This window comes from Olea europaea, chromosome 17 (genome assembly GCF_002742605.1).
Source record: "Olea europaea var. sylvestris chromosome 17, O_europaea_v1, whole genome shotgun sequence".
In the NCBI taxonomy this organism is placed as follows: Eukaryota; Viridiplantae; Streptophyta; class Magnoliopsida; order Lamiales; family Oleaceae; genus Olea; species Olea europaea.
This window is the reverse complement of record NC_036253.1, coordinates 2,712,039-2,783,241: the sequence shown is the minus strand read 5'-3', so window position 1 is coordinate 2,783,241 and position 71,203 is coordinate 2,712,039. Positions and strand designations below refer to the sequence as shown.

Genomic DNA, 71,203 nt, shown 5'->3' with positions numbered 1-71,203 from the left:
CATGCAAGTAAGACTCAAAACCTTAAATTTGTGGAAAAAGACAGCCAAATCACCGACATAGGAGTCAACACTCAGATGTTTGAAGGTCAAATCCAATGTCACTAGGACCTATAATTCGTTAAAATATAGTGTAAAACTGTTCTTTCTCCCTCTGTCATTAAGGACCTTCATTTTTTTTTTCTAACGCCAAAATTAAACAGATGCAAATGAACACAAATAGGTAATGTAAGGAATGCAGAAAATAATTCGTGCATCTATGAAGACGATCAGGGAAGAACACAGATGCCAACACCTTCCTAAGTGACTCGAATCTAAACCCATCTAGAGGTTTAGTGAACAGATCGACAAGTTGATTTTCAGTAGAGAAGTGTTCGAGTGATATCACATTGGACTCAACTATCTCTTGAATAAAGTGATGACTAATGTCAATGTGTTTGGTCCTAGAATACTGAATAGGATTTTTTGATAAGTTGATAGCACTAGTATTGTCACAAAAAATAGTCATAGTACCCTGATTTATCCCATAGTCACTCAGCATTTACTTCATCCAAAGCAGTTGAGTGCAATAGCTACCAGCTACAATGTATTCTGCCTCGACTTTGGACAAGGAGATTGAGTTTTGTTTCTTACTCATCCATGAGACAAGATTAGAACCAACATCGAAACATCCACCTGAGGTACTTTTTCTATCATCGGCGTTTCCGGCCCAATCGGCATCAGAATAGCCAGCTAGTTCTAGATCGGACTCTTTAGAATACGAGATTTCATGATCTACTGTCCCATTGACATATCTAATAATGTGCCTCACTGTACTTAGATGGGACTCCTTAGGATCAGCTTGAAATCTAGCACATACTCCAACACTGAACGCTATGTCAAGTCTACTGGGTGTAAGGTATAGTAGACTGCCTATCATGCTCCTATACACAGTCTAATCAACACTCTTACATGTAGGATCATGTCCTAACTAAACAATTGTGCTCATGGGTGTCCTTGTGTGATTCTTACTGTCCAAGTCAAATCTCTTCACAAGGTCTTTGGCATATTTTGATTGAGAGATAAATAGCCCACAATTAGTTTACTTTACTTGAAGACCAAGGAAGTAACTTAGCTCTCCAACCATGCTCATTTCAAATTGTTTCATGCATTCAGCAAATTCAAGAGCAAGGAAGTCAATGGAAGAGCCAAAGATGATGTCATTGACATAGATCTGATCTACAGTGATAGTTTCTTCAATATGTCTAATGAATAAGATTCTGTCAGCACCACCTCGTGAGAACCCATGCTCAACGAGGTAAGTGGTGAGTCTGTCATACCAAGCTCTAGGAGCTTGTTTCAGACCATACAGTGCTTTATTGAGTTTGTAGATATAATGAGGAAACTTAGGTTCAATGAATCCTTTTGGCTATTCAACATATGTCTCTTCTTGAAGTATTCCATTTAAGAATGCACTCTTGACATCCATTTGATATAGCTTGAACCCTAAAGAACATGCAATCGCAAGAAGAATACAAATGGACTCAAGATGAGCAACTGGGGCAAAAGTCTCATCAAAATCTACCCCTTCCACCTGAGTGTACCCCTGGACAACTAGTCTAGCTTTATTTCTAGTTATGGTACATTCGTCATCGGTTTTGTTCTTGAAGATCCACTTAGTACCTATCACATTACAGTTATCAGGCCTAGGAACTAGATACCAAACATTATTTCGAACAAATTGATTAAGCTCCTCATGTATGGCATTCATCGAGCATTCATCTCTAAGGGGTTCCTCTACTTTCTTAGGTTCAATCTGGGATACATAGCTAGAATATGTTAGGTTATTTAGAACTCTCTTTCATAATCTCATACCTTCATCTAAATTCCCAATGATGTTAACCTTAGGATGATTAGATTTGACCCTGGAAGATGGTTCTCTAGGAGCGTGGAGATTTTGGAATTGATTGCTCTTTATTTTCAGCAGTGGCTCCTTGATCATCACTTAGATCTTCTATGTCAACCCCATTTTCAGCACTCTCTCCCTCAGTAAAGGCATCATCAATAACAACATTTACAGATTCCAAGACACTCTGAGTACGCAAGTTGTAAACTCGGTGGACTCTACTGTTCTTAGAATATCCTAGAAAAATCCCATCATCACTTTTGGAATCAAACTTGCCTAGATTTTCTCTATCCCTCATAATGTAACACTTTTTGCCAAACACCCAAAAGTATTTAACAGCAGGCTTCTTGCCCTTCCAGATCTAATAGGGAGTCTTGTCTGATTTCGATCTCAAGTATACCCTATTTACTATGCGACATGCAGTGTTAATAGCTTCACCCCAGAAATGCATTGTTAGATCCTTGTCGTGAAGCATGGCCCTAGCCATTTCTTGAAGCACTATATTCTTCCTCTCAACAACTCCATTTTGCTGTGGAGTGATTGGTGAGGAGAACTCATACTTAATCCCCTCCTCCAAACAGAAGTTTTCTAGATTGAGGTTTTCAAATTATTTCCCATGATCACTTCAAATAGGAAGATTTTGTTCAATTTTGAGTCTTTTACATAAGGTCTTAACCAGATCACCCGTCTCAGATTTTTTCTTAACAGGTCAATCCAGGTGTATCTAGAAAAGTTATCTACCACAACCAGAATATACCGTTTGCCTCCTAGGCTCTCTCCCCTAGATGGTCCCATTAAATCCATATGGAGAAGCTCTAAGGGTCTATTTGTCAAGAATTTCAAGGTTCGCTTATGGTTCATCCTGAGTTGCTTTCCTTGTTGACACAGCTTGCACACAGCATTCTCACTTTGATCAATCTTAGGTAAACCATTGACAATCTTCTTTTTGACCAATTTAGATAGACTTCTGTAGTTAACATGATCGAGCATTTGATGCCAAAGTTCAGACATATCAATTTTAGCACTACTGCATACATAGTTCGAGTTTGGAAGAACTCCATAACAGTTATCAGATATTCTAACACCTTCAAGAACAACACCACCGGAAGCGTCATAAACAGTACATCTCTTTTGGACAAAACTCACTTCATAGTCAGCATCACAGATTTGACTAATGCTCAACAAGTTAGACTTAAGACCCTCTACATAAAGTACATTAGATATTGTAAGAAGTCCAGCAATGGAGATGGAGCCTTTCCCTCGGATGGGTGCCGTAGCTCCGTCCCCAAAGGTAACTACACCATCGTTGCAGTCATTAAAGGTAGAGAATAAGGTTTTGCTACCACACGTGTCTAGAACAAGCACTATTAAGATACCACATGCATGTATTTTGAGCCTTATATGCAACATGAGCAACAAAACATTTTAGATTCTCAGTATACTCACCCAAATCAGATTTCTTTACCTAAACTTTTCTAGAGGTCAAGGTGATCCTAGTCAACCTCGTTACCATCTCAGTTAAGTGGCTAACCTGATTTGAAAGGAAGTTCACTTGACTAGGGATATCCTGACTTCGATTCCTATTTGCTAGCTTTCGACACCTAGGTCTCGTGTGGCCTAAAGTACCACAGTGATGACAAGTGGGTATGAACCTAGGTTTAGATGCATGTGAGTGTTGATCATGAAAATTAGGTGTAGAAATCTTATGAGCTCTAGTGGCCTTCAGTCCAGTGAAATTCTTGTCTTTGGATTCTGAATTGGTTGAAACATTAGATCTATTGGAAGCGGGGACAAATGTGGTCTTGGACAAACTAGACACATTGCTATCGCTCTTCACAAATCCTAGACCTTGCCTATTTTCAGCTGGTTTGTTCATTCCTAACGGATCGTCTAGTTTCTTAGTTCCACTCACAAATGACCGCAGTTGAGTGCTAGATTTCTCTAATTCACAAGTCAATATCTTGACCCTGTCCTCTAATTTCTCATTGACACACTTCAATTCACTGAGATTCTTAGATGAGACTTGAAGATCATAGGTGATTTTCTCCTTCTCTCTCTCAAGCTCGTCTAACTTCTTAAATAGGGCTTTATTTACCTTTTTGATCTTGAGACTTTCCTTAAACAGAAGTTGATAAGCCTCATGTATATCCGTCTCATCCTCTGAATCATCACCGGGCTAGTTACTCTATACCTCCTCTTCAACCTTCTCACTCTCCTTGTCTGACTCACTCTTGACAGTAGATACAAAAGCCATATAGCCATTTTCCTCCTCACTGCTTAAGGAATCACTTTGTTCACTTGAGTTAGAATCATCATCAGTCAAGGACACAGCTAATGCCTTGCTACTCCCCTTCTTTAGATTTTTTTTAAAGCTAGGACATTCATTTCTATAGTGCCCAAATCCCTGACACTCATGACACCTAACCTCTTGAGATTTCTTACCAGGGTTTCCAGCAGTTGATTTATCATTCTTCTCTCTTTGTAATTTACTAGGGGCTTCTCTCCTTTTCTCTTGAGGCCATTTTTTGCCCTTTAAGACTTTCTGAAATTTCTTCACAAAGCAAGCAATCTCCTCATCTCTAAGAGTTTCCACGTCAGATGACTCAGACTTCCCTTCCCTAACAGTGTTCAAGGCTATCGATTTGTTTTTCTTCAATTGTGAAATGGTGAGTCATAGGTTTGAAAGGATCCTACGAGTTCTTCTATCTTAACTGTATCCAGATCCTTTCTTTCTTCAATAGTTGTAACATTAGGTCTAAATCTCTTAGGCAAGGATCTAAGAACCTTCCTCACAATTTTGGACTCGGGAATCCTCTCACCTTGGTTGAAATTAGAGTTAACAATGTTATTCAATTTGTCATAGAACTCATCAAAAGATTCATCATCCTTCATCCTGATTTCTTCAAACCTTGAGGCTAGTATTTGCAACTTAGAATTTTTCACAATTTTAGTTCCTTCATGCGTTGTCTCAAGAATGTCTCATAGATTTTTAGCAGTTTCGTACATTGACATTCTTCTAAACTCTTCAGGAGACACAGACATAAATAATGCATGGAGACCTTTACTATTCCAGTTGCAATCAGCCAATTTATCCTTACTCTAAAGGGAAATGTCAGTTGGGGTTATAACACCCCCCACAAAGTTGTGGAAGGAGGTTTCCAACCATTTTATACACTCAGCCAGACACGTTCATCTAGGGACTTAAGAAAAGCACACATTCTAACCTTCCAATAGGCATAGTTGCTTCCGTCAAAATACGAAGGCACGGATAGTGATTGTCATCTAGATAACAATGGGTCAGAACTCGAGATTTGGCTCTGATACCACTTGAAATATCGTAGTTCGACCCAATCAACACCTAGAGGGGAGTGAATAGGCATTTATGCGGAATTTTTGTTTTCAATCAATTAATAATTACAACACGTCACAAATATAAATTTGCCCAGATCAGTTCACATGCTTTACTATCCTATGTTTGAATACCGATTTTAAATTAATTGTAGAAAGATAAATAACACAATTGTTTGATGACGGAGAAACCCCAATATGGGTAAAACTCCGGGCCCAAACTAGTAGGAATCCACCATAAATGAAAATGCAACTTACAATCAACCAGACTCAACCCACATTGGTTTTTTTGACATCCTGACCATAATTTTTTCAAAGCCTTCCTAGAATGCGTGATCCTGCACCAACTCCCGGCACCTAGCATCCTGGATTGCGTGCTACACCAATTCCTGGCTCTCAATTTTGTCAATCTCCTGTGGATTCAAGAGAACCGCATGTTCTCTAATGATCGGGACTCCGATCTCCTTTCTTGATCTCCAAGAATGAACAAATGCTCTAGAAGGTTGTGTTGTGGTGTTTGGTAAATGTTGATTTGATTTTTTTATGTAATTGCACGAATCAAATATGGGGTTAAATGAGAGAATCAAAGTGTGGAGAGTTTTCTTCAATTTCAATCCCTTAAGAGCACATTTGAAAATCGGCGCAATTTTACTTATATACAGTGTATTTGGACATTTGGGTCGGGTTAAAACGTCGAAAAAAGGAAAATAGGGTTTTATGGGTAACACCGTCGCCCTAGCGAAAAGCGAGCGACGTTGTTTCATTCGAGCGAAGTGGGCGCGAGAAGCGAACGACGACCTTTCTATTTTTGTTGCTCGAGCGACCACTTGGCGAGCAGCTAGCGAAATTTCAACGACACATCTTGCCCTACTTCATAGTTCAAACCCTAGCATACTTTGTCAAAATTGTAACTTAGTCCCTCATCTTTTACACATGTACACAATGATCACTAACCTTTAACTATTGACAACTTGACCCCAAACTTTTGAACATTTACAATTTTACCCTTTTGTTCACAAAATAGCCAACACGAAATCTAACAAAGACGAGGCCATTCAGCATTCGATTGCTCAAGTTTTTCCTGGAACACATCATCGATTTTCTGTGGCAAATTATTGCAAATGAACAGGAAACTTGGGTGCATTAATCTCCATGGAGGCTGAGTTCAAATATATTATAAAACTTGCATATTTTAGAGCCAGACAGCCATTGAATTTGATTCTGCCTGGAATATGCTTATTAACAAATATAACTTGAGAGGGAGTGCTTGGTTAAAGGAAATGTATATAATGCATAAAAGTTGGGTTCCTTTGCACATAAACGACACATTCTTTGCTGGCATCCCTATGGATTGAAGCTTAAATCGTATTTCAATTCTCTTTTGACTGCCCAAACACCCATCAACGAATTTGTTTTGCACTTTGAGCAAGCACTAGAACAACGCCGTGAAGAGGAAGAACAATGTAAAAGGCTTTACATAATTACCATGTTCAAAGTGTTTCAGAAAGAGCTTTTAGAAAGCTACAGCTATGCCGGGATAAAGATTAATGTAGAAGGAGTGATTAGCAGATATCTGGTGCAGAAGTGTGGAAATGGAGATGAGAGGAATACTGTTGCTTTCCATTCATCAAACAATTATTCTTGTTAAATAGGGTGAACGACACCCTGTTGACAGGGATTTGAAAATTTCAGCCTGTACAGTAACGTTTTTGGAGGGAAAAGAGAAGCCAGCAGGTGGGAAAGAGAAAATGTTCCTTAATTAATTATTTTTGCACATAAATGGAATTTTGCCATTTACACAATGTTGATCAATTTTCTCCAAATTGATTCTAGGCATCTTCTTCCTTTTTTCAGCTACCGACGTTGACTTGGAATTTTTCCATTTACAAATTGTTGACCATTTTTCCCCCAAACTGGAGTAAATAATCTTTCATCCTTTTTCAGCAACTGACTTCGACATCTCCGGTAGTAGATATCTGGCCAATTGAAGAATTTTTAAATCCGATTTCTTTGTCTTCGTCGTCAGAGCCAAACGTGCAGCCATTATTACCCGATTCTATCATTATTCATGTCCCAATTTCCAAGAAATCTCATGAAATTGTTATTGGAATAATCATAGACATGCCAAGAATTTTAGCTTGAATTTCCTAGGAATTTCTCAATTATTCCCACACTAGATAATTGATTTTCCAGTGAGTGAGTATGAACACCTTGCTTCTAATTATGAGAACTTGATTCTTCTTTAGATATATATGGGCTTCTGGCTAGGAGATATATATTTTAAATAACAAGAAAACTAGATTTTACAGCTTTTCACAGTCTTTAACGAGAAAGCAAGATTTAATAAGAAAACAAGAAAACTAGATTTGACGAAAATTTGGTGCTGACTTTGCTACCGACTGGAGATGGTCAACCGTCTGGTCGGAGCGGAGGCAAAAATCATTGATGAAAAGTGCAGTCGAGTTCCTAGGGTGGAACCTACTGTGTGGACAGTGGGTGAATTGGGGGGAAAAGGTAGGAGATTCAGTCAAGTATTGATCAATTAATTGGTCCTTTCATAGCTTCTATTTTTTTGCTTTTCTTTTTTTTCGCCACATCAGCCGAGATTTTGCCTAGATTTCTTCTGGGCGTGTAGCAGGACTGTTCATCAAATATCAATATCAGTTGTGGTTGTACAATGTACAAGTATGAAGGTGTTCTTTGTAGGCATGCTTTGAGTTTGTTCCAAATAATGAACATCGGGAACTTCCATCTCATTATATATTGCATCGATGGACTAAAAATGTAAAATATGGTATTGATACGTGATGTTGATTCAGGAGGTGGCTGTCAAGATTTTAAGGCCCTGATGTTGTGGAGTTTAAGAGAAGAGGCTCGATAATATATTAAGGGAGGCACTGCATCTTTGGAAAGATGCAAACTAGCCTTTGAAATATTGAAGGAAAGTAGAAGAATTCTTGGTTGGCAAAATTAGAAAATATTTCAGATATAGATTTGGAAATATCTTCTTCCATTGCGCTTTCACTTTCTCTCTTGATTTGAGGTCAATGCCTCTAATTCTGATCTCTGAATTTTATAACTACTAATTTGTGTGGCTTTGGCCATGTAATTATATAGAATCTTCTTCATCATTGTATCCAATCGGCTTTCTTTACTAGTATGGGTGGTTTTCTTAATTTTCTTCCTCGTGGGTGATAAATTAGTAATCTACATGTATATATGTATTTTAGAACTGCTTCTAGCGACGTGCATTCTGTGTTTTGACTCCACTGTCATTGTCAACTGATTCTTATCTATGTCAATCGTTTCTTATCTATGTCAATCAGTATTTGAATGATGATGAGATTTATGTTCCTTGTCTGTTTTGTATGATATATGTGTGTGGTTGAACCTCTCTATTGTAGGAAAACAAGTCGTTAGTGGATGAAACCAATTGTATAAGTTTTATTCAATTACAATAGCCGATTATTGAAATTAATAACCACAAGGCAAACGATTTCAATTTATCAAAAAAATTCCATTTCAGAATTTTTCAACGGTTGAAAAAAAAATGTTTAGCGACACAAAATCAAAAATATAAGTTAACTGCAGGCTAAAACTGTAAAAGATGAATCTGGAAGCTGCACGCTATGGAACTACAAACTGCATGAATTAAATAGTAATGCGAAAATAATCTGTAAAAAGAAAACACAAACTGCAGCAGGTTTCAAACCGAGGCATGTGCGTGCACAGTTTCCTTAAGACAGTTTCGCCCCCTCATTGTAGGTGCTGGAGGTTCAATTCGAGCGGCTGTCTCCCAGGATACAACGGTAATAAGCAGAATTCGAGTACTGCGGTCCTACTCCGACGAACTGATCTAGTATCCGAATAATATCATCACAAGAACAGGACCTTACTGGACAAGGAATGCAGAAAAGAAGAAACTGTTTATGCAGGAATATAGGTGAGATTTTCGAGTGTGTTAGATTGCTGAAGAATGAGCTTTTTTATAGGCGTATTGTCGATTAATATTGTGACCATTGGGAGTCCATTGGAGTTACTTCCCATTAACACTGTGACCATTGGGAGTCCATTAGAGTTTTTTCAGTTTAGAAACTCAAAAGTCATTGGAGAAAGCCAAAAAAAAATTGGCAAAACGTGGGCTCACCGATGGGACCATTTTTACCCATCGAAAATTGCGCCAAAAGTGAGCCGCTCACTCAATTTTTTCCAACATCTATTTTATTTTTCTTATGACAGGGGGACCCGCAGTCGCTACTTTTGGGATGCGCACTAGGTAAATTCTCGGGTTGACGCAATAGCCTGTAAACTACGCCAACCAGATAAACCGCACTAGGCAAACCCGGTGCAACAGCTTTGACCAAAAAAGTGTTGGTAGGGAAAATCGAACTTGTGACCCAAGGCCTCCGCGCTCACCTACTCCACAAACTTGGTCACCCCATGAGGGGAAAATCTCCCTATTTTGATTTAATGGTTGGGTGGCTCTTTCTAGATGTAGTGTTGGACCCTCTAACCTATTCGAAATAGAGCAAATATGTCTTCAACCTTCAATATGCAGCAACCAGTTGCAATTCTTCGACTTTTTCCCCTTTCATTACACTGGAGAGGGGATGGGAATGGTGAGGATCGAACTTCCACCTTCTATGTGAGTAATTCCAACTAGTGCCACTAAATGCAAGTGGTCTAGGTCCCAATCCTTCGACTTTGTAGCATCATTTGGATGTTAAAATGTTATGTGACAATCGGCGCCAGATACATATAATAGAGTTTTATAAGTTTATTTATTCCAGTGTATGACAATAATTTTGAAAGGAACTCCACTGAAGAAAAAAGATTAGGATATTTTTAGTGTTAGAGATAGTCTCATTAGGCTAATCTCCATTAGTTATGATTTAATCACCACTATCTGATAGCGAAAGATTTACTCTGAACATCTTCAGTTAGTGGCTATACCTATTTCTCCTACCCCATAAAACATTTAATTAATATTCTCATCTGAAAGAACTGATAATGTTTAGTTTTTTATTATTTATTTATTTTGTCCTTTCCAAAATCAACAATTAGTCTTTTACAAATTTGACGTAATAATTAAGAAAGAAAAAGCAAAAAGGAAGTCGTCAAAAGCACATCGGCCACTTCGCAAAATAAAAATTAAAAATATTCTGATATTTCTCGAGACTTGGAATTCAATTTTAAAAGTTAATAAAAATGAGTAGTGGAATCTTCTTGCATACTTGCCATTACGCTATGTCTAGTCAATGTAACTCTTTTATTCACCATTTCTATATGATTCATTCAAATGGAATACTGTGCTGACAAATCAGCTAGTCAAGTCATGGCGGACCTAGAATTTCAACACAAAACGTACTACATTGACATTTATGTCTTTTCAATATTTATTATATAAACTCTAGTGGCTTGTTTTACATGATGAACTAAAAACAAAATCAATGCCTAGCTGAAGCGTTTAAACCAGGTGCTTGACATGAGTTCATTTCTTGTCCGGGTGGAAGTGAAATTAAAAAGAGCAATGCTACATAGCCCACGAGCTTGACTGCGGGGTTGACACCCTACACACACATGGGGAGGTTGGCATTATTTTATTCAATGGGGCCCATCTCGGCATGTGAGAGGGTGGTCAGCCGTGATGTCAACCCCGCAGATCATTTAGCATTTTTCAATTAAAAAAGGTGAACAGTACAATAATCGACTAGATAGCATCGACTGAGGGAGATGGGGGCCACCAGACTAGTGTGTCCCCGACCTCTCCATAAATCTGGTTTTTTAAATATAAAATCATTTCTTATTTTTAATACCATTATATTTTGTGTTTGAAAAAATTTTAGTAGTTAAAATAGGCGCCACTGTTAGAGAGCTTAAATTTTATTTATTGTATTATCAAATCGTATTTAATGCTTCAAAGCAAATAAATTTCTAGTGGATTGACAATTGACATCATTGATGATGTTAATTACAAAAGATTCAAAGATTTTCAATCTATGCATTATTTTTAACTTGAATTTGTTGTACAACAAAATCCAAGAGTGCAATGGTGGATTGCAGCTACATACACAAATTATATATAAAAATGGTTGTATGTATCTGATGTGGAATGCAAATATAAGTAGAAGATAAAAACAGAAATCATTTTTACACTTTGTGAATTCCACTTTGAACAGTTAATGGGTTCTCGACACGTGGCACACGTCATTAACCTAAATATTTAACAAGAACCAATGCTAAAAGCCAAAGATCTAAGTTTTGAAGAGGGGAGGGAACGTTAATTTCGGGTCCCCTTTAGTTGCAACTCATTGGATGATCGAGGAGAGAAGAGGCTCAATTGTAGTCTTCAGCATTTTTACGATGTGTTTAATATGTTAAATGGAATAAAATTGAGAAGAAGATGCGTCCTTATTTGTTTCGAGCACATCAAATTGTTGTGTTAAAATTGGATATGAGTTATTCGATTTTTTATTTTTTTTAAATAACATGAATTACTCGTGTACTTGAATTTCAATCATATGATAATCTTCAATCACCGAATTCTATAAATTCGCCACTTCTTCGGATAAGATACGCAACACATGCAAACTAGGGTTTCTTTCAAATACCATTTCAATCATTTGAATAAATTTCTCTTTCAAGTGTCCTCGAAGGTTTACTTTAATTCCATATGCTACATTCATATGACTTCAAGGAAAAATAAAAATAAAATCATATGAATTTAACATCGTATCTACAATCAAAAATTAAATCCGATATATGTTAAAGAACATGTTATAAAGATATAATAAGTCCACATGAAAATTTTCATCTCTATTTACTTAATCTTTTAAAATGCAGGTCATAGAACAATTTGTATTTTGAGTCTTAGTACTTTTCTTCTTCTTTAGATAAATATGGTGGTCTAACAAAAATGATTAAAGGTTAATTATACTAATAATAGGTTTCTCTTGAACAATTCACTGGAGTAAATCCCCCCGCCCCCAACCATGGGACAAAATACATGTAGTCATTTATGTAAAAACGAAATTGAGAAATTATTTTCTTAAAAAGGTCAACTGTACAGTTTTAAAAAATATGAATTAAGAGGAAAGTTTTTCATTCAAAATAAGTAATAAACCACATGGGAATTATCGAAGCATACATCCCACAAAATGGGGAGCAATCTCATTAGGACCCTAGATAAAGAGGGCAAGACTTTCAACTTGGATAGTCCTTCAGAAATTGTTACAACTTTCAAATAATTACTAGATTGCCATTGCCAACCCCACCCCCGGGGCCATAGTGGGAGGAAAAAAAGAAAGAAAGAAAGAAAGAAGTAATTGTCACATTATCAACCTACCGCATTTCATATCAGATTTAAATTATTAATTTGAAATTAATTAAAAAGTAAATCTACAAATTTAATTTATAACATGAGATAATTCTGCGTATGTTGTTTCAATAACCGATTAGGTCGACATTTTATAGTCACAAAATTTTAAGCGCACACACATTCTGTGGTGTTTTCGAATGACGATTTGTTGCAATGAAAGAAGACAATTTAGTTACTTTTTATCCTTTTTAAATAATGAAGTGGATATAGAACGAAGAAGAATTTGCGTAGTCGATTCAAAATATTTGTTGAGAGTAAGTTCAAGGTTTGTCATTGTCAATTGAACTCTTGGGGCTAGGTTGAGGTAGAAAGTAAATTCTTAAAATAATTAGTATCAAATAGCATAAGACTTGATTATTTATATAACTAAGTACCACTTGAATTAATTGAGGATGAGAAGAGAAAGCAATAAGTAAATCAACTTGACTTAAAATAAGTAATTATCCAAAAATAATTCAACAGAGAGAGAGAGATTCTTATAAAATATCATGTAATAAAAAAAGACTTGCATGATAGAGATATTTCATTGGGTAGTTCCATATTATTCACACTATACATACCCCTATCTCTCCCTCCCTTCCTCCCCTCGCCCTCTCTCTCTCTCTCTGGTTTGATATTGTACGGACAACATAGAATTTGAGATTTCTTGATTTAAATTAGGTATGTTCATCTTCTTCTTATTCTACTGTCTTAATTTGCTTATTTTTTTGACTTTCTCTCTCCTCATTTCTTCTCTCTCATCCTTCCCGATTGTACCTAAACTTACAATTCAATAACGAGGGTAAAGGAATCCGAACTCCCCTCTAGGTCTAGGTCGAGACCTAAAATCTCCGCTTAGACTTGGATGGTGTTCTTGGCAAAAATTCTCTCTTTTATGCTACAGTAAAATTCTTAGCTAGGTTCACATAATTGTATTATTTGAACTCTTTGTTATTAATTTATATGTTGTTTTTATGTTCATGGTTATGAAAATTTTTGCCTAGTTATAATCTTCCTTTTTCAAGAACAAATTTATACATGGATAAGAGGCCCTATTTTCTGGACTTCAAATTTTTATTCAATTGTTGTTCCATTATTAATAAAAGAATCGAACTAATTAAAGTATATTCTCCCGAGCGCTAACTAGAATAACATATTATGTAAGATTGTACGAACACGAAATGTAATTAATCCAAATTTTGGTAGTTTCTTTCATATTTGTCAATTAATTAAATTGATGGAAATGCAGGAAAAGGTGCATTCTGATAATATGACCATGCACTCAGTATTTTCCAAAGATCATGAATTTGGGATAAATGTGCAAAATCCAATTGGCATAGGGCCTTGGTGGATGGGACTGGGATCCCAATTGGGTGAAGGTTTAGGACAATTAAAGTATAATGATTCATCAGCTTTTGGGAACCACCTTGGAAAGGGAAATACAACTCACTTCACTTTTTTCTCCGGTAATTCTTCTACCACAAATTAACACGTCTTTCTTTTACTGTTATGTCGATAGTTACTCCTTTTTTGTCTTTCACGATATGATTTGTGTTGATTAAAGTCCGCATTTTTACTTTGCTTAAGGAAGAAGAAGCAAAAAAAATAAAAAATAAAAAAATTCTTTTTTATTTTGTTCTTTGTGTGTGTTCGCTATCCTTTTCTTTTTCCCCAATTCTTCCAAGGGTTTTAGTACATTAATCATTTATCTACTACGCCGATCATCTGATGCATGACTACATTTATTGAAAAGTTCAATAAAGTTAAATCTTTTACATATACATAAGGGTATGTAAGAACTATAAAAAAATAATAAATAATAAAAAAAAAGTTTATTAAAAGTTTCCACCAATTAAATATAAAATTATTAATCAATATATAAATGCTTGAATTACTTTTCTTAATGAAGTTGATGTTAGAAATAGCACCTCTAACCTTACTAACGATATCACGAGAGCTTTGGCCTTTATAAGTAATATAGTTTTTGGTATAGTTGTTGTATATTATTGATTAAATATTTTCAATATCATCAACTTTATATATATTTCTCAAAATCAACATATTAGCTTGATAGTTGAGAGTTTTTTTTTATTATTATTTAATGTCGTCTTAACGGAGATTTTAAAATAAAAGAATACTTTTTAAATGGGATAAAGAAATTTTGTTTTAAAAGAAAATAAATCCTTTTGGATCGACATATGGTTCCCTATTAATTCACGGGGCACGTTAATTTTATGATGCGTTTCAGCTAGGAATCAATTTAACAATTAACAACAAAATAAATCATACAAAATGTCATCGATTAATTTTCTTTTAAACATATTAATCAATAAATTTAATATTTTCTTGAGATTATTAAGGAAATCATATTTATTGTCCCTATTTATGAAAAAAGAAATATTAGCTTAACACTTGAGTTTTCTTATACATTAATTCCATTTTCTACTTACATGTGATAATATCTAGACAATCTTACTACAGTTCAAAATCTCTTAAGAGGAAAAGAGAAAAAAGACATTAAACCAATAAATTATAACGAAAAAATAATTGCAGAATGATCGAGATCGTTGATAATAAGAAAAATAATTGCACAAGATTGTAGTTGATCTTCATTCTTAAGGATGGATGTATTTCTTTTGATTGCTTCTCATCTTCATCATCAACGCAAATGTACTTTGGATGTTGTAATTTGTTATAGATATAGTAATCAATTAACACCACTAACTTAATATTTGAAATAGTAGTTCCACCCCAACTCGTCAATAGAGTTGAGTTGGTTGTATAGAGGGTCAACTTTCCAAGCTCCAACTCTTCAAGTTGTGACAAGTTGATTGAGTTGATAAGGCATTTTAATTAAAGAAAGCATGCCAAAAATTTAAGATGATAGTCATTTTTTCAGGACATTCATAACAATATCTCTTGAAGAGGCAAAAAAAAGCATTGGATGTGATCAACATTTACAGAGTGTAACAAGTTAGTCTCCAACCTTTTTGAAGGGCTTCTGCAATGTTTTTAGTAACTTGATTACAATTAAAAATCCTTTTTCATATAAAAATGGAATCTAACTTGCACTTGCCTCACTTTTTGAGGGTAAAATAGTTAAACCAGTACAAAATAAATAAATAAATAAATAAAATGGATAATTGTGTATTCACATTACATTTTTTGTTAGCTGCCGCTGCACATTTTGATTATAATGAAGGCTCTCAATTTTTGTTTATATTCACACTCATGTCCCCAACTTTTTAGTTACATTTTTGTTCTCAACTTTCTATTAAATGATACATCTATCTTTGATAATAGTTTCTGTCCAAAAAATTTTGTTAGAAGTGTATAAAAAGACATTGTTGTTTCTGGAGTATGAGTTTCTCCTTCTAACCAATCAGACAAAATTATCTTAACATGTCACTCGTATTTTAAATAAGTAAAGAAACAACAAATACAAAAGTTCGACAAATTAATTGTCCTCATTTTAAAGTACACTAACAGAATTTTAAACAAAAATCGTCAATAAACACAAAATATTTTAATTAATTGGAGGGGGCGACACAATTTATCTTTGTCTTGTCTCTTGACCTTAATCCCTCATTTTTGGTCCCTCTATACCCCAATACCAAGTTTTCCTTCTGCCTTAACCATGCTGATATGTTATTTGAGGGAGGGGCAACCCGATGAGGAGGGGCTGGCTTCTTCCCTTTCTATTTGTTGTTTTTATATAAAATAAGGATATAATCATCTTTTCAACAAAATTTCAAGTTTTTAACGATGAAATTAAATACTTTCAATCCCCTAAAGATAACAATGCTAGAGACTGGAAATGAGACCTGTCTTTCAAAAAATAAGGTTTGGACCAACTTGCTGTTGGTTAATGAATTTTAATCATCACAATAGAAAATCAATTTCTCTTTGAAAATTAAAATCATGTAAATAAGGATTTTAGAGATCATGAGATCATTGGATTATAAAATCCTCACACATAGAAAGAAAAGATGATAACTTTTTGAAGGAGCTATTAATGGCCTAGCCAATTGCTTCCTCCCTTAGATCTTCTCCCTTGTTCTCCACTAGGTGTATTTCCTTTTTGGGGAAAATGAAAAGTGGTTAACCCTAATTCTCATATAAAATATGCCAATAAAGTGCATATTTATAATGCCCTATTAGACTTTATTGTAGTAGACCAATTAAGTCGCACACCTTTTATTGGAGTCAAGAGAAGGACCTAACTGGAAGGGACCTAACCGGACTCACATGACCCAAACTCTAATAGATGTTTTCAATTGGGTCAACTCTTGACCAATTGAAATACTTCTATTAATCTTGGCTTATTCTACCAAAAAATCGAGATTGCACTTTTGAGTCGAGTGATAGTTATAGAAGCAAATTATGATCAAATAACAATATTCTTTGATTATCGTTCCACAAGTCAACCCCCATTTGACTGCCAATATGTTGAAACTGATAAAGTGATCGTTTTGCCCTTCAACATGTATTACCCTCTAAGTCCCATTTTCATACGGCAAATTCGTTGTGATCAAATCACAATGTAAAGTCCAACGATCTCATCATCAACCTACTGAGTTCATATTCAATTTGCCTAGGAAAATACCTTAGAGTGACGATCGTCTCATCTCAATGATTAATGAATTCCTCTATTGTAAGTATATGATCTATAATTGTTTCGGCCTGATTCTCAAAGCACTGAGATCGATCTTCTATCTAAGACTTCACTCATTGATACCTCAAAGAACTTGAACTAACAATCAAAGGTACATTACTCACTTAGGATTTAGGCGACCTGTTTGATAATCAAGTAGAGTCTCATTTCAAACGGTTACAAATGAGTCATCTACACGGTCCCGTTCAATATGCATCGAAACACATTATTGTTCATATTTCAAAATCTAGACAAATTTTAATAAGAACAATACAATCTCATCAACATAAAGCGTCCAACTTTATGAACCGATTGTGAACGACATAATTTTTATTACATCACAAATTGTGTCTTACTATACCCGATCCATCGAGTATACAATGTGTGACATCCTATATGATCATGGAACATCAGACAATCACTTCAAATTATAACACTCAAATAAACGAACGTCAATTCATAATGTGATTTTACAGAACACACTACTTGAATAATGGGCTCAAGCTAACACTTGCAACATGAAAGTAGATTGGAGATGAATTTTCCCCCTCAAAAATCCTCAAGCATGACGAATCCTAATCATCAATGTTTGTAGGATAGTCTACAAATTTATTATTACGTATTAAAAATGCCATTCAAACAATAACATTTACAAGAACTTAAACGAGGTATATTCATCATTTTACTGTTTTTAATTGAAAAAATGGATGAAAATGATTATTTTTGCGGCGATATGTGAAAACAATGGTGAAATGCCAAAAAAAGAAAGATATGGATGTTTTACACAATAATATTAAAAGGTGTAGACGTTTTGTGCTAATTACCTTTTTAATAAATTATTTGGACTCATTTGCAAATTTTTTAAAGCTTGGAAGTATAATTGCAATTTATTATTTAATTTTTCTATTTGATTTATTTAAATAGAAGGATATATTTATCATTTTACATTTTTTTACTAAGAAATTAGATAAAAATGACATTTTCCGCAATAAAAGGTAAAAATCTAGTTAAAATACCAAAAAATTAAAGGTGATGACACTTTTCACAATAACATTGAAAGATAAAGACTTTTTGTGCTAATTACTCATATCATAATCTTAACTTTGTCTGCCACAATAAAATAATGGAACCGGTCAACTAAATTTAAGATAGATTTATGAAATCTTTTCACCACTCCTTTTGATTCCTTGTTACACTCAATGGAAAACTAAAAACAACTAAATTTTAAGCTGCTATAAACAATGAAAAAAAATATCGGATTGTTCTGATACAAATTTATTATAATAATAGGCGAGAAAAGATGATTATGAACTCAAGAACAAAATAATTTGGAGAGGATATGATATTTCATTAAAATATGGAGAAAGAATATAATGATTTTGTGTTTATAACTTGTCTAACTTATAATGAGATTAAGCAATCAAACTAAATTTTAGAGAAGAGCCAAATATTTATAGAGAATACATAGGAGACGTCTCAAATAAAGAGGAGACATCTCAAACCTAGAATTAGAGTTGTAAATGGAAAGGAACGCTCAAAAAATGAAAACGGGCTTGGACCGGATGAGCAGCTGCTTGAGCACCAAGTGGGTAGGGTTAGTACCATTCAAGCGCCAATCCAACGCCAAGCAAATGCTAGTTCTCTACACAAAATTTTGACAGCATCGCTCAAGTGATAGCTTAGCGGTTTGCTAGTAGAAATGCGCCCAAAGTTTCTCCCTAATCCATATCTTGACCTCTTCAAATCCAACACAAAATTACAAATTCTATTTGGGCTTTTAAATAAAACTTCAACTAAAATTTGTCAAATAAATTTCGAGTAGGATTCCAAAACAACATTCCGAATTGATTTCTTCTTAAGTTGACTTTAATTAGAATTTTCAAATATCTTCCATATAGAAGTTGAATTGCACCATAATTCTAACAAACTCCATTTTAACATAAATTCCACTACAATGAGGAAACTTCAAATATTCTTAACCTAGAGACAAATTCCACTCAATGAATAAATTTCAACTCTTTAACAAAAACCACAAATGAAATTCTCCATCAAGATTTTTAACTGAAAATATTCTCCAAAACTCTAACACCCAACTAGGATAAAACTCAATAATTGAGTATTAAAAAAATTCCAAGAGCTACCTTGGACACCAAAGTTGCTCGAATGACAAGCAACAAAATTAAACGTAATTAATAATTACCAAACAAGGTTGAAACAAGCTCTATAACAGAATCACCACAACTGAATGCATCAAAAGAAGGATTTTGACTAGAATCAACATCCTTAATAGCATTTAAACCATCTACTAAATCGGCAGCATTATACCCACATGGAGCTTATGATTAAAAATGGGTCTGTTACTAACCATTGAATACAATGGCACCGTTGATAATGATAGCAAATCAGAATTATTTTACTGATCTAAACTGATATGTATTCTTCAAAGAAGACCCCACTCTAATGGTACATAATCCAATTTTAAATCCAAGAGTTCATAAAATTTGTTGATTGATGAGAGATAATGGATAACATTGCAAGTAATATAACAAAAAATGAGCTCTTTTATGAGCCTTCAGGACTCCACCTTCACTTGTGTACTTATACTCTATTGAATAAAGAGTACCTAAGGAGATTAGGTTTCTCTTCAAATTAGGAACATGTCTCATTATGTCAAATGTTCTAATCATTCCATCTAACATCTTTATTCTTACTCGGCCTATAGGGTTGTACATGGTTCGGTTTGGTTTGGTTCTAAAGAGAACCGAACCGGATCTAAAATTTTCAAGTATTTAGTAAGTGGAATCGTCGAGTCCAAATTTAATTATGAAACAATTTGGGTTCGGTTTTCGAGTTCCGTACTATAATTAATTTTTTTAATATTTATAAAACTACATTGGCTCAACTAATGACATATTCAATCTTAGTTTTTATAAAATAATATAGTCCAATCTTCTATATCTGTTGTGTCTCTCTTTACTAAGTTTTTCATAGATTTGATTGTTAAAATCACAGAAGAGGAAGATGGTGAATTCACAATAATTAAGAGAAGCGTAGTCAAACTTCAATTCAATTTATCAAGAACAATAAAATAACAGATTTAGGTAAAATTTAGGTTAATTTGATTAAGTTGGACTTGAACTAGAAATTGGTAATAGAAAAATCAAATTTTTAGGTTTGAGTTAAAATAATTAATTGGCAAATTTATTTATAAAAAAATAAAAAATTTGCCTTATTTAAAATAAATTAATTAAAAAAATTATTGAGATTCAATTCTTATTTACTTTTTTGGTGCTTGTTCTAGAATCGAGAACCGAACCAACCAACTGATTTTCAATTTAGATACTTGTTCGAATATTTAACTTAAAAAGAACCATTCAATTTGGTTCAAATTGGGTCGGGTTCAGTTCGAAAGTTTTGTCCAGCTCTACCGACCAATATCAGCTATCCTATAAGGCATATTATTTTACATTACTACAACACATTTTGAAATTCTTTCATATACTGAAAATAAATCCAATTGGGACACATATGAAAATTACAAGTTGTATCAAGAATCCAATCCTCGTCAAGTTTGGAGTCTTAGTTAGAAATAAGTAAAAGTTCTCCATCACTGTGAGAAGATTCTGCAATAATGGCTTCATCTGGATTATCTACTTGCTTTTCCCAAATTCTTGCAATAAATTTTGAAGTAAAACCTTAATTTTCCCCTTGCACAACAACTATCAAGAACAAGGCTATCTTCATGAACCTTGTAATATGCTTTATCTTCTCATTTGAAAATAGATCTTAGGTTCTCTAATGATAAGAGTATCACGGCTATATAAAATCGTATCTCTAAACAACAAATATGAAGCGGGCAAAAAACATAACAAAATCAATCACATATAAGCGAGCACTACTCGCTTGCTAATCTACATGAAATTCTTGTGTTACAATCTCAAAGCGATATATCATACTTCAAAGTTGATATCCCAAAATCAAAATCTCCCTATAAATAAAACCTTAGCTCTGATATCAATTGTTATAAATAATGAAAAAGATATTGAATTATTTTGGTATCAACTATTGTAATAATACGCGAGAAAAGAAAATGGCACACCACCCTAAAAGTAGAGTTAGAGATGAAAATAGTTGCTCAAAACGTGAAAACGATCAGCTGCTCAAGCGAGCGTTAGCTCTCTGCACAAAATTTTAACAGCATCGCTAGGGTTGTAGGCTAGTGGCCAACTAGCAAAAAATCATCAAATTTCTCCTTGGTCCATATCTTGACCCCTCAAACAAAAATTTCAAACTCTCACTTTCAAATAGAATTTGAACTAAAATTTGTCAAATAGACTTGAAATATGGTTTCAAAATAACATTCCAAATAAAATTCTTCTTAAGTCAACTTCAATTAAAATTTTCAATTTTCTTTTAATAGAATTCGGGTCATACCCTAATTCTAACATAAGCAATCATAACAAACATGTAAATTTAATGAAAAAGAAGCTAGTAAATATGCTAAGTTGTACAAAAATTTCAAATATTTTATCATTTCCATTTCTGATAAGATTCAGAAGTTTGAGAAGAGTTTCTTCTTTTTTTAAATAAAATTTCAAAAACTCAAAGGAAGCTTTTAGAGAACTTTTGATCAAAATATTTGAAAACTTTATATCAAAAATTGCTTTTATTTTGAACTTTTCTTGGGCTTCATCTAAAACTTATCTTAATTATAGGCTTCAACTACAAACTTATATAATTTTATGCTTTAATTCTTATACTTCAATCCAACTAAAGAGTTATTAGAGTTTGAATTCTTATTAATTAGCATTTACATTCGAAATTATTTTATAAGAATAAACAATAATTTTTTGTACAACATGTTTATTGAATATAAGTTAGAGATTTTTATCTCATGCTTATCATATTGTAAATATTCTCATTCCTAAATTAGTTATTTACTGAATATAGCGATGCCTTCCATTGCTGTATAAACGCACGATTGTATGCTTCAATAAATCAATGAGAATAACTTCATTCCATATCAAAGTCTAAAATCTATCATGGTATCAAGCATTAGGTCTCCAAACTCCATACCTTCTTCCTGCCATGGCCGAATTTGCCCCTGCTACGGATGTTTCATCTCCTTACTTCTTGTACTCATCAGATCAACCAAATCAATTTCTTATCGATACACCTCTCAATGGTGATAATTACCCCGCTAAGCGCCGAGCAATCGCCCATACATTGAATGCCAAGAACAAACTGGGCTTCGTTCTTTGCACCATCACACGTCTTGTCAATGACATTGTCGTCGCGCTTCTTTGGAACCATTGCTGTGACATGATAATGTCATGGCTCCTCCACTCAATTGATCATTCTCTTACAGGCAGCCTCCTCTATTGTGATACACTGAACGATCTATGATTGGAACTTGATGTGATTCCGAATAGGCCACAAGCTATACGGAGTTTGAAGTTTAGCAAGGAGAGATCAGTTGCAAATTTGAGCTTACTTAGAGTCAATAAAGGTCGAACTATCACTTGTACGGGATACAACCAAAATGTCGAAGCTTGCAAGCCAAGGACCAAGTCTCATGATGCGATTAAGGCCAAAATAATTCGGATTTGTTTGTATACGCAGCCACCGAAGATGGCGAGTCGAACCACAATGCGGTCACATATTGGAGAACACATGCGACCATATGGTGACATTCAGAGACAAGCAAGCCACAAATCAAACCGCAACCCATAACCCTATGTGGTCATATAGACCAATCCCGGGACCAAGAATTTCCTTTTTCGCAAAATAGTTTATTTTCACTATAATTCTTATTTTTGGTAACTTTTCATATTTTAGGACTTTTAATTACGTTTTAACAGTATTTTAGGGTTAGTATAAATAAGATTTTATTCTTTCATTGTAATTGAATTTTGATTTTGAGAGATTAATTCAAGGGGTTGTTTGCTTCCAATTTCTTTGTTCTTGATTGAATAATTCTTCGAACTTACCAAAATTATTATCTTGTGGTGTTCAAAACTATCGGGTGAGATTCTTGAATCTTGTAATCAAGAGGTCAATATATCAATTGATTATTGGTTGCTTGATTCAATATATCTGGGTCAAATTCAAAACCTTGTTTATTTGGCTTTCTTGGGTTTAGTTTCAATCTAGTTATGGGTTTCATAGCCATCGCTACTACGCGAGTTTGCATCAGAACTAGAAACTCGATTTTAGCAAAGGAACCATACCAAGATTTTTCGCCTCAAAAGTAACTTAGCTAACCTCCAAAATCTCTACAACCTACCAACCAATGTACATGTGGTGCTTCGAAATCCCTCTGTACACTCCAAGAATCTAATCGGGTGTATCAATCTTCATGGGCCTTAACGAGAGGTTCCAATAACTCCATTCACAAATTTTGGCCACTGATCCTCGGTCGCCACTACGCTATTCTCCATTAAGAGGAGACCCAGTGTCTAGTTCAATTGCCGCACCTTGACCAGAGGCCTCAGCCCTAATCGCTTGCTCGCCAACACCATCGCAACCTCCATCTTGCCCACTCCATACTTGGCCTGCCGGAACACAACTTTGTGAAGCATGCGGCAAATCAGGACATCACCGTATCAAATGTTTCAAGGTCATTGGCTATCCGGATTGATGGCCATCCAAGAGCAAACCTGGGACATTCCGTCTCCCATCTTCGGCAATACACCAATTGTCAGCCAACTTCAACGCTCCTATAGTGAGTAGCATTCTCGGCCTCTCCATCGAACAATAAAATCAACTCATGGAGCTTCTCAAACTGTGATCCCTTTCTTTTGCAAGTAACTCCCATTTCTATGCTAATTCTATTTATTAACAATTGTGGGTTATTGATAGTGGAGCAACCCACCTTACTACAAATCAATCCCTCCACAATTCTAACATTGTTAACTTTTTCCATAATTTTTCCACTATTACAAACCTGCCCCCTATTAATCTCAATACTAGTGTTTGCCCTCCTTTGTTTGCCTTCCCACAGGTGCGCATGCCCCCATGTCCAGTATGGGTGATATTTATCTATCCCCTACTCTAACTCTTTCTAATGTTTTATATGTCCCTGATTCTAAATTTAATTTATTATATGTTAGCAAACTAACTCAATCTCTCCACGCGTCTCTTTTTTCCTACCTTTTGCACTTTTCAGGACCTAACCATGAAGAACCTGATTGGTGTGGATGGGGAGCGTAACAGACTATATTACTTCAAGCCTCTTCCCGCAACTGCTATCCAATCATTCGGTCACATCTCTTTTGATACATGGCATCTACATTTGGGTTATCTCTTTTTACATAATGTTCCCCGTTTTATTCCTCGTCCCAAGACTATTGATCATTGTGATACATGTAATCGTGGAAAACATACTCGATTCCCTTTCAAATTAATTGATAATAAGAGTTCGATGTCTTTTGAACATACTTTTTGTGATATTTGGGATGGTTATCATATTGCGTCTTCCTCGGGTGCTCATTATTTTTTAACCATTGTTGATGAATTTACTCGAGTCACATGGTTATACTTAATGCGTTACAAATATGAAACTTTGCCTTATCTTCGTGCATTTTTTTCTATGATTCATACACAATTTAATTCCAAAATTCACCACATACGCACTGATAATGGTCAAGAATTCATTGCTCGAGCCACACAGGATTCCCCTCTCTAAGCAGGGTACTCTTCATGAACGCACTTGTGTAGAAATACCGCAACAAAATGGTGTTGCCGAATGAAAACATCGTCATATTCTAAATGTGGCTCGATGTTTTCATTTTCAAGCTCATCTACCTCTTACTGATTTGGGAGAGTGCGTCCTTACCACTACATACCTCATCAATCGCACACCATCCTCTTCTCTACAAAATTCACCACATACGCACTGATAATGGTCAAGAATTCATTGCTCGAGCCACACAGGATTCCCCTCTCTAAGCAGGGTACTCTTCATGAACGCACTTGTGTAGAAATACCGCAACAAAATGGTGTTGCCGAATGAAAACATCGTCATATTCTAAATGTGGCTCGATGTTTTCATTTTCAAGCTCATCTACCTCTTACTGATTTGGGAGAGTGCGTCCTTACCACTACATACCTCATCAATCGCACACCATCCTCTTCTCTACAAGATATATCCCCTTTTGAGTGCCTTTATCATACAACACCTTGCTATGATCACTTATGCGTATTTGGTTGTCTTTGTTATGCACACACTACCTCTGCCCACCGAAATAAATTCCAACCTCGTGCTTGCCCTTGTATTTTTCTAGGATACCCTTCGACTCATAGTGCATATCGGGTTTACGATCTCGCAACTAAGAAATTCATCATCTCTAGGGACGTTACTTTTATTGAACATGTTTTTCCTTTCCAACTATTGCCTCAATCCTCTTCTTCACCCCTTCTCTTATCCCTCCCTATTCCCGACTCTCCTACTTCATCAACACCAATATCTACTCCATCTAATCCTAATCATTCTCTCCCTGTTGCCCTTCTAGTTCCTCCCCCTACTCGACTTCGCAGACTATACAATGTCCTTCCCATCTTGTTGACTACATCTGCCCTACGCTACCATCGACTTCATCCGTTACACCCTCTACTGCTCCTGTCACATCTTCAAGTGCAATTTATCCTTTATCTCGCTTCGTCTCATATCATAACTTCTCCCCTGTTCATTTTGCCTCTCTATCTACTTTACCATAATCTCCTGACCCTACTCAGTATTCTCAAGCTATCAAGCATTCCCATTGGCATGATGCTATGCAGAATGAAATTTGAGCCCTTGAGTCTCTTCACACTTGGCTTCTTACATCACTTCCTTGAGGTAAGAAACCTATTGGTTGTAAGTGGGTGTTCAAAACCAAGCTCCATGCGGATAGTTCCATTGAGCGATATAAGGCTCGATTAATGGCCAAGGGCTACACTTAATTGAAGACCTTGATTATCATGACACTTCTGCACATGTGGCCAAACTTCATTGTTTGTTGTGTATTAGTTATTGCAGCAGCCCGTAATTGGCATCTCCATTAATTAAATGTTAATAATGCATTCCTTCATGGCAATTTAGTAGAGGAGGTATACATGACGCTTTTTCCAGTTTATGGTCGAAAATGGGAGACTCGTGTCTGTCGTTTACTTAAATCTCTTTATGATCTTAAGTAGGCATCACGTACCTGGTACTCGAAGCTCTCTTCTGTATTGTTATACATCTAATGGGCTCGCAAAGTCTACAGTTGACCATTTTTACTCGAACGGTTGGCTCGTCTTTTACTGTGGTCCTTGTTTATATTGATGATACTCTGATTGTAGGTAATGATCTCTCTGTCATTACTGTCCTCAAAGCATTTCTTGATAACTGCTTTAAAATCAAGGATTTGGGTACCATGAAATACTTTCTTGGCCTTGAAGTTGCTCGCTCACCCCTTGGAAATTTTTTCAATCTGCGAAAGTATACATTAGATATTCTTTCAGACTCTGGCAATTTGGGTTCATGGCCTACCTCTTTTCCTATGGACTAGAATTTGAAACTCAACCTTACTGATGGGATTTTACTCTATGGTCCTAGTGTATAAAGGTGATTAGTGGGTCGACTATTGTATCTCACTATTACTCGTCGAGACATCTCATTCTCCGTGAACATGTTGAGCTAATTCATGCAAAGCCCATAGGATTCACATTACCATACTGCACTCTATGTTCTACGGTACTTAAAGGGTTCTCCATGCCATGGGATTTTGTTCTCTAGGGAATGTGATTTTCGTCTTTCCACTTACTCTGATTCTGATTGGGCCGGTTGTCCTATTACTTGTTGCTCTACTAGTGGCTTTTTCATCACACTTGGCACCAGTCCTATCTCTTGGCACAAAAAGAAACAATTCGTTGGTTCTCTCTCCTCAGCTGAGGCTGAGTACCATGCCATGGCCTTGACCCCATGTGAAGTTGTCTAGCTCAAGTCTCTTCTACGCGACCTCACTGTCATGCACTCGCAATGTGTTTTACTCTTTTGTGAGATGTGATTTCTCTACACATCACTCACAATACGGCTTCATGTTTTCACATTGAAATTGATTGCCATTACATTTGAGAAAAATACCTAGCTGGTCTTATTCTTCCTACTTGCATCTCTTCCAAGCTTCAGTGGAATGATGTTTTCACTAAGGCTCTCGGAGAGGATCTTTTTCATCATTTAATTCACAAGTTGGGCATTACGGACCTTCACGCTCCAACTTGAAGGGGAATATTGAGTATAATTTAGAGATTTTCATCCCATGCTCATCATATTGCAAATATTCTCATTCCTAGATTAGTTATTTGTCAAATATAGAGATGTCTTCCATTGCTATATACACACACGATTGTATGCTTCAATAAATCAATGAGAATAACTTCATTCCATATCAAAGTCTAAAATCTATCATCATAGCGTTTTGTATCCTACTTCTTTCAGAAATAGTATTTCCGTGTATTTTGTTTCCCATTTCTATGGGATGGAAGACACATTCTATGTATTATATATGTACTTTTAATTAAGCTGAAAGCTGGAAATTTGTAGATAGGTAACTAATGCAATTAAACACCCATTAATTCTACAAATATTTATCATACAGATGATTGCAAAACTGGAGCAAATGTGGCAAAAACTCAACTCCAGGCTGCTATTGAATATGCAGCCGATTTAGAGCTTGGACGCGGTCAACCACTGGTAAATTTTCTTGGCAGATTGATTTTCAAACACGTGTATCTGTGTGTATGTATATTTTTGAATATTACCAGATGATATGAGTTTCCATTGTCTTTGTAATGGCTTAGGTTTGTGCAAAGTATCCCCATGCTGAGCAGTGCTATGGAGTATACTCAACCTATAGTCCTAAAGTTGCGGTTCGTCTATTTTTTATCAGCAACATAAATTAACAATAGATGTCTTAGAAAAGCGAGCCTAATGTGTAATATAGATGTAGTTGTGCATTGTATGAAGTGACGAAAAAGAATTCAAGTAACTAATTTGATTGTGAATGATTTTTAGGGACGTATAATGTTACCAATGAATCTTAGCACGGATAATGGAGGGCCAATATTTGTAAATGTCAAGCAGTACCACAGAATTTTAAGGCGCAGAGAGTCGCGTGCAAAGGCAGAGCTGCAGAATAAAGTGCTAAAACTCCGCAAGGTCAAATTTCTTCGCGTCTCATTTAAAGTTTAAACTCAATCTATTAGAGAAGGAATTTCACTTCAAGAAGAAGTAACTTAACCTTCTGGTTATAATTGCATATGAGTTACGAAACTGTTCAATTTTTCATTAAATTGTCACTTGACAATCCTAAACAAGTCATATAAATTTTCTCAAACTTTTTTGTATTTTTCAGCCATATCTGCACCTGTCCCGGCATCTCCACGCCCTGCGCCGCCCAAGAGGCTGTGGCGGCCGCTTCCTTAACACCAGAAATTCTGATGGTAGCAAGGACAAGACTGTAACCAAAATGACTGAACAAGAAAAAGTATTATTTTATGAGCAGCCCACTGGATCCCAGATTTCTGAAATACTGCAATCTGGAGGAGAAAATTCAAGCTCAAATGGCGGCAGATTAAACAGTCCAGGTTCTTCAGAGGAGACCAGCCGGATATTCGGGATTGGTCTCCAATCCTTTCATCTCCACCCTCGCTTTCGGCCCTTCTCTGATCATGTGGCAAATCATGGACGTGGGACTTTCATGGCTGGTGATTGGATTGCTGCAGCAGATAACTGCTGCACCCATAAGGTTTGAAGATAGGGAGGGGTGGGGTGGAGGAAGTCCGGTTTTTGGCACCGCACCCCACATTGCAACCAAATGTTTTGGTTGCCCCTGGCAAATCATCCTTGGCTAAAAAAATATGTTAATCTATGTATGTTTGGCGTTCATGCTTAAAAACAGCTTTTTTAGATACACGTGGTGGAGAATAACAGTTAAAGAGCCGCGGTGCCAAACATTCATCCTTAAGATTGCAAGTGGAAACTAGTATGAATAGTGTGTGTGTGTGTGTGTTTTATTCTCGACAGCAGAAGCTGGAAAGCCACAGGGCCAAACTTCCAAGATTCACATGGCAGTGCCTACAGCAAAGATAGTGTGTGTTTTGGTATCTGAACAAAATAAAGAAAATCTGGACTTCTTGTCAGTGTGTATTATATATTTCCAGTTATTCATGTATCTTCAAGAATTTTATGAACTTTATGTTCAAGCCTTCATTTAAGTTAATTCTTAGTAGAAACTTGTGATTAAATTACACTTGCAACATAACTTACAATAATGTGCAATTCTTGATCAAAATTTCAATATATAGTTGCTTTCCAAAATATTTTATATAATATAAAAAATAAAGGACATAAACGTGTCCGAACTAGAAACTTCAATACACAGAAAACTTTTGCATAGAAAAATTAGGATAGCTACTACGCAACAAAGTAAATTTTATGGTCAATGGAGCAAGAATTGATTTGTTTAATGAGATAGTCATCTAGATTTAAGATGAAAGGAAGGTACTTAATAATATAATTCTACCTCTAATTTTTAGGATCTATAGTAAAAGAGATATTTAACATTTATTTGAATCAAAATCCCAATTCCAATAACAATTCTCAGCAAAGTTATAAGATACTTGTAAAATTTTACCTTCAATTTTGGTGATTTGGTTGAAGAAAATTGAACATAGAATTTTTTTTTTTTTTTTTTTTTAATTTTTTGTAACAATTATGAAATAGACAATTGGTTTAGTTGGATCCTAGTTAAAATTTAATTGTTTTGACTATTACAATTGAGAACTGGATAGTTCTAATTTGGTCTTAGTTGTGACTACAAAATCAAATTTTAATTTGAATTCATAATTATTATTTTACCATTTCTCAAATAAATTAACTATGAAATCAATTAATACGAGTTATAAATTCATGAATTAATATGTACTAAAATCAATCGAAACTTTTACACGAGGTAGAGCATAAACTTTGTACAACATTATTTACGTATTTTGCCATTTTTATTTTTTAACAATAATTATAAGATGCACTGAATAGGGATGGACCAAAATTAATGCCCAACTTCATTTCATTCAATCGTAAAATTCTCATTGCTACGTGATTCACTCAATTTTCATCGGACCAAATGGGAAACCTCAGTGAAAGCACATCATTCCAAAAAGAAAGAAACATTTGTCTCCTAAGCAAGCGAACTGAAGTACCCATAAAGGATAGGTTTTAAGGCATGATCGAACTTATTTATGCAGAATTCCATGCTATCGCCACCGTGAGTTATAAATATCCTAAAATATACTTTAAATGAATTAGTTCTTAAACATCGTATCATTATAAGTTAAGATAATTTTGTCCCTGTTTGATTTATATAAAAATAAGAATTTTAGTAGATTTTAATAAAAATTGATAAAATATGTGATCAAAATTTAATATTAATTTTGACTTAAATTTTAATTCAATTTTGTAGTTGAACAAAGAAGGGCTTTGGTTTACACTGTTAATAACGTTAAGGCAACACAACACGCGTTTAGTTGCACTCACGACTAGACCTTATCCTCCCGCTTCCTATCTTCGTAGATTACCGTCACCACGTATGTATACCCCCACGCCGAAACGCCACCGGCTCCACCGTGCACCCCACCCCGCCTTTCTCTCTCTCTCTAATATTTCCACCAAAATCTGCTTCCCAATTTTCATTATTTTCTTTTGATTACAAGAAACAAAAAGAATGTCAGCTGCTTCTGTTACACTTTCAGTGGCAGCCACTGCCACCACCATTTCCAATCCCTCAAACTCAATTCACCATTTCTCTCTCACCGCCACTCATTTCTTTCCCTTTAAATCAAAACCCATAAAGTCTCCAAACCTCAAATCCCATTACAATCTAAATTCCCCACCTTTTTCCCACTCTGTGTTATTCTGTGCTTCGGCTGCATTTGACAGCGTCGAAATCACTCAAGAAGAGACTCAAGAAATAGTACCAGAACAAGAAGTTGTTGAAAAGGGTGAAGACGATGAGGGAGTGGAATCACAGTCAGCTGAAGCTGGTAGATTGTACGTGGGCAATTTGCCATTTTCAATGACGTCTTCCCAGTTATCAGAAATTTTTGCAGAAGCTGGTCGTATTGTTTCCGTGGAGGTCAGCTTTTCGCATTTTCTTGATTCTTAATTGACGAGTAGTTGATTATTGGTTAATTGATACTGGTACCAATTCGTGCGTCATGTCTTCTTATAGTCCATGTGCGTCCTTTAGATAATTCATTCTATCAAAGAAAACCTTCTAGAATACTTAGGCGATTTACTTATCCCTAGCAGCATTCCACCTTAAGTGAAGAATTTCTCACTTAAGAGCCAATGAAGAACATTTGCTTTTCACTTCCAAATTTGACATCTTATCTGATTGTTCTCACTCGGCTTAGAGAAAAAAAGAGTTGGTTTCATAAACAGGTGATTCCACTGTAAACAATAAAAATTATTGTATTTCTTTGTTGTTTCTGTCTCAATTATATAGTTCATTGTTCAATACATTGATGTTTCTTTGGTGTTTGTTCGCCTTGTGTGTATTACGTGACCAAATTTTAACAGGAGCATTATGAAATTTAAACTACAATTCACAGAGTTGTATTATTAGAAGAGAAGATGAAGAGTTGTCGAAGTTGAACTGATAATATTGGTGGAATTGTTCTACCGAAGATAATAAGAAAAGAAAAGATTAAGATATTGCCATTCATCCTTGTGTTTGCTGGTTTCAATATGTATAGATGGAATTTTAATCGACTTTCTGCAGTTACTATTTAAATATTATTGTGCTTGAGAAATGGGATTTTTAGTTATATGTAATTTGGAAATGAGATATTGCGGTGAAACTGGATTTGTTCTTTATCTGTTTCTTTTTCTTTTCTTTCTAAAATTGGAATTGAAATAGTTATGAGATCATGCTGATTTTTTCCTTTCATAGATTGTCTATGACCGAGTTACAGATAGGAGCCGGGGATTTGCATTTGTTACAATGGGCAGTGCTGAGGAAGCAAAAGAGGCAATTCGGTTGTTTGATGGATCTGTAAGTGTCTTTTCTTAGTCATACTGATACTGTGCTCGCTTGTGATGACACAAATAATGTGTTTTCTATAGCTTAGTTGGAATATTTCTTTGAGTTATTCTTGAACTCACGGGGCCTTCCTTTATATAGTTTAAATTTAGTTTTATACTGATTATTAATTTTTTTTGTTGAAATCTTTTAAATATGAGTACGTATTTTTTATTTAATAATAACTTTGAGTTAAGGATGTATAATATATCTGATAAAAGAAAAATGAATATATCCGAGAAGTGTCGATATTTGACACGTGACTGATACAGACACGTCACCCTTGTTGAAGTCTCCTTGCAACAGAGTAAGTTAACATAGTGGCTTTCAGAATTGAAGTCAGGGCTGGCATTTCTGTGAGTGTTAATGTGGTTTCTGACCTTTGTTTAATAGATGCCAATCCCGAAAATGAAATAATTGCTTTCTTTTTTCCTCGCTTCTACCCAAAAATAATCAGTTTATATGTTTTCGGATTGCGACTTACAATTATGCTTTCAACTGCTCTGTCAAAAGCAAATTGGAGGACGAACTGCTAAGGTGAACTTCCCTGAGGTGCCTAGGGGAGGTGAAAGGGAAGTAATGGCTCCAAAGATAAGAAGCAGCTATCAAGGTTTTGTAGATAGCCCCCATAAGATATATGCCGGGAACCTCAGCTGGAACCTCACGTCTCAAGGCCTAAGAGAAGCTTTTGCAGATCAGCCAGGATTCCTGAGTGCTAAGGTAATCTATGACCGGGACTCCGGAAGATCTCGAGGTTTTGGGTTTATAAGTTTTGCATCAGCTGAAGAAGTAGAATCTGCACTAAATGCCATGAATGGAGTGGTATGTTTGACTTAAAAATTGTAATTAATTTTCCATGACCTTCTGTGCTTATCCTTGTTGATACCTCTACTTTTCTATGCAATGCAATTAGGAGCTTGAAGGCCGGCCACTAAGGTTAAACTTGGCGGAGCAGAGAGCACCTGTATCTCCTGCTTTCAACTGCTCTGTCAAAAGCAAATTGGAGGACGAACTGCTAAGGTGAACTTCCCTGAGGTGCCTAGGGGAGGTGAAAGGGAAGTAATGGCTCCAAAGATAAGAAGCAGCTATCAAGGTTTTGTAGATAGCCCCCATAAGATATATGCCGGGAACCTCAGCTGGAACCTCACGTCTCAAGGCCTAAGAGAAGCTTTTGCAGATCAGCCAGGATTCCTGAGTGCTAAGGTAATCTATGACCGGGACTCCGGAAGATCTCGAGGTTTTGGGTTTATAAGTTTTGCATCAGCTGAAGAAGTAGAATCTGCACTAAATGCCATGAATGGAGTGGTATGTTTGACTTAAAAATTGTAATTAATTTTCCATGACCTTATGTGCTTATCCTTGTTGATACCTCTACTTTTCTATGCAATGCAATTAGGAGCTTGAAGGCCGGCCACTAAGGTTAAACTTGGCGGAGCAGAGAACCCCTGTATCTCCTCCGGAGGCTATTCGTAGTATTTCAGATAATGATCTGGAGAACAGTGAGATTCTTTCAAGTTTTAGTCCTTGAGGTACATTTTTGGTACGCCGCACTGGAATGGACATGGCTTGATAGTATAATGAACAAGAGTTTAGCTTATTTTCTTTATCAAAATAATCAAGTTCCATCTAATACTTGTTACTTAACGTACCAGAGGAGTTCAAAGAAATCTGGAATTTTTCATATCGGCCAGAGGATAGCGGAGAGCAGAATGCATGCAAAACTAATGTCAGATTTTGTTATCAGTGCATGCCTTGGGTTTTATTGTATTTATAGTATTATTTGCTTGATTTAATCCTTCTACAGAAAAATACTTCACAGAATTGCACCAAATGCGGGTGTGTCAGCATCTGGTTTGACCTGCTTTTTTTTTTTGGGCCATTATCCAACATATTGCTACCAAGTGTCTTCTGTATAAATTCTAAAAGCCAAATTCTATACGTGTAGAACTACTGTATTTCTTTACTCTTCTAACATGTTATATTGAGATCGTGTCGTTCTTAAGAAATGAAGTTTCTTTGAATCTACGCAAAATATATCCAAACCACCTAAATTGTTCTTTTCGTAGTTTATGCTTAAATGATGCCCCGTACCCGTGTTAGTGTATGCACTTCAACTGTTAAAGAACAAGAGAATAAATTAACACGGACAAAAATATATAAAAATATTTATTGCCAAAAACTAGACATTATTAGTCTTCAAGAAGAAATCATGGAATTTCATTAAAAGTACACAAGATTCTTATAAAAATCAATCCTTCTTTACAGTATCATCCACTTAAAGAAACTTATTTTTAGTGTCACAAAGATGCTCAGAGAAGTTCAGTCGATCCTTGACCAGCAGATACGATTAAAAATGTACCACAGCACAACTGCTATTTTTATATTCGATGGAGAGGAAATGGAATTCAAATGGTGTCGTTACCACCAGCAAGAAGCGCATCTGCTGCGGAGTCCAAATCGTGTGGAAAGAAAACCCTGTACAATATGCACTCTTTTAGAAAACTGGAGCACACAGAAGTCCAGAGGAACCATATATGCTTTCACACAGCATGCCAAATTAATACTTCGAGGGATTTTTTTTCTTTCCCATGGTGGTTCTTAAGAACGCCATATATCCAAGATAAATCCAGATCAAGAAAACGCATTTCCATTAATTAGCAGCTAACGCAATTTAAAGAATGAGAAAAGATATCGATGAACAGTTACCTGCATGTATTGTGATATATCATCTTGCTCAGTTGATCTACGTCAGCAATGCCTTTACAGCCAGCTACCACCTCAAGTACTTGCCTGGAGATTATCGCCGTGATGTGTAAGAAAGAGTAAATTTCAATATAAATCTATGATAAACACGAAATTAGATTGTCTATACTGTAGGCGAGTTAAATTTCATGAGTCAGAAAATATACGAATATTGTTTGATATGCTTAGCTTAGTCAATTTACAGATACCGACGATACAAATCTTTCCATGAGAATAATGATGAAGTATATCGTATGATATTACTCCCACCATTCCTCAAGATTGTACCCTTCAACATTTAACGGAAACTAAGAAAAATATAATAAGTGCTTCATCGTTTGTCCCGTCTTCCCATTTCATCATTTGTATAGTCAAGAAAAGAATGACAGCAAGCAAATATGAGTTGCTCGGATTATTATAACTTGCTCCAGCTTTCCTGGTAAGATAGACATGTTCACCAGTATGCTGTCGTGTTGGCAACTCATTTACAAATCATTATTTCCAGAAAAATGACGATACCAATATGCACCGATACCTACACACACTATAAAGTTCTTACACAATATCAACATATAGTTGATAAAAATCCATCATATCATGTGTTGCCAATTGCATGGGCAATCGCTAAGGAAGGAGCAGGAGCGTAATTCACTATCATATGTCTACTATGGTAAGCTGAGAAAAGTCTAAAAACTACAAAACTAGTATATAGAAGAAGAATTCTACTTGCAGGAATGGTTATTCTTAGAAAACAGAAATTATGCTCAATATGTTATATGGACATAACTGATATCATCTAACTCAGCAAGATTTTATGCATAAAAATTCAGATAAAATTAATTTGAGTACATTGAAAGCACTAAATTAAATGATGGTGTCGATCGAATCTATTGAAAAGAAAAATGTTTTTAAAAATTTGAATCTATTAATCTACGCATCCAACTGTTTGTTATGGATCTAAGAGTTCTCTCAATAGAACATACGCCTCCTAATACACTTCCTTCTCATTTTTTTCACGAATAGTTTTGGTAGGACGGTTCTATATGCCTACGTGGTACACCCACCTTACACATGGTCATTTGTATCATAATTAATTCCTTCCTCTTTCTTTCTCCTACATTTTTTCAGAACACACACTCCAATGATGAATAAGTCCTTCAAATTCAATTCTTAATCTCTTTATCTCCCTAACATTTTACTAGAGGTAGTGTTTAGTTTTCTAATGACTAAAATTAATTCATTATGCCTCTGTTTGGTGTAGATTGAAATCTACTAAAAATCACAAGTCAAAATCAAAAATTAAATTTAACCACACATTTCATGGCAAAACTTTTCAACCACAAATTTTATCAACTTTTATCAAAATCTACTAAAAATCTGATTATCCACACCAAACATAGGCTATATATTGCACATGACATTTTAGATTATTATTAATCGATGATTGAAAACTCTCTCTCTCTCAAAATGATTTATACTTTTTCACAAAAAATCCATGCATGCATGTCTGGGACTTGATCATATTTTCTTTTCAGAATCATTTGCTTATTTCATTAAAATTTAATCCAACGATTATATAATAGGGTAAAGATATACTTCATTAACTCAATTTACGAAAATTCAAAAGATGTTGAGACTAGGAATAAGACAATATTAGCAGCTAAAATAATAGTAAAATAAGAGCAATATTTATAGCTTCTTTAAGTCGGTCAGTCTATCCACATTTAGTTACGTTCAAAAGGAAGCAAAAATTACTTTTCACATTATCTCATGTCAAATATAATCATAAAAGTTACTATTTTATGAACACAGTTACATTTATGAAAAGTAAGCTCTTATTTGAGCCCTATTCTCAAAAAACTCATTTCTACCCAAACTCATTTTCAACCACAAATTCTCGTAAAGTAATTTTGCAACCCAAAACTTTTCCTTACATTTCAACCATACATTCCCTAAAAAATCATTATTACAAAACTCATTCTCTAATTTTTTTTTTTTTAAATAACTAAATTTTAAGTTCGACCAAACGTCTTAACATGATGTAGTAGATTCCTACTACAATTAATAAATTTCTACTATTCCTACTACAATTATGTTTTATCTTTTCTAAGAATTTATCTTTTCCATTATGCTTATCAGTTTAGTTTTTATATAGTTATGATAGAACTTTTTATCTTTTATTTAACTAGGATTATAGTTTTAATTAGTTTCAATTTCCTAATACTATTAGAAGTAGGGAATAATTTTGTTTATAAATATAGGAGCATTGTATACTTTTCAACAACAATCAATTATTATTCAAAATATACATGACATGATTGTTCAAATATCATTTTTATTCATTACATAATTCTTATTACAAGAATTTTATTATCGTTTCCGCACCAAAATTGGTATCAGAGCAAAGAAATTGCTTAAATCTGATGGCTAAAGATGGTCCTTGTGGCAGTCGAATCGCCAACGATGGACGGAGGCTCGACAAACCCGAACAACAAATTGAGAGGATCGACGAAACCTTTCACAACATCACGCAAATGCTATCTACGTTAAGTCTTGAAAGGAATCATGAGCCCATGAGAAAACAAATTGACAAGAATTTGCAGACTTTAACTGCTATGAATATTAATTGTTTCAACAAGAATACAACACGGCAACATGTGGCTAGAGAATTTCCTCGAGTCCCGGCCAAGTTTGAAAACACACAAGTTATCAAAGATTCTTTCTCCAATAAAACTCGAGGACGAGTTTTTTTCAAGCGGAGGGGATTGTTATAGTACATTCCTACTACAATTAATAATTTCCTAATATTCCTACTACAATTATGTTTTATCTTTTCGAAGAGTTTATCTTTTCAATTATGTTTATCTTTTTAGTTTTCTTGTATAGTTATATCTTTTATTTAATTAGGATTATAATTTTAATTAGTTTCAATTTCCTTATACTATTAGAAGTAGGGAATAATTTTGTCTATAAATATAAGAGCATTTTTCACTTTTTAACAACAATCAATTATTATTCATGATATACATGACATGATTGTTCAAATATCGTTTTTATTTATTACATAAGCGATAATAAAACTATAATCCTAATTAAATAAAAGGTAAAAAGTTCTATCATAACTATACAAAAAAATAAATAAATAAACATAAAGATAAACATAATTGAAAAGATAAATTCTTCGAAAAGATAAAATATAATTGTAGTAGGAATAGTAAGAAATTATTAATTGTAGTAGGAATGTACTACATCATAACGAGTCTAGAAAACTTGGTTAAAAAAAGATTTAGGAGTTTTCTGATTAAAAAAAAAAAAAAAAACAAGGATTAAAAATAAAATATGGTGAAAAGTAAGATAGAGAAATATAGTAAAAATGAAATCCAACACAAAAGACAGGTAGTGCAATTTGAGTGGGTGGTTTAGAAGAAAGTAAGAAAGATAAACAAAGAAAAAATTAATTAATTATGACAAATGACCATGTTTCATCATAAGAGTAGGGTACCAGAGAGGTATATAGGACAAACTTTTATCCATTTTCCACACAGATGAAGAAGCTAGGCTTAATATTGTAGAATTTGTAAAGTTCTAGTTTTCTGGAACCAAAACTGTAATGTTACTAAACATACCACTGCAGTTCATAGGGAAACTAGAAGTAGTAATTATGCAAATATCAAAAATGAAATTGGCTGGTAATAGGAACTTGCAAACATAAAGACTCAAATGTCACAATGCATAGCATTTAGGCAATTATTCAACTTAATTCCTAAAAACAAGAGTCCTCAAAATGGACATTTATAGGATAAAATATGTACATAACAAATATTTATGTTGTAATATGCATGTTTTGCCACTCACCGTACTAAACATGGTTCATTGCGACCTTTGACAGTGGAATCTGGATCATACTTATCTTTTTTTTTAGAAGGCCACAAGGATTTCACGTAACTAATCCCAGCATGTGTGTTCTTGATTTCACAGTACGGCGAATCTGTTTCAATCATCATTCTTTCAACAGGAATCCCCTTTACAACATCCAAATTCTCAGCAGTCTTGAGAGAGCAGCCATTTACGCCTGCATAGGAACGAGGACACAGAAAAATGGGGATTACAGGATAAAAGAAATCATCAAGAACCAAATGAGTTGATAAAATATTTACAGTGGAACAGCTTTAAAAATCAAGAAGTATGAGAAGAAGTGCATTAACCTATAAAAAGATTATTGAATGAAAGTAGTTTATCACGATCTTCAGCACTGCCAGTAAAAGAGTGTGCAACCCCAGAGCAGAACCTGCTGGCAAGGAAAAAAATGTGATAAAATCTGCAGATCCCAACATGGCAGTGGAAAAGAAAAAAACATACTAATAAGTTATAAACAATTCTGAAAACTGGTCAACGGGCCAGCGGGCTTTAACCAAAAATCGGGTCACTTGCATTCCTCTAACATTATCCTACCCAGCCCAGACAAGGATCCAGGTCGCCGGGCGAGTTTTAATAACATTGCGTGTGAAGACGTATAACACATCATGGATAGCAAACATCTTATGGAAATTTTAAAGGAGGAATTATAGTAAATTTTGTCCACATAATCACTGAGAAATGTATGCCTCCTAGTAGGGTGTAATAAAGCATGAAACTCTCGCTAACACAGCGAAATATATCATTCTTTTGCTGCAGGAGCACCACTTCAACATTCTGCCAATATTGAGGAGACAGGTGACATACTTAACTATCTATCAAGCATAAATGGAACTCATTGTCATCACACATAGACAGACAATGAGGTCCATTATAGGGTGGCAAGAGGAACAACTAAGTAACTGCATCAGCCAAACAAGATTAGCATCATTGGTTAAGTCCACACTTTACCTATGATTATTTTGCTCAAGAATGTGACAAAAATCCTCGGCAGCTGCTCGCATGTGGAGAAACATTGGCAGCTTCATGGCCCATGCTAATTCAAACTGCTTCTCAAAGTACCTAATTTTTCACAACATAAAATAGAATTAAGGAAATGAAACAGAATGTCCAGAAAAAGATGTTCAGAAAAGGAAATAAAGAATCAAAATTTCTCAAGAAAACTCCTAGACTTCTTTCATCCAAGGAAAAAAATGCAAAGTAAAAGCAGGAGAAGAAAGTAAAAGAATGATACTTGAAGCAAACACATACTTCTTTTGTATCTCAGACGGGCAAAAGGAAAGCCTGTCATAATCCAATCCACATTCGCCAATTGCCACCACCTTGCTTGAAATTATTTTTCCGTGTTAAGACAAATGACAAATAAACCCAATCAACATGATAGGAAATTTGACTTGTATGCCAAGAAGAATACACATAAAACTAGCAACTGATACAGCAAGGAGTTTATATCCACAAGGTATCTCCAAAGAAAATATGTGATGTGGTATTTCTATGGACGATATTAACTTCTACGCCATTAAATTTAATTTTATCTATGTATTAGCCCAGTGCGAAAAAAAGAAAAATAAAAATAAACATCTATGTATTAGCCCAGTGTGGAAAAAAAATAAAACCTTGTCCTCCCCTGGCTCTGCCTAATATCTATATGCTCATGTGTGCATGCAAACCCACATACACAAGAACACCTATGCAAAAACATGCAGGTGTGTGGGTGTGGGTTTATGTGCATGTATGAAGGAATGATGCACGAGGAACTGAATTAACAATATTCTCAGTTATTAGGGCATATCTTGCAAGGAAGAGTAAAATTTTAACAGTTGTTCTAGTGGGTTTATATCTTGGACAAACTTGTTTGCACCAGTTGCCAGGTATGGAAGGTATTTCAGGTTTCCATAATACTACTACAAAAGGTAATAAATTAAAATATATTTTTTAACACAATAAAGCATACCTTGCCTTTCTCAACTCCGGCTTTAGCCAATGATATAAGAGCCTCAAAATGTTTCTCCGGATCACCACTGTCATCAAATTCCTGATTAAGAGAACAAGAATCAACTATCACAACACCTCCAGGATAAGTATCTCAGGGTTATGTATATAGCAAAACTTGGGCTGGCAATGAACATATTATATTGAGAATAAAAATCTCACTTTGCATCTTGTTGGGTGTACACCAACCGTACAGAAAAGTCTTGCTGCCATAATTAATTGAATCCATGATTAGAGATATCATACAAAAGAGAAGGAAAAAGCTGAAAACAAAAACAGAAGGTAAAACTAAACATATAGTGTAGAATGGTATCGGTGGAGAGACCATCAGTTTCTGCAATAGCAAGAGCTTCCTTTGATTCCTCAAGGGAGCCACCAGTCACCTGGAACAATGAACTTGACCCAAATTACAAATTTTCAGAGAAACAACAGATGGAGTTAAAATGAAAGCCACTTATTATACAGCTTAAAGTTTTGGATTACAGCTCAAATTCATATTATACCATTACCAGATCAAGTTAATTATTAATAGCTCAAGGACCAAAACTGCTTATAAGGTTCAACACAGAATAGAATTAACTGTGCAGCTTTAGTAAAGATAAAAGATTGAGTTTTCAAATTTGTTTCACTTCCCAAATTTACAAAGGGGAACCATAAATAAACAAGATGGAAATGAAGCAATAATTTTTTTATTTTTTTTCCATCTCGTGACCTTATTTCCATTGGATACTCTATATTTTAAGTTTAAACTGCCATTGTTCCTTCATTATAAAATGCTTAATTGATATTTGCGCTTCAGCGTTGGTTATAGTGAAACTTCACAAAATAAGAGAGTATCAATTTTTTTAACCATTACTTCTACATTTCTGAAAAAAGAGGTTTCAAATTTAAAAATAGCGAATAACCAAAAAGACTTAACTTGTAATAGTTTCAATAGTTCCCTTCTTTAAGCAGCAACATAGAACTTCTATATAAAGAAAAGCAACAATAATATATGGGAAAAGAATATCGAAAGCAACATAATAATCAACAACAAACTAAGCCTTATTTCCATCAAATATGGGATCAACCTCATGAGTCTTTCTTCGCCATTGCATTCTACTCGTTCTTAAATCAATTGGGAGCTCTAAAACAATTAAATCCTTAGCAACTGTGGCAGCCCACATTAATTTTGGTCTACCCCTCCCTCGCTTACCAAAAATTTCCATTTGTTCCAAGATCAACTGGAGATCTAAAACAATCAAATCCTTATAAACTGCCAGTGGCCATGTTAATTTTGGTCTTCCTCTACCCTCATTTTACCGAAATTGTGGCACTCTTATAAAACAAGATAAATAATCAGGAAAAAAAACAATAAAGTTCACAAATTTTTTGCTGAAAAGTCTACGGAGAGAAGAATTTACGATAATTCGATCTACACCAGCACTCCAAGCCCTGCTAAGCACCGCTGGAATATCAGCTACATGATATTGCTTCCCATTGTATATTCCTCTAAACATACTATCTGCATTTATTCCGTATTATACATTTAGAAGTATAAACAAATTCAAGAAAACAGAAATCAAAAAATGAAATATAATGCGATTGTTAACTCACCAGTGAAATTAACCGCTATATCTGTTCTTGAGTTATCATATTAGAAAAAAAAAATGAAAAAAGAAAAGATTTAGTGAGTTTTATCAATATTCATTGGAAACTGAAAAATGGTGTTAAATTGCTTGCCTATCATTCGTGTGCTCCCCATGGCTGTGTTAGGGAGAGAAGGGGGGAACTTGTGTGAGAGAGACAACAGAAATTATTAAGATTATTATTATTATTATTATTTTACCCTTTTTCTCCAATCTCTTAATTTGGGCAGCCCTATTTTCATCTATATTTTTTATAAGTACGTTCAACTCTAAGTTCATCTCTAATAAAATTTTAAAAATTTAAAAAAATACTATTTACATACACGTTATATTCCAATTTTGTCCTTACTAAATTCATTCATTTAAATGACATATATCCACATAAATTTTAAGTACATCCCTAACACTAGATTCACACAATCCCTAAAATATAAACTCTTTTAAATAAAATGAATGAAATACTAACAAAGATGATATTAATTTTATTACATTCATGTCTTAGATTTAGGATTTCATCAGTTAGTCATCGTTCAATGTAAACACATTCCCCCATGAAATTATTATTATCATCTCTAAACAGTTAAAAGAAAAAATGTATGCGTTAACATTGGAACACAAGAATTCATGGCAGTAGCAAAATTTCCCATGAAAATCTAAAAAAGAAATCTTTAGGTCACCGAAAAAGTATTACCGTTGGAGTTAATATATATCATTGAACATTAAATTAATATATATTATTCAGCTAACCATTTTAACAGTATTTACTAGAAAATTTATTATTCTTATTCATAAAACTCAATTCATCAAAGGTAAACCACCATGAATCAACATCCAAATTAGGAGGAGGTTTGTCTCTGGATAAAGTATACCGAGTAACATTTGGAACTCATCGTTTTTGGACGATGATTGGTTTGCTTCAATCATCTCTTCATGGTATGCTTAAATCCAAAATTACAAGTAGAAAAAATTATATAAATTTTTAGAGAAAAATGTTTTTACATGCCTAAATTTCTTATTTTACAATTAGACAAAAATGCTTCACATTAATAACAAGTAGAAAACATCACATGCTAGAAATAATTTGTAAATAATATATCAATGTGAATTAAAATTAGGCTTCAAATCTTTGTGGATCAACATAACATGATTAGGTAATCGAATAGTAGTGAACAAATCAAGTAATTGGTCAATCAATAATAGTAGTGTTATCAGATCAAAAAATAGTAGTAGTAGTTAATTGTTCTTATGGTTTATTCAAATCAATTACTCTGATATAGCTACACCTTCTTCTATCAAGGACCTAAAAAATTGCATCCTAGCATGAGAAGGTGTAGCCCAACCTTCTGCACATGAATGATTGTACTTGTACCAATAACAAGCAATAGGTGGCATTGGTCCCTTAGTATGCCAATTTACATGTACACAATCACATAGAAAAACATAAATAGAAATTTTATTTAGTTAATTAAAAAGTTAATTAATTTGATGAATATTTACCGAGATAAAATGGCAGTCATTGACAAATCCAATTGCAACAATCTTATGAGATGCGATTGCAAGTGGTTCATCCCAAAATGGAAGAAATGTAAGATATTGTTGGCTCAAGTGAACAAGAATAATTTTATATCTTGAAGCAATAACATGACCCATATTAGGCATAGTCATCCAATACTCACGACTCGCTGAACCATCAAAATGAGAAAGTGAATGAATCAACTCATAGATCATATCATCATTTCCATAGAGTCTAGAGTAATCATCAAAATGAGATTCAAGCTCCTTTATTAGGTCTTTTCTGACCAAAGACCAATTCTCTTCACCTATACCTAGAATATTAGCCACGGCCTGAAAATCACAATTGCCATCTGCGGCCACATCTTGCACATCAACTATGTAAGGTCTCAAACGAATAGGAAACAGATCAAAATGAATCAAAATAAGCCATGGATTTTGATCCACGAGCTCAATACACCTTTTGTTTTTGTCGAATTGGATGCTGGCTTGATAACATGGGTTGACTTAAATGTGTAATGGAACTAATCAATTGTTGTAACGTATTGTCTTGTCCAGATAGAACTAACTCAAAATACGATCGGTCTCGACGAGTAGATACATCTATTTTTTAAGATGGACGACCCTTTGTCTTAGTTTGGACTTGTGGCTCAACTAATGATATAGAACTCGGAGTAGCAATCTCTTTCAATTTTTGCAGGATTTCCGCCTTCACATGATCATTATTATCTTGATAACGTTTTTCAATCATTTCAAATAATGATGCACAATTAATTTCGAATGTGTTACCTTTATCAAGAGGAACTAGATTAAACTTCTTCCAGTGAGAGTGTACTCTTGATAAAGGAATGGGTTGAGATTCTTTCTTATTCTCTGAAATCTCATGGGCACACGGTAATTCATGTGTTTGTCGTATAACACATCCACAAGTTACCTTGTCAGTTCCTATGTCATCAGCTCGCTTGGACTCTTGAAATATCATATTCATTGCAATTCTTGATGTAAATCCCCTAAGCTTTTTAAACAAGGTAGGTTTAAAATATGTTGGACAGTACCCAAACTCTTTTCAAACGATGCTTTAATATCTGTATGTTGTAGCTCCAATAATGAATGAATTCTTGTCCATGATATGTCAAAATTACATTGGGAAAAACCTAAATGCCTTTTAAGTTTTGCATGTGCAGATTCAGCCCTACCATTAAAAATAAATCAGAATCACTATACATTAGCACACTTAATAATGCAAATAGCAATTTAATAATGCCAATAGAAATTTACCTATTAGTTGTCGTGTTTCCAAAGTGCATGTGTAGATTTATCCAATCTGCCACAAACTTCTCTTTATATTGAAGAAGCCATGAATTCATTACATAATCAATTGCTTGTGGAAATTGTTGAAAATTGGATTCTAAGAGATTTAGATTTTGTTTGTACTCTTCTATGGATGTTGAAAGCACTTACAAATTCCACATATGCATAAAGGCATCTCATTGGTCCTTGTGATTGTCAAAATATTTTTTTGTTTTTGCCAACACATTCTTTGAAATGTGTCATTTACATAAAATATTAGTAGATGTTGGAAATATTTTTTCAATGGCCTTCAGTAACAATAACACTAGGCATTATTATATCGTTCATTAAACTCTTCAATCTCCCTAAAGCCCATGCGTAGTTTTCCTCACATTCTTTTCCCAAGTATGCAAAAGCGATCGAAAATGTTAAATCAATAGAAGTGACACCTACTATTTCCAACAACGGTAGGCGATACCTATTTATCTTATACGTGCAATCCATAATTATCACACGAGGAAAAGCCTGCAACAAATCTACTGAATATGGATGTGCCCAGAATAAATCTTGAACTAAATTCATCTCCATAGAGATGCAGTGCCACTCTATGTACTTGTTCTCAACAAGTCTATTCATTAGTTGTTGCATTTGTGTCCTTCCAGCTTGTTCTTTGAGTCTGAACTTCTGACGTGCATTGTAGATGTGCCTCATTGTGCTAACATTTGTGTCATCATTTTGTTTCAATGTATATAATATTTCCTTTAGTCTTACATGATTCTTCGACATGTCTACTAAAATTGAAGTCTCTTTCTCAGTTAATCTCCCAGCATATGAATGTCCTTCAAGGTTTTGGGCAATGTCATGATTATGTCTCCCACATTTCACTTTCAATATCCAATAATCACCATTTATCAATTTTCTTCCATTCAATGCGAATGGGCATCCACATTTTTTTGTTCCGTTAGTTCTTCGTCTCTTTCGTTTTTCATTTTCTTTGTTAGTATACCTACACCTATATGAACCATGTCTTTCACATGCAAAATCAATTCTTGGTTTTCTCCCAACTTGGCCGAAGTTGGACTTTTTTATAACAACAATCATGTTATGTCTCTTACCAGTAGTTTTAATCCAATCAATCAAAGCATCTTTACTTGTAAATATCTGTTTATCATCAAATATTCATATATAAATATATGATCATGTTAAAGAAAATAAAATTATTACGTACCATGTTTGTCGTAAATATATCCGTATAATCAACAAATAACTCATTCTGGACATCATAATTATGGGTTGATGTATCCTACATTAAAATTATAGTTTTAAATAATGTCATTAAAATAAATTTAACAATAACTAATATAAAAAATACAACATCGGATAAGTATGCGAAATAGCAGATGAATTGGAACTTTTCTAAATACTTGTGAAAAAACTCATTAATGTATTAATGTGTTAGGAAAAAATCAAACAACAAAACACGATAAAAATGTAATCCTTACTTTTTCAAATTTCTCTTCATATATTGCTATGTCTATATATTTTTGCTCTAACGGCGTCTCTTCCATTGTTCACTAAATTTCTGTGTATTGAAATTCTGAGTATTAGAATGCTTCGAACAACAAAGGCTAAAGAAAAAAGAAGAAGAAAGTTCAACGAAGCAAGTTTAATTTTACCAACTTTGTATGCCGAAGATATTGAACACATGTACTCTGAAAACTTTAGCTAATATTTGAAGGCATAATATATATGCAAAATTTGATTTTTTAATTGCCCGACTGATAAATAATATCTAACGAGAAGGGAAAAATTAGAAAAAGAAGAGGATTCAAAAACTACGAAAATTGTTCAAAAACTAAAAAAAGTTAGCAAGATGTGATTTTACCTGTGCTTTTAGCTGCTCATTCTTCTTGAGAATGGAATCATAATTGGACAAAAGGGACTTGAAGTGGATTTGAGTTGATCATGATCTCTTTCAAGCTATTTGTTCTTCCACTATGCACGGCGATTCTGGAACCACACTGCCTCCTGTCGGGACTCGGGACTACAAACCCAAATTTTTGGCCAAATGAGTTTTGCACTTTGGTTCTAGCTTGTTCTCTGCGTCAAAGCTCTTCTCAAGCAAGTTCACCAATAAATCAAACAAAAAGAGTGGAGTAAATACTTAATACAAGAAAATAGGATAATTTTTCATAGGACTTCAAAATCAAATTGTAATCATCTGGATAATCTACAATCCGTGGACTTGAATTCCTGATTAGAATTATATTGAGATAATAGGGTAGTGATCAAATTACTTGAGTATTGCCTAGTTTTCCCTAATCATATTCATGTAGTTTTTCTTAATCTATTAGGATTCTAGTTAAACACAAATTCTAAGATGATTTAATGAAAGTAAAAATTAGTGGATCAATTTAGAGTTTTGTATTTTTATTTTAAGTGGAAGTTGTGATTTCAAGAGATCTGGTCTTGACGCAACTACTCTAAGAACCAACCACTCTTTTGAAATATTAGTTTGTAATAAAGAGCCACAATGTAGAAGGTTAGAGAGAGATGCTATCAAACTCTAGAGAGAGAAACACTCACTAGAGTTGCCTCATGCACTGTGAGCTCATTCTTCCTTGTTTGAATTTACCTTCTTTGGTATTTTCGAATTTGATTTGCAGATTTTATTAAAGTCTGTTCAGTTTCAGCATAGTTTGATTTTGAGGATTTCAAATTCTTGGAGCCTCAATTTCGACCAGAATATGGCAGGTTTCTTGGATGCTTTGAAACTTTCACTTTGGTCATTTGCATAGATACATCATCCGGCCAGAAAATTCAGAGCTTTACTCATCCTTTTATTTAGATTTTCAAGCTTTCTTCCTCTCATTAGAAGACTTGATAACAGCAGCAAATTTTGTTGCATGGTTTATGCAGTTTTTCTGCATAGTTTTGCCCAGATTCTTGGAGCTTCTCTGGGTATCTTCAAAGATTCTTAGTGTAATTTGAACATTGCACTGGGATTCTTTATGATATTTTTCCAAATTCAGTTTTGGGTGTGGCTTGAACTGTTACTCCATATCGGTTTCGATCAGTATTCAAGGCAATTTTCTGGTCAATGTGGCCTCGTGTGTAGTTCCCTCCAATCTCAAATTGATCTAAGCTATTTTGAGGCATGGCTGTTGGTTTCTTTGGCATTCGGAATATACTTGCAGGTGTTTTGGAAGCTTGTTTTGCGGTTTGATTAGTTCAATTCGTGACTGCTTTCATTCCTTGGCTGGTTGGTTCATTGGTTGCTGGCCAGTTTCAGTCTAGCTCTTTGTTGATCAGGCAGATTCTAGCTAACTTTGGGTGGTTTCGTCCAACTCAATTGCTTTCAGTCTAGATAGTCTTCAGAGATTCAGATTTGGTTCTTGAAGTGTTTGAGGATCTGGTGTTCATCTTCATATTTTGAAAGTTGTATGTATTTGTGGTGATATTATTCAAATTGTAAATTTGAATTGGTATTGTCGTCTTACTGTCAACTGAGGATCACATGTTCTGCTAGCTGGATTTTCAGCTTTCAAAGTTAAGTAATTAATATATCTTGCCCTTTACGTAAGTTTAGTACGTTAGGACCTTGTCTTTGATTTCTTTGTTCTTTTAGGATACTTATCCCCTACTTTCTGGGATTCTGTAGTCTATGCTTGCCAGTCTTTCCCCTGGTGTGAGTTTTAGCTTTGCTAACACGAGTGGAATCACACCATTTAATTCATTACGTGATTACTGAATGAAGTCTTGGATCCTTCGTATCAATAATTTGAAATCATGAAAGTTTTTGGGCAGTCCCATTTCATCGTAAAATATAGTAAAATTTTATTTTTAAAAGTGGATGTACTTATAAAAAGCGTAGATATATATCTATTACCCTTCATTATTACTTATGTCTATTTAAATAAATTTATATATAATTTAAAATATAGTAAAATTTTATTTTTAAAAGTGGATGTACTTATAAAAAGCGTGGATGAAAATAGGGCTACCCCTTATTATTATTATTATTATTATTATTATTATTATTATTATTATTATTATTATTATTATTATACCCTTTTCCTTCTATCTCTTAATTAGGAGAAAAACTTCCACTTTTTAAGTCTTGACTCTTTAGTAGGCCTCACCTGATCGGGTGGCATAGGGTGAGGGTTGGCCATCCGATAAGGTTGTGTCTTTCCATTCGACCTTCTCAACAAAGTTTTTCTTCTTAATTAGGAACGGAATCACCCAATCTTTCATATAGCATAGAATCAACTCTGATATATCTAAAGTGATGTTCTACCCCCTCAATCTATTGAAGGTGAATTTGGTTATTCAAGTGACGGAAATTGTTACCTTAAACGTTCAAGTTGCAACATTCACCTGACTTAAATTTGAAGGGTAGAAATGTCGAAATATTTTATTTTTCATCGAACATTAAAGTCGTGCTACTGTTAAAGGTTGGAGAGTTTGAAAGCTTGGGAAGTTCAACCTAATTTTTTCATGGAAAAATACGGTGGTTCCCGAACTAATTGAAATAGAAATGTTTTTCTCAATCGAAGTGAAGAAAGTTAATTTATTCTTGATTAACGTCAAGAAATGATTGTACCCTTATTTGAGCCCCATTTTGAAGGAGAAAATGAATTTTTAAATAGTGTATTGATGAGAAATGTGTAGTTAAAAAATAAAAAAAAAAAGTTTTTTATTTGCGTATAATATTATTTTATTGAAAAATATATGGTTGAAATGGTGTCAAATCACTGTTGAAGAATATATTTTGGTGGGGAAACGGGGCTCAAACAAGGGCTATAAAAATAATTGTTATGGTGATTCCTAGTCTTGGAGTGGAGTCAAGTACATGAAGTTTACCTTAATTTATATATTTAAAAAAATAGTATGAGCATAATTAGGAATTGTGTTAGTTTAATTAAGAAGGATAACACTAGCCTTTTTATTAGCAAAATATGAGAAAATAAAAAATAGCGTCTAGAAAATAGTAATAAAAAACATTTTTGGAAAAAAATCATAACTAAGATGTTGAGTGTCACCTATTTCAAAACTAAGAATAAAAGTTTCAAATTTTAAAAATCAAATATTTATTAAATTTTAATTTATGATTTAATTAATTAATTATATATTTTATTAATTAGGTATATTAAGGTCACAAATCTACACAATTTGATCATAAATTAACGATTAAGTAAGTCACATATTGTTATTCGATCATAGATCAAAATTTCTATATGTCACAAATTATTTTACAATCACAATTCAAAAAATTTATAGGTCACAATTTGTTCATCGGTCACAAATTAAAATTTTATAAGTCACAAATTATTTATCTGTCACAAATCATAAATATTATAAGTCATAACTTATTATACAGTCACATATTAACAATTTTTAGGACACGCATTATTTTTTTATCACAATTTATCTTTTTCATCGATCAAACATTGTTTATTGGTCACAGTCAACCAAATAATTTGTAACCGCCATCAACACTTGCAACCACCATCTCGCCACTATCTCCAGTAGCATCAGCACCATCGTCGTAGCCAAAACCACCGCCGCCACCACCTCATGACGTTATCACCGCTACCACCATCGTACTGCCTACACCACAACTATTTGAAACTACCACCACCAATGACGCCAAATCCACCACCACGCCATCTTACTAGTGCCAAAGTCTACGTGCACCGCCGCCAACAAAAAATACCCCAAAAACCAATTAAAGCCAATTGCCTCCGCCAACGTTGCCTCCAACACATTTCATAAATAAAATTTAATTAATATCGCCAGCACCGCCAGCACCGCCACCACCAACACTACCCCCAGCTACAAACACCGCTACAATATGCAAATCACCACCACCACACGAGCCAGCACTACTGCAACTCCAACCATAGCCGTACCACCATCGCACAACCAGTGATGCACTACTATCATCCCACGACCACCACTGCCTTATCACCCATCGTACACGAACCACCATCATTGCAGCACATACAACAACACACATCACCACTGCACAAAATTGTACCACCACAGATTTTATCCTTTTTTCCTGTGTCATGCACAAATCATCACTGCATAGCATCATCGCCCCTCACACAGCTCCCCGAGCACAATGCCACTGCAGCAAACCACCCAATGTGGCTACGCTTGAGGTGCTGCTGCAGCAAAACACTCCAGTAGATCGTATTGAGGCGGTGATGCAATCAAACCACCAAACAAAACAAAACTCCAGCAGATTAGATCGAGGTTGTGCTGTAATCAAACTACTGAACAAAATAAAAACTCTAGCAAATCGGGTCCACAGCGGTGTTGTTGCATTGACGCTCAAGCGGCGAGCGACGTTTGCTAGTATGAGCGTTGGTGTTGTGTCGATAACGGCATCGATGTGAATGAAATGTAGGGGGGAGAGAGAGAGAACGGCATCGATGTCAATGAAATGTAGGGGGGAGAGAGAGAGAGCGAGGGGGGAAATTTAAGGTTAAGGGGAGGGATGGGTGAATGGAGATTGGTATATAAATTAATTTAATTTTATATTGTTATTTTTATTATCTGATTTTTGAATAAATAAACTTTGCATCTCATTTTTTAAGTTGGATCTTAAAAAATATGGATGGTGTAATTTTCACGACTTTTTTGCTCAAAGTGTAAAGAACTTTCGGGCCCCCAGCTGAGTTCAGTCTCCACCAGCCCGGTCAAGCTTATCAGACCCAAACCACTAACACATTATGGGGCTTTTTGATAGTCCAATACTTGAAAGGGCCCAACCCTTTTTCTATAGCTGTATATTATAAGTCAATATTAAAAGAAAAATTAATTTAAAATATTACCCATTATATCACTTATTATTACATATTAAACATGCCTTGGCTAAATGGGTTTAAAAATTGTTTCTAAATAATCAAACAGGAGCTAATGTGTCATAGCCTTTGCTCATATTTAAAAACTGTTTATAAATGATCAAATCATTTTTCCACATGTTTCAAAGGATTCAAATGTCCTATTAATTTATTTATTGTTTATTTGTATCTATTTATAATTTAAATTCTTATAAACAATTATCATTCCAAAAAAATAAAAAAATGTTTTTCCTCAAACGCGTTTTGCATCTGCACAAGTAAAAGTACACGTATATATTTGTTGAATGAGAATGTTGAATTTTGAGCTTTTTCCTTGATAGTGCCATTCTTGAACTTTTTCCTTGATACTTCCATTACTTCTTTTCATACAGGAATTGTGACTTTTGACAAGTCTTTTCTTACCCATTAATCAAACTTGATTAATTCCTAGCCATCATCCATATAATTAAACCTCATACCATTTATCATTTCAACTTTCCATTTCATTTTTTCATCTTCTTTTTCTCTCAAATCTTAGCATATACCCACAACTTTTTCTTGAGCTCCTCAATTCGTATATAGCGTGATTGTGCTCGACTAAAGAAAAGAAGTCGGTTCTTGTTTATTGTATCATTCGATCTTATTCATTGTTGTGTACCAGATTATCCCAAAAATGAATGATCTCTTATCATCATCGTTTCCCGGTGGCCAAGATCAATCCCACTCCATTCAGATGACTGATTTAGGCGGAGTCGATCTCGAAACGTTTTTCAAAGATGTGGATTCTATAAAAGTCGAGCTCGATGCCCTGGAAGCGCTCTACGACCAGCTCCAGGCGGCACACGAGCAAAGCAAAACGGTACACAATGCCAAGGCAGTTAAAAACCTTCGAGCGAAAATGGATAATGATGTTTCGACATCATTAAAAAAAGCAAAAGCGATTAAGGCAGGATTGCAGGCACTGGACAAGGCCAATGATGATAATAGGAGAATTCCAGGTTGTGGCCCTGGAAGTTCTTCGGACAGGACGAGAACTTCTGTAGTCAATGGCCTGAGGAAAAAATTGCAGGATATAATGAACAGGTTCAAGAATTTGAGGGAAAGAATGGCTTCCGAGTACCGGGAGACGGTGCAAAGAAGGTATGATCGAACTAACTCGTCTAAAAATTAAGCTTTCAAAGAGGGGACAATTGCATTTTTTAAAATTATAATCAACACGTTTTTTATTATTTAATAAAATTCCGAAATTGCATAAAAATTTCTACACATGAATGATAATAAAACTTGAACTGAGGGCTTTGTCTACTCCGATATTGTCTACTCCGATATGCTATTGAACTATCTCATCTAAAAGTTTAAAGCGTCTAGAGAGTCGATAATGTATATTTACTTAAATTATGTTTGACAGGTACTACACGGTAACTGGTGAAAATCCCGACGAGAAAATTCTTGACAACCTAATCGAGACAGGTGAGAGCGAGACTTTTTTGCAGAAGGCCATACAGGAGCAAGGAAGAGGACAGGTAATGGACACCATTATGGAAATCCAGGAAAGGCACGATGCTGTAAGAGAAATGGAAAAGAATCTCAAGGAACTGCACCAAGTTTTCTTGGACATGGCTGTTCTGGTGGAGAGCCAAGGGGAACAATTGGATGATATTGAAAGCCAAGTTGGAAGGGCAAATTCTTTTGTTAGAGGGGGGACTCAGCAGCTTCAAGTGGCAAGAAAACATCAGAAGAATACTAGGAAATGGACCTGTTTTGCGATTATTTTGTTGTTGATTATTAGTCTCATTATTGTCCTGTCTATCCGGCCCTGGAAGTAGATGATTAGTCGATGGTTGAATACAGCGTTAGTCATTGAATTTAGGGTTTTGGTTTCGATTTCGTTTCTTTTTTTTTTCGAAAATGGTTGCCCAACTTGATATTTTGTTTCGTACTAATCACTTCATCCAAAAATCTTTGAAACAAACATGAAGTTGGCAACTATTTTGAAACGAAAAAAGATATGGCATTTGAAATCGAACCCTGAATTCGATGGCTGAAACAGTTTTTAACTCGACTAGTCAAAACAAATGCTTGAATATAGTTCATCCAGAAAATTCATATTTTTGATTGTTTTGATTTTCTTGAACCTGAGTGAGGTCACCCCTCTTGTCCCACCCCGAAGCCCATCATGTTGACATGAGAGTAAAATTTGGGATACTTCATTATCAGAGGGAGTTGGAGCCACTTTGTAATTGATTTGTTATAGTGTGTGTGTGTGTATATATATTATTATTTTGAAGTTGATTGAACTTGAATTGTTCTTTTCTTGAAAGTATTTTGGGCTTTAGAGTTCATTTCTTTAATTTCCTTTTAACTGAATTTTGTACATGGTATTTTCTTGATGGGGTCATCATATTTTCTATAATCATCTGATCATAAGTAATTTATTATAAATCCAAAAAGTATTTAAATACCTTTTTTAACATGTTCAAATACCATTCCAAAGTGTGTTGAATTCGTGAAGCCTCATACAGTTTTCTCTACGGCAAAAAAATTTTAAGTGCCACGGGCATACTTTAAAAAAAATAGCTCATGTATTAGGCCGCTCTAATATTTTCTTCTTATTTAAATGATATCAGGGCGAGCCCTCATTCCATGTAATATACTAGAGAGGGGGTCCCCAGGAGCATAGCCCAGTGGTGCAAAGGATAGGAGTGAGGTTATCTCACACCATTAATATTTTCTTATTTTCATTTTTTTCTATTTCACGTTATTTTGGTGTCGATAAAAAATCGATAAAAATATAGGTCAAAATTAATAATTAATTTTAACCACATATTTCATGCTATTCATAATTTTTATAAACTTTTGAATGACATATCAACTATTATCAAAATTTATTTGAAAAAGTAATATTTTGCAAAATCAAACAGGCACTTATGATTTGATGAAATTATCATTCCTATCCTAACACTTAGTGTCATTAAAATATTTAAAAAATTATTAACTTGTATCCTTAACAGGTCATTTGACATTCTAGTTTTTCTTAAGAATATCGAGTATACCAAACTTATTAAAACAAGAACCCCACTTGGCGTACAAGGGTGTCTTCATAAGGACTTTACATGTCACAAACAATGGATGGGGTGGGTAGGTTAATTTTTTTTTCATTTTTTATTCAAGTTTTGCTAGGGGTGGTGTACAGCATTCGGTACGCCAAATTATGTATCGCTAACTTTATCCTTTTTATTCAGATGGAGGCCACCTTCATGAGTTATTTGGTCGGTTTCACAGAACCTGACTTCTGCACAGGAGGAAAATTCCTTAAATCAAACAAAAGTAAATGATACCATTTAAATGAAGAATAAACAACCTAAAAATCAATTATAAGAACTAGCCGGCACCAAGTGAAACCATGAGCCAAATTTGAATACGATTAAATTAAAGATAATGAAAGAGAGACCTTTCAAGATTCTAGAATTCTTTTTAAATTATTTAAATAATTTCTGGTCATACACGTTTCTGCACAAACAAACAAATATACTTATTCTCCAACGAAAGCTTTACCCATTCAGGCAATGAGGAGTAAAAATAAATCAATTTGCCCAATCCGTCAAAATAGGCTCTCGAGCTAGCATGAACCATGCAAGGCATCACATCAGGGGCGGACCCAGACGACTAGGGTTAGGAGGTCAAAAATAAAATTTATAGGGTATCTTCTAATAAATAAAAAAAACTAAGAAAAAAAAAGGCTAAGCAAAAAAAAAAAAAATTCCTCAAAATCTAGAGGGTCAATTGCCCCTGCAAACCCCGCCAGGTCGGCCCCTGATCACATACGATACAAGACATGGGTTCAAGTTGAGATCACCCCCATATTCTAATTTTATCAACTTTTTAGGCACATATTTTAACAACTTTTATGAAATTCTATTAAAAAAAATCTTATTTATTGACAAGGGATAAATTATATTACGACGTATATCATTAAAAATCAACCGACTCTGCAACTAAACCCGATCACGGCCGTACACACCTCTACATGGGTGTGAAGCGATAATCTAGCAAACAAAGTTTGGAAAATTTTCTCAAGCTTTTATATTACAATATATTTTCTATTATATTAAGAAAAAATGTATGACTCCGCCACTCAGCTCAACCACAACCTTACTGTAACGCCCCAACTCGCAAGGATCGAAACGTCGCAAGATTAATTGTACTTTTAGCCGTAAACTTTAAAAAAAATAGCTAAATTTTTAGAAGAAATTATAAAGATTTAATTTAAGAATTTTTTTTTAAAAGAACAATAAATGGCAACATAACTCAATACAAAAGAAACTAATTCCTAATGTCTTCAGGTGACATCCATGCATAAATACATTTTTGTTACGTGAAATTCTAGGCAAGAATTTAAAAATAAATGTTGTTGTTTGACTTCCCATTTTTGCACAGTAAGTTTTAAAGTAAACTCGTTTACATAGTGATCTAGGTCGAAACTTTAAGAGAAAGTAGGGAACTTCTCATAATATAACATATCCAAAATTTAACTTTCGTTGGCGACATATTAGACGTTAAAATATTATTCAAAACCTCGCAGCGACCGATTTGGGAAGTAGCCCAGCACAGCATCATTAAGGTGTCATATAAAATTTCATAGATATTGAATTGACATGATTTTGAGTTTATTCAGTAGCAATCCATGAGGCTATTAAATCCCACTGGTTTTGTCCAAAAATCCCAAGTAACGATTGAGTTACGAATTTTTAAGTTCAATAGCAGAAACTGAAATTTTCAGAAAACGGTAACATTAAATAGTTGACATTTTTTTTTTTTTTGTAGACGGTGTTTCGTAAGTAAATTCTAGATCACATCTATATAGTTTTAAACATAACCTATTCATAAGAAAATGTTCGTAGAAATAGTTTCATATACGATGTCCATAAAAAAAGTAATTAAAAGGAAACACAAATATTTCATAATCAATTTAAAGTTGTTAATTCATCGACTTTTCCATGTCAAATTACATCTTCAACCACCATCACCGCGCCCCGACAAAAGAACAAAATCAACATGTAAGAAGGGATTTAACCCATGAGTTTGAAACTCAATAGATATCATCGGTGCATTTCTAATCAAATTAGAAAATTCGAACCATGGATTCATACCGTCGTACGTAGATAAATTTTCGGCAAAATCCGATATCTATAGCATTATCATAACACGTAGAGTCGGAGAATAATCATTTAAACTATAGTAACGCCGAAGCACCGTAGCCGGATGTCATTCAACTTTTAACGAAAAATCCAAATTTGAAAACGAAATAACACTTGCACCTCAACCTACATTCGTTTGATGCTTTTGAATCGATGAAGTTGGTTGGTGAATGTTGTTTCCCGATAGAATCCAAAGCTTTTCCTTTCTTTTTTTGAAAATCGTTTCCGTGATCAAAGTTACACCTCTTTTTTTTCTTTTTTTCTTTTTTTTTTTTTTTGAAACTTGTATAAAAAGATATGTATGAAATGGAATAGGAATAATTTGAAGAAAATGAAAAGTCTACACTTTATTTGTCTTTAAAAAAAACAATGGAATCACCTAAGAAATTGAGAGTAAAGTGCAATTACATTTGTATTAACTATTGGGTTGTTTTATATCACATATAATATAAATTAAAGGAATGTGAATAGCTTGAAGAAGACGGAAAATCAATCCCAATTTCAAGAAAAAAAACGTTGGCAGCATTTAACAATCAAAGTTACACTTTATGCCTTTTCATTTCCACTCAATTTAAAAGAACTTAAATGCATTTTAAAACAAAGAGTTTAAGTTGCATAACTTGTGATAACGTGTGTGTATATTTTTGGGATTTAAATGACTTGTCTATTCCAACTAATTAAATTAATTGTTTGACTATTCAATTTAAAGTTATTTTTACCGTATAGTTGTTATGTGTGTGTATATAATAATATATATTTGTCATTTTAAAAATAACATGTATGCAAATTAATTTTATATTTTTTTTTCTATACATAAAATAAATTTTCACCGTCCGGTCCAATCTTTGGGAAAAAACATTAAATTATATCGTTCAATTTCATGAAATAATTTTTAAAAACATGTATGGTGGCTAAACTTGGGTTACGTGTTGAACCACCATAATATTGTAAATAAATTCATTTTAAAACATATTGGACTAACATTGAGTTTTCATTTCTTATGTGGGTCGAGCATGAGGTTCATTTATATGCTAGGCTCCTGATGCTAGATCGTCGCATTAAAATATGAGCCTAATTTCATTTTATTTTTCTAGCTTCTACACTTACATTCCCCTACATAAGTGCAAAGAGAAGCAAGAGAATAAGATTTGATATTTCTTCTCGAGCTTTTGCCCCCGTTTGGCCCCCATTAAATTTTATTCCATTATATTTCATTTTCTCTTTCTTATTTTCAATCACACAATTTTCTATAAAATAATATTACACTTAATCGAAAACTTTTCTTTCTTTTTCAACCATTCATTTTTTTTAAAAAACACTATTCCACTCACTTTTATTTTCATAAAATGGGGCCAGTCAGGAGCAAAGAAGAGATTTGAGAGAGATGAAATAGGAAAAAACAAGAAACAAGTTGGCAAAGACAAGACAAAGTTTTGGTCCAAATATATTTCTAAAATAATATAAAACGATGACCCTTGACCTTGAGCATTCTAGAAATATAAGACTGACCCAGAGGAAAATAGAGGAAAAGAAGGAAGAAGTATAGATTTTGGACCGCCTACAGAACTGATCAACGCAGAGTTATAAACAATACAATGTCAGCACAAGTCTCCAAGCCAAAATTTAAGCAATAATATTTCAATAAATGATAAAAAATTTATTTTCCACCGTACCTCCAAATTTAATACAAACGTACATAACAATCAGTTTCTTCGAACGAAAGAAACAAAAACAATAGCAACAATCAGTACGATGGAAATTTCCCACAAATTTATCTCCATTCATACACTTCAGTTAATTCCATGGTAGGGGAAAAACTTCTATCAGCCTCTCAGTCTTCAATTAAATGAATTGTCACTGTTCTAAATATTTGTGATCCTATAAAACTACTAGAATCATCGAGATTTTTACAAGCATAAAGTATAGAATTACTACAAAACAAACAACTTACATTAGCCAAAAACTTAATCTTTTTGCAGCACAGTAATGTAGTGAGGATACCCCTGACATGTACCTGATGATGGTTCCGATTCATTCAGATTGTCTCGTTTATTGTTGGAGGATAGAAGATTCCAATGCAATAAATAGTTGGACAAATCATAAGTCCCAGGAGTAAATACACAAATTTGGAGAGGAATTTCAGCAGACGACAAGGATTTAAGTTCGAACCGAGTAGAACTTGCTCCAGACCAAATGAACGGTGAAACACTCTCAGGTGATAGTGACTTCACGACTCGAGTTCCCGGAACATCTGATGTGACTTTAATTTCAGTCAGAGGAGATAAATCATGCCATCCCACTTCATTTCCTGAAACTGCAGTAGGACTGCTTACTGAGTTGATGGTAGTTGTAGAATCAGTAGTGTTAATGCTAACTGACACATCATCTTCTGAAGAGTTGTGGACAGTCAAGCTCAAATTTATTTCGCAAAAAGTAGTTGAAAAGTCGTGTTTTACTGTCCGAGGGCTCTCCATTAGCCACCATATTGGGCTTGTACTTGCAATGCTGCATTAAGTACACAAGTAAAATAAAAGATAATAAGTACCCAATTATCAGCAATAAAAGATTAGATGAACTACAAGTTCGTCATGGAGGACCAAAAACATGGAAACATACCTGCAATGACACGTGTGATGAGAAAACACTTTAATGGAGTTTGGCAGAACGGTGTTGCTATCACTTCGCATCTGAGATATCAAGATGAAGTCGACTGTATTCTGATGTTCCTTAAATGTAAGAAAAGAGATCCAAGAAAGAGTAATAAGATAACAGTGCAATAGATTTAGAGAGAGAGAGAGAACAGTGCAATATATCTGCATTTTTGTCTCGATCCCATATGTTAATAAAACCTCGGCTAGTTATTTTCATTCTTATAAAACAGAATGACACACACTAATCAAAAAATATCAATCAAACATGGCTAACCATCTTCATACTAATTTTAAGGTTAAATTCACCATTTGTTGAGCTGTTTATGGTGTTCAAACAAAATAAACATTCACTTGTAACCTTTAACAAGGCATATTAAAATGGCAAGAGATAGCATACCTGATCGGACATTTCTTCATGCAATCTTTCATAATGATGGAACAAGGTTATAGGTGAGCTTGATATATCAAGAAATCCTCCCTTATGACCATGCCCCAATCTAACATCAGCTTTTTCTGATGTAGTAGATACCTCATTTTTAGCAGTTAATCGTGCCCTGCAGTTCTGAAGGCAAAAGTTCCAAATCAAAAAAACCAAGCAATACGTATCATCGATTGGCTGAAATGTTGAAGCAAACCTTGAGCTTGAAAAAGCATGAAAGAACTTGACCAGCCATTAAAAATTCCAAAGGAATAGCATCTATAGGTTCAAGCAAAGCAATTTCCCACTCATCTCCAACAGAAGATAATTGGTGGACCTGGAAACTCTCTGAACTGGTCTTGTTGACAACATCCATCCGCACAAGAAACTCTTGAAATCTCGAAGTGCAAGGACTAATTTTGAATGACACATGTAATGAGGGAAGTACCTATAAAACATTATATAATTTGATAAAATTGTGAAATCAAGACCAGAATGACCTAGGTGATAACTTCAAAATTGTTATCATCGTTAACTGATTTTTTAAAAGATAGTCAGAATTCAGATATAAATTAATAAGCATCTGTCCAAGTAAAGTCAATTTAAGCCCCTGTTTGGTTCCCATTATTTCTTCATTAAAATGAAAAATATGACCGTTATCCATCACATCAAGCAACCAAATTTGAATTTCTATCTCTTGTGTGGGGCCATAACGACTATATTTTTTATTCTCATTCTTCCAAAAATGAAAAACAAACGGGGGCTAAGTAGCAAAACATTATATTCACTGCTTCATATTTTTTGTTAACAACTAAACATGAATCTTGTGATATGCGACAAATCATTGAAATCTAGGGAACTGATATGCAGTTGCAGGTAGTTAATTAGTGAATACCATAAAAAAACCAATGACTCATCATCCCATTCAAAACATACCTCCAAACTATAATGCATGCGTAATGTGCGGTATCTTATCAGAGCCGATAAATCTTCCACCTCATAGTATATCGTTACATACAACGAAATGCTTCCAGAAGCAGCTGCCCTAAACCAAAGGGGCCAAATGAATGCTTTTTCCCCAGAAATTGATGCATTCTGGAAAACAGAATCAGAGTAAGTAAAACAAGGAAACCCAGTCACTTCATATTTCAAATTTCTAATTGTGAAGATAGGCAGGGCATAGTAACCTCAGGGAACTGAAAAGTGTTGCTAGATGATTTGGAGGTCTCCACTTGTACACTACTGTGTGTCGAATTTGGCAGCTTTTCAAGGCAAGCAGGAAATTCCATATTCATGACATCCTGATCCGCAGCATTAAGAAATCTTGGATTGTTGACCTTCATCTTCAAATTCTGCCAAATGTGAACATAGTCCATATAGTGAATAAGACTATTATTTTCTCATCCAATCTTGGATTGCATCATGACATGAACAAAATTACCCCCATAGTATTTATGTTAAACTGTCAATTCCTTCCCCAAATTATTGCTCAAGTGAAAGGTTAGGACAGAAATTTGCAAATATCATACCCTTGATAAAGAAAAAGGGTTGGATATGGGGAACCGTTTCTCTGGGAAAAGTTGTAAACAAAAATAGAAGCAAGGAGATAAAAATAGAGTACAATATATCCTCAATGTTTAAATAAAATTAAACTAAGAAAAGAAATCACTCATATAATTCCCTCCAGCTAGGTTATAAATCCATTAAAGTTTGACCATGACACAACCAGATGCGTTGGCCAAAATGGAAGGGACAAATAGGACTCTTTCCCATAAGCAGCTAGATGCCAGTTTGCGATCCTTAATTCCATAAGCAGCTAGATGCAGGTTTGCGATCCTTAAATTTTCCTGCATCTCTTCTCATCCAATTAAATCAAGTAACTGCCACCATGTCACTTCACAAGATCTACTGTCCAGCCTACCTCCAAAGCCCAATATTTCATAAGCAGAAACTCAGTCAAAGATGCAGCAAGAATATATGTTCCCCAAATTGGAAGGCAACTCCCCTTTTTTAATATACAAAATGGAATTGGTAAATCCTAAAATTTTAGCATGATCATAACCTATAGCATAAAGTGATTTCCTAGATTTGTTTCAAATTCTATAGTTTTGTATTCCTTAGAAAAGAAAATAACCTAAGAGAAGATACAGCTGTCTGAAGTCTTTGGAGAACAAATAATTTTATTATTTTACACTAATATAATTAGAACACAGATAATATTCATGAAACACTGGTAATGGTACTAATCTGTAAAGGAGGATGTCCGTACAATCCAGTAGTAGTATAATACTATTTTTAAGTTTTTGGAGCAGTTATCAACTTCGACTTGAAAACATCACAAGTATATTGATTGCTGACCATGTAAACAGGATCTCAACACTTCCCATTATGTTTAAAGGGCATCAGGAGATCAATGCCCATGACTTATCCTATTGAATTGATATAAAAGCATCACCAATGCATGGTAGTGAGATACCACAACACTTCCATAAGAAAATATTTCATGTTATAAAAAGGTTTCTAGGCTAAATCAGACCACGAAGTATTCACACTGCTAGAGGAAGTAGATGACTAATAGATAATTTAAGTACTTCTAGCAGAAGATAATGTACACCCATAAGCATCCATTCCAACAATATAGATATCCCGATAACATTCAGCAGTCTACCATTTGTTTACAATATTTGATCGACTTGAAAATTGGCACATAAAACTGGACAAATATCCAACAATCAGATTGGATTGACGCATACGATAAGCTCGTGGAGGAGTCTTCTGATAGGCCACCGGTTAAATATACTTATTCTAGAAGAAACAAGAAGAGTGGAGGAGTGAGGGCAGTAACCAATTCTGTTAGTGTAGAAGGAAGGGGTGAGTAAATTCTGTTACGAAGACTATAAATAAGGGCTGAATAAAAGTGTTAGGCATGAGAAAATTAAGTGAGGAAAACATAGTGAGGAGAGTCACAGCCCTCTCGAACGGCTGCTTATGTTCGTCCCTTTCATTTCTTATAATTCAGTTAACTTCAAATTAATACAGTTTCCCTTTTCACTGCTACTTGCCTTCTTAATACAGCTGAACCCTATCATCTTCTCATGCCCAGATGGTTTTAGTAGTGTTTGATATAGTTGAGAAAAATAGAAGACACGAGGATCCTAGCATAATAGCTCTTATACCAGCCATGACGGATAACTAGATTTGTACCCCACATGCTTTTACGAGAATAGGCAGAAAAAACCTAATGTAAGGAATAACCATACCTTGACAGAAGTTTCTGATGGATTCCTCAACTCTAAAGTAAGAAGGCGCAGATCTCCAGCATAAACTGTTATAGGTAGGTGATGGATAACACCCTCTAGCCTGGGTAGACTCTGAACACAGAGCAAGTTGTAGGCCGAAACATAATAAACAATAGTGTCAGAGATATGTCAAGTTCAGTCGAGTTTACACAAGAAAAACACACCATGTTCCATAGGAAAGTGAACAGTGATACCTTTATTACCAAGAATTTCAGATTATCTTTCATAGACTTCTTTGACTTTCTTTTTCCTTTCGCAACTCTCTTTCTCATCATGTCTGAATCAAAATTGTAAACTCCAACCACCAAACCTGAGAGTTTCCACCTCACACCAACTATTTTTAGGATACCTTCTATTTTGGGAGTAACTGTTAACTGCACCTGAAAATTGTTAAAGGAAAAGTGAGGTTAAAGAGGATAGTTTGGTACCATAAAATATTGCAAGTGCTGCCAAAAATTTCATCTGGAGTGCCTTATTCTTAAGGCACACAAAGTATGTATAAAACTGAGAAGATAGATGCAATAATAATGTCACAGGCCAAATTAAGAATGAAAATTGACATGCAACCAGATATTTAGAGAAAAAAATGCAAATGTTAAATCGTCAACTCCTATTCCCCAACAACCAAGAAAACATAGTAGATATTATCTGGGAGTGTGATTGTGCTTTAGTAAATGTTATAGGGGCAGTGCGGGGTTAGGCCGAGAGATTTACTTGTTTGGACTCATACTAGTTCAAAAGGCGAGATTCATTGAAAAATAATGCAATTTGAATTTTTCTCCTTTCAACATGGTATAGTTCTTTATTATCCTTAAAAGCTCGCTTCAATAAAAATATATCAACTTATCTTTCTTTGATATCCACAAACATAAAATTTCAACATATAAATAATATTTGAAAAGTCATGATCAAATTAATATTTGAAATGTCAGCTGTAAATTTAATTGCTAGTGGTTGATAAAGTGTCAGCAAGATTCCAGAACATAACAAATGGTTGATGGACTTAATTGAACAAGGAATCACGATGTTGGGTAATACAGCCATCTTTGATGTACAGTATAGCTTAGTTCAAGGGTGCCACCTTCTCAACATGCTTCAAATTAGACATTTATCATGAATTGAATAGGATCTAAAATTAAAATCCAATACTGTCAAAAGTTATCCAGCAACATATAAAAATACCAAAAAAAAATATATTAAAAAATCAAAGGTAATTCCAGACACCTTTGATCTAAAATAACACATTAAAACAAGACAATTTTGGATCAACTTGCAGTCACTCGGCTATAAGAAGCAAGAATAATAATTTCTCATCAAAGTCCACTAGAATGCACCGTTCAACTTGAAAGTTCAATATCTGCGGACAAATATATCTAAAAGAAACTAGTAAATTTGGCCTACATTTTCAAACTAAAACTCACCACAGTCGTTTCACCTCCTTCCAAGGTAACTTCAATTTCTGATAAATTAAATGATGTGTCTACACTGAAGTCCCTGTATCATAAATCCGAAGTTATTTGCAATTATAATTTGAAAAGTCCAGGTATCAGCAAACGAAATAAAAATACAAGGCAGTGCAACCTAGAAGAATCACTAATGCACCTGTTAACGGATAATTTACTCGATTCTTCATCATTGTGATGACTAATAATTGAGCTAGTTGCATCTACATCATGGAAAACAAAGATCACCAAAGTTGCACTCGAAATAGATATCAATTTAACATTTGAAATGAATGTCAAAATATCCATACAGGATAGCTGAAATATGTATGAACTCGAGCTACAGGAGAAAGGATGGATTTGATTTGTAAACTTATAAACAATGAACATAAATGGGCATTGTATGGGTTTACCAGAATCCTTTTCAGCAGAACTGGCATAATGCTCGCATATTAGGGAAATGCTCGAGATGGAAATAGGAATTTGAAGAGGGTTTCTAAAACCAACGTCCACCTTGATTGCCTCTGCAAGAAGCATGGGAAAAAAAAAAATATCTTCAAGTTAACTAAGAATACAAATAACAATAGAAAAAAGATCACAATTGCCAATCCCCAATATTCTGGAAAGGGGATATAGCTATAAAAACACACAATTGAAGAATTGATTTTGGTGCAATACACAAAATAGATTACTCCAGTGAAATATTGCCACCTTGCCGTTCTATACATACCACAAACATTCACTAGCCATCTATATATAATATATGTGAACTCGCTGCCTCTAAAACATAGGATCAGTGATTGATGGGGCATAAGAGAGTCTGCTTTCATGGCTGACCCAGTAAGAGGAATGGTAAAATAGGAATCTATTACATCTCTAATCCCATTAATGATGGGGCAAGTAAATTTGTGTACACATGGGCCATATGGCTTGTAATGCCCCAAAAATTTTTAAAGAATAAAATTTATTTATTCTGTATGCTATATATTTATATTTTGAAATTGAGGGACTAAAGTGAAATATGTTTTAAATTTTTATATTTTTGGGTCAAATAATTAGATTTTGATAAAGCAAGTTTTAGTATATCAATATTTGGCTCTTTTTATAGCTCGTAATTATTTTGAAGACTTCAACATGAGAAAAAGTTATTTTGAATTAAACTACATCAAGTTAAGTCTGATTAAAAGAATAATAGGTTATAAAGTTGGTAAGGGCTTGCAATATTAATTAATTAAAATTCTTTTCCTCTTTGAATTCCTACCACCACATGATTGATATGAAACCAATAATATAGTACAATTCAATTCACTTTTTGAAACCAAGTATAAGTTGGCCAAGTGTCTTATTTTTAATGAAATGATTGTACCAGGAGAACCAGTAGTAGAACATACTACTGACTCTCCATTTGAAACCAATTCTTATCCAAATCCCTTGTATTACACAAATGGCCCGTCCATTCCAAGAGTGAAGGACTCGGGCCAAAACCGATTCAGGGGAGCACAAGGTTACCATAGTCACAATGTACTTCAGCATCTACGCAGCTGTGGGACTCAGGTTGCAATTTTCAATTTTAGTTGCATACAAACTCAATTGAGAATTTCAACTATAAATACTGCAAGAATTCCCATTATTTCACCACAAAAAATAAAGAGAGTCACGGTAGAGATAGGAAAAGAAAAGGTTTTCACATGCATTATTTTATAGTCCATTACAACTTTTCAAATCTGTCAAGGTAGTATACTTGTGTGCAAGTGATTTGTTTCCTTATGCACTTTTGTATTCAATTAAATATGCATTAATTGCTAGTGGACCTTCGGATTCTTTAAAAGGGATATGAAATCCTTCGAAAATTTAAGAAAGCCTAAAATCGGTGTGTCGTTTGGTCACCGATATACTCCATAAGAGGAGTGGTATGAAGTACTTATTTATTGTTATATATTTGTTTATGAAAATTGCACGTATGTTACTGAGTATTTTTAAATACACTTTTACTATAAATTTTACAAGTACAGGTCGATTGAATCTATGGCGGGATGGTGATGCAAGCTGCCAATAAGATCCAAAAACGAAAAGTATTAAATTTTTTTGATTTTGTCTTTAAATTCATTAGTTAGTTGAATTTATTTCAAAGTCATGTTATTTAATTAGTTGGTTGAATATTTTTATTTTTTTTAAAGATACAATTTTCCATGTTTAGTTCAAATCTATGGATATTCAATATTTTATTTTTAAAGGAATTTATTTTTATGGTTCTGTATTTAAAAGAAACAAAAGCGAGTTTTTCGTGACACTTCAAAGACACTCAAAATTTGGGGTGTTACATAGCTATGCCAGGTGCACTGAATTAAAAGGTCCTCTGACCATCAAATGTAAAAAGGGCCTATTCTAAAGCATCTTTCCTTTTTTGAAATCCACCATAAATATGAAGATTTCTTTTCCGGATTCAAAAAGTTAATTATCATTGAGTCTGTCTTCCTGTACATAGAATTTTGAAGATATGCAATATTTCTAAAATTGTGCATTCCACACATCCAAAACTACCATACCAAGTCCCTTGTACTGTTTTGCCTTGCCAATCATGTGGACCAATTTTAACACGTAAGCACATAAAGATTGATTCTAAACTACTTTGGGCTATTTGGCCTTCTCAAAAAGCATGGCATATTTGACTATTCCCATTATTTAATTAGCAAAATGAACAACCGTGAAGATAATAAACTACACCTAACTAATCCAGTATTAAATGACTCAGATGCAATTCATATATTTCATTATCATCTTCCATTAGTTATAAAAAGTAAAAATGCTTTAGTAGACAGCAACCCATTGAGCCTGGAACGGAGAAGGTACGGCTGAAACACATGAAAATGCATCCAACTTTGAAACTAGAAAATAATATCACCTTCATACCTCCAGCAACACACACACTTGATTCTCTATACTTTTTGGGTAAAATCTTTGGTTGCTCCAGCCAGTTAGTCTTCATAACAGAGAGTGATGGAACCATGTCCTCCTCCAAAGAAGACCACAAGTTTTCTCTAACACCGGCCTGAAGTTTAGGAAGTGGTGAAAGGAAATATGAATATATAGCTATTTACAGAAGTGCAAACAAGGTAACGTTGGGATCTATGCCTTGCAGCCTAATTGTAAAATTCGATATTTATGAAATGCTATTGTTCTGCCTATCTCTATAAATATAATAAAAAGGTAATCACCCAACCATAAGTCAGAAAAGAAAAACCCTAATCAACTTACAGCTGAAGATGAAGCATAAGTTCGATGATCTTCAAAAACAACTCGGAATGAAGAAATGTTGATAATGGGCAGCTGAAGTCTTGACACCTCGAATGTTTTCCCTGTTTTCTACACAATTCAAATGAACTAAGTCAAAAACAGATACCACTGGTGTTTGGGCAGCATTACTGCAATGCAAATGTGAACTAGAAACATAAAACTGCATCTAAATCTTGAGTACACCAGAAAAAAAGAAAAGGCATGTTAAAATTCATCAGCAAAAAAGCTACATTGACGTATCAATAATGCTTCTCAGATTCTACTGCCATCATAATGGAAACCAAAGATGCACATGCACACAAGGTTGTTCATCCAAATAAAAAACTCGGTAGTAAAACACCTGGATAATGTTCAATCATATCCTCATATTCGAAGCTTAGTGATTTCAAGAAAAGAAGATGATAATATTTCAATTCTACTCTGAGATAATTGCTATTAGTTACCCTTTTCCAGATCATGAGGAAAAAAGGCTACAGTTGGGGGGAAAAGGAAAGGAACGTGATAAAGAAAAGAAAACAAACTTGGCATCAGCAACAACCTGAACAATTTGAAAAAATTCCCTAAGAAACAACTCCTGAGTCATCTTTGATTGATGACCACAGGCCAGGACTTCTAACATATGATTAATAGCCTCGTCAGAAATTCCAAGAATTGCATACCACCTGAATCAATTGTAAGATTAGTACCGCATAATTCCATATTGATGCTGTCAAAACCAATAATTTTCTCCCAATACCAAATTGTCCAGTTTTCTGAAACTCACTTTCCAATATGAAAATGAATGTGATCCCTGATGCGGTTCCATGCAGTGCCATTGAAGACAGAAAGAGCACCTCTATATGTTCTAATTGCATGTTTTATCTGATAAAAGGCAACATAAAACATTCTTGAGGTTAAATCGTTTACATGCATGTATAATTTTCATACTCACACAATAACCAACCTGATCACATTTCTTGTAGAGATCACCAGAAAGAACAAGATGAAACCCATACTTGCGTAACATGGGTGGCGATGAAAACAAATAACAGTAAGATGCTTGCTCAAGCATCACAGCCGAATGCAGGGGTTCCTAACAAGGATAAATTTCAGAGCAGAATATGATGATTTCCCATCAGTACTGTTGTCAAATTTATGGGCATTACCTCACCAGGGATACGGAAATAAACACCAGCAGCATCTTTATACTGATCCCTAGCCTTTAACATTTCTCCCCACCAAAGACCACACCGTGTAGCATTTTGCAAACCAGATGATCCAATTTTCTGAAAGTAAATTGATTTAACAATCAACAAGTCAATGAATTTACAGCCAAATGGAAACACATTATAGAAACATAATTTTTCCAAACCCGGTTTTGAGTAGTATTAATATTACCAAAGTCTTCAATGTTCAATGAATTTTGTTAGTTGTACAACCGGGGTTGACAACCTCCTCACAGGAGGGGAGTCCACGATTTTTTTATTCATCGTGGGCTCCCCTCCCATGTGTGTGGTTATCGACTGGAGTTGTCAACCCCGAACCCCGACTGTACATATAGCATGGCCCATGTTCCATAAGAGGTCAAGCAAAATTTTAAACTCGGATTTGGCAAGAATCTCATTTTTTGGTAGTGCAAAGGGGGAATTGGCCCAAAAATTGAATTGGGTCAAGACGCTGTAGGGCTGCCAGCGGCTGACTCAAGTGCCCCCCCGAACCGCCTATTACACAGCTCACTAACTCTACCTGGGGTGGGGGTACCTATTATTCGTCGGCGGTCTGGCACACCCCTACTATACAGGGCCGCCCCCCAACTCACTTAAACTTAAAGGATGCTAATTAATTTCAAAGGAAGTTTTTTCTAAATCTTAATCTAGAGAGAGGCTAGGCTGGAAAAAGGATCAAGCACCTAAACGTGTGACTAACTGAGATTATAAAGCAGTAATAACATTCAACAGCAGTATCTTGTCACCTAATACAAGTGAGACAGCTTGCCAATTATCTCTCAAATGTTTAATGGTTAGTAGCTTATTTCTTATTCCCATACCCAATTTTTCTCCAAAACTTTTCTCTCAAAGAAGAGCACCAGGCAAGCATAATACATCCTGTCAATGATGTCTAACTTTGTTGGATTTTATGCACAATATTAAAGAGATAAAAAACGAAAATCAACACAAGAATTTTACGTGGTTCGGCGATGTGCCTACGTCCACGAGAGTAAAGTGGAGATTTCTTTATTCAGTTGTGAAAAATAGGGTTACAACATATTATTTATACTAACCCTAACCTGAGCCCATATAAAATTTTAAGGCCCGTACAGAAAATACCCCTATACCGTACCGCACCCCCAGCCCATTCAGCGTCCCTAACAACTAAACAGTGAATTAAACCCGCGCAAGGCCGATGCCGTCGCTCCGTTCCTTTCCATTCAATGCGCTCCGCTCCGCGCCGACATCAGCCCATTTGATCCAGGGCTTGTGTTCCACTCTATATGAGCCACATGCACAATCTTCACCTTGGCGAATATTCACCCCTTAGGAGAAAAAACATAACCCGGAAAAAACCACACCATCTAGGACCAATAGATTGGGACACATCCTCTCTAACAGCTAGAGATGTTAATCAAGTTCAAGCAATGCTTGAA

General features: G+C 34.6%; 7 protein-coding genes across 15 annotated transcripts in view; 3 read left to right on the top strand and 4 right to left on the bottom strand.

Moving 5' to 3' along the window:
- Positions 1–1,916: 1,916 nt before the first annotated feature.
- LOC111365516 lies at positions 1,917–4,774 on the bottom strand. The gene is made up of 6 exons (XM_022986072.1): positions 4,577–4,774; positions 4,074–4,532; positions 3,509–3,998; positions 2,546–3,177; positions 2,292–2,453; positions 1,917–2,189 (listed from the first exon to the last, which is right to left on the bottom strand). The coding sequence occupies exons 1-6, from the start codon at positions 4,772–4,774 to the stop codon at positions 1,917–1,919; spliced, it is 2,214 nt and encodes a 737-aa protein (XP_022841840.1).
- An 8,386-nt stretch (positions 4,775–13,160) lies between these two features.
- On the top strand, positions 13,161–29,486 carry LOC111366046 (nuclear transcription factor Y subunit A-10-like). Of its 7 annotated transcripts, none has more exons than XM_022986685.1 (6): positions 13,161–13,268; positions 13,837–14,053; positions 27,864–27,958; positions 28,066–28,128; positions 28,280–28,423; positions 28,620–29,486. In XM_022986685.1, the coding sequence occupies exons 2-6, from the start codon at positions 13,858–13,860 to the stop codon at positions 29,016–29,018; spliced, it is 897 nt and encodes a 298-aa protein (XP_022842453.1). In that variant the 5' UTR covers positions 13,161–13,268; positions 13,837–13,857; the 3' UTR covers positions 29,019–29,486. The 7 variants fall into 7 exon arrangements, with proteins under 7 accessions (XP_022842453.1, XP_022842450.1, XP_022842451.1 ...); XM_022986682.1 differs by having other exon boundaries at positions 28,066–28,134; XM_022986683.1 differs by lacking the exon at positions 13,161–13,268 and adding an exon at positions 13,296–13,490 and having other exon boundaries at positions 28,066–28,134.
- Positions 29,487–30,782: 1,296 nt separating this feature from the next.
- Positions 30,783–34,370, top strand: LOC111366045 (33 kDa ribonucleoprotein, chloroplastic). Its single transcript, XM_022986681.1, has 4 exons — positions 30,783–31,397; positions 32,217–32,318; positions 32,859–33,167; positions 33,742–34,370. The coding sequence occupies exons 1-4, from the start codon at positions 30,987–30,989 to the stop codon at positions 33,871–33,873; spliced, it is 954 nt and encodes a 317-aa protein (XP_022842449.1). The 5' UTR covers positions 30,783–30,986; the 3' UTR covers positions 33,874–34,370.
- A 128-nt stretch (positions 34,371–34,498) lies between these two features.
- LOC111366044 (putative deoxyribonuclease TATDN1) lies at positions 34,499–42,801 on the bottom strand. The gene is made up of 12 exons (XM_022986680.1): positions 42,717–42,801; positions 42,591–42,611; positions 42,398–42,498; positions 41,320–41,377; positions 41,157–41,200; positions 40,957–41,037; positions 40,254–40,324; positions 39,954–40,064; positions 39,293–39,375; positions 38,943–39,159; positions 35,052–35,135; positions 34,499–34,820 (listed from the first exon to the last, which is right to left on the bottom strand). The coding sequence occupies exons 1-12, from the start codon at positions 42,736–42,738 to the stop codon at positions 34,751–34,753; spliced, it is 963 nt and encodes a 320-aa protein (XP_022842448.1). The 5' UTR covers positions 42,739–42,801; the 3' UTR covers positions 34,499–34,750.
- A 2,923-nt stretch (positions 42,802–45,724) lies between these two features.
- Positions 45,725–46,992, bottom strand: LOC111365515 (protein FAR-RED ELONGATED HYPOCOTYL 3-like). The gene is made up of 3 exons (XM_022986071.1): positions 46,927–46,992; positions 46,653–46,727; positions 45,725–46,585 (listed from the first exon to the last, which is right to left on the bottom strand). The coding sequence occupies exons 1-3, from the start codon at positions 46,990–46,992 to the stop codon at positions 45,725–45,727; spliced, it is 1,002 nt and encodes a 333-aa protein (XP_022841839.1).
- A 5,769-nt stretch (positions 46,993–52,761) lies between these two features.
- LOC111366043 (syntaxin-121-like) lies at positions 52,762–54,575 on the top strand. The gene is made up of 2 exons (XM_022986679.1): positions 52,762–53,418; positions 53,687–54,575. Exons 1-2 carry the CDS (start codon positions 52,952–52,954, stop codon positions 54,102–54,104), a joined length of 885 nt encoding a protein of 294 aa, XP_022842447.1. The 5' UTR covers positions 52,762–52,951; the 3' UTR covers positions 54,105–54,575.
- A 4,547-nt stretch (positions 54,576–59,122) lies between these two features.
- The window catches only part of LOC111366042 (trafficking protein particle complex subunit 8), a 24,852-nt gene continuing 12,771 nt past the window's right edge, over positions 59,123–71,203 (bottom strand). For 2 of the 3 annotated variants that reach the window (XM_022986676.1, XM_022986678.1), the window contains 17 exons: positions 69,726–69,845; positions 69,524–69,652; positions 69,344–69,441; positions 69,119–69,242; positions 68,542–68,649; positions 68,197–68,335; positions 65,700–65,810; positions 65,447–65,510; positions 65,266–65,338; positions 64,039–64,224; positions 63,806–63,916; positions 61,733–61,897; positions 61,482–61,640; positions 60,763–60,993; positions 60,525–60,689; positions 60,093–60,202; positions 59,123–59,981 (listed from right to left, as the gene is read on the bottom strand). In XM_022986676.1, coding sequence (XP_022842444.1) covers positions 59,441–59,981; positions 60,093–60,202; positions 60,525–60,689; positions 60,763–60,993; positions 61,482–61,640; positions 61,733–61,897; positions 63,806–63,916; positions 64,039–64,224; positions 65,266–65,338; positions 65,447–65,510; positions 65,700–65,810; positions 68,197–68,335; positions 68,542–68,649; positions 69,119–69,242; positions 69,344–69,441; positions 69,524–69,652; positions 69,726–69,845 — 2,634 coding nt within the window. In that variant the 3' untranslated portion in view covers positions 59,123–59,440. The remainder of the gene's footprint in view (positions 59,982–60,092; positions 60,203–60,524; positions 60,690–60,762; positions 60,994–61,481; positions 61,641–61,732; positions 61,898–63,805; positions 63,917–64,038; positions 64,225–65,265; positions 65,339–65,446; positions 65,511–65,699; positions 65,811–68,196; positions 68,336–68,541; positions 68,650–69,118; positions 69,243–69,343; positions 69,442–69,523; positions 69,653–69,725; positions 69,846–71,203) is intronic. The other variant, XM_022986677.1, reaches the window with a different exon arrangement.

Bases quoted from the DNA above. Each gene is read 5' to 3' on its own strand.
- LOC111365516 (XM_022986072.1), bottom strand. From the start codon at position 4,774: ATGAAGGATGATGAATCTTTTGATGAGTTCTATGACAAATTGAATAAC. The intron at 4,533-4,576 runs GTAGGATCCTTT...TCACAATTGAAG, and splicing joins CAGTTAAGATAGAAGAACTC to AAAAACAAATCGATAGCCTT. The intron at 3,999-4,073 runs GTATAGAGTAAC...CTTCTGTTTAAG, and splicing joins GTGAGAAGGTTGAAGAGGAG to GAAAGTCTCAAGATCAAAAA.
- LOC111366046 (XM_022986682.1), top strand. From the start codon at position 13,858: ATGACCATGCACTCAGTATTTTCCAAAGATCATGAATTTGGGATAAAT. The intron at 14,054-27,863 runs GTAATTCTTCTA...TTTATCATACAG, and splicing joins TCACTTCACTTTTTTCTCCG to ATGATTGCAAAACTGGAGCA. The intron at 28,424-28,619 runs GTCAAATTTCTT...TGTATTTTTCAG, and splicing joins AAGTGCTAAAACTCCGCAAG to CCATATCTGCACCTGTCCCG.
- LOC111366045 (XM_022986681.1), top strand. From the start codon at position 30,987: ATGTCAGCTGCTTCTGTTACACTTTCAGTGGCAGCCACTGCCACCACC. The intron at 31,398-32,216 runs GTCAGCTTTTCG...TTCCTTTCATAG, and splicing joins GTCGTATTGTTTCCGTGGAG to ATTGTCTATGACCGAGTTAC. The intron at 32,319-32,858 runs GTAAGTGTCTTT...CTCTGTCAAAAG, and splicing joins TTCGGTTGTTTGATGGATCT to CAAATTGGAGGACGAACTGC.
- LOC111366044 (XM_022986680.1), bottom strand. From the start codon at position 42,738: ATGGGGAGCACACGAATGATAG. The intron at 41,201-41,319 runs GTCTCTCCACCG...TAATTATGGCAG, and splicing joins TGCTATTGCAGAAACTGATG to CAAGACTTTTCTGTACGGTT. The intron at 34,821-35,051 runs GTAACTGTTCAT...CATATTGTACAG, and splicing joins ATATATCACAATACATGCAG to GGTTTTCTTTCCACACGATT.
- LOC111365515 (XM_022986071.1), bottom strand. From the start codon at position 46,992: ATGGAAGAGACGCCGTTAGAGCAAAAATATATAGACATAGCAATATAT. The intron at 46,728-46,926 runs GTAAGGATTACA...ATTTTAATGTAG, and splicing joins ATGAAGAGAAATTTGAAAAA to GATACATCAACCCATAATTA. The intron at 46,586-46,652 runs GTACGTAATAAT...GATGATAAACAG, and splicing joins ATATATTTACGACAAACATG to ATATTTACAAGTAAAGATGC.
- LOC111366043 (XM_022986679.1), top strand. From the start codon at position 52,952: ATGAATGATCTCTTATCATCATCGTTTCCCGGTGGCCAAGATCAATCC. The intron at 53,419-53,686 runs GTATGATCGAAC...TATGTTTGACAG, and splicing joins CGGGAGACGGTGCAAAGAAG to GTACTACACGGTAACTGGTG.